Source organism: Erpetoichthys calabaricus, chromosome 4, assembly GCF_900747795.2.
Source record: "Erpetoichthys calabaricus chromosome 4, fErpCal1.3, whole genome shotgun sequence".
NCBI lineage: Eukaryota > Metazoa > Chordata > Cladistia > Polypteriformes > Polypteridae > Erpetoichthys > Erpetoichthys calabaricus.
The window spans coordinates 23,146,360-23,218,448 of record NC_041397.2 but is presented as its reverse complement, the minus strand read 5'-3'; the positions used below and the strand labels follow the sequence as shown (position 1 = coordinate 23,218,448).

General features: G+C 41.0%; 2 protein-coding genes across 3 annotated transcripts in view; one reads left to right on the top strand and one right to left on the bottom strand.

Moving 5' to 3' along the window:
- The first annotated feature begins 12,805 nt into the window (after window positions 1–12,805).
- fgl1b (fibrinogen like 1B) lies at window positions 12,806–51,448 on the top strand. Its single transcript, XM_028799252.2, has 7 exons — window positions 12,806–12,881; window positions 15,078–15,297; window positions 21,182–21,341; window positions 24,106–24,203; window positions 27,666–27,754; window positions 35,656–35,846; window positions 51,047–51,448. The coding sequence occupies exons 1-7, from the start codon at window positions 12,813–12,815 to the stop codon at window positions 51,228–51,230; spliced, it is 1,011 nt and encodes a 336-aa protein (XP_028655085.2). The 5' UTR covers window positions 12,806–12,812; the 3' UTR covers window positions 51,231–51,448.
- Window positions 51,449–67,585: 16,137 nt separating this feature from the next.
- LOC114649885 (thrombospondin type-1 domain-containing protein 1) overlaps window positions 67,586–72,089 on the bottom strand; it is a 51,957-nt gene continuing 47,453 nt past the window's right edge. For both annotated transcript variants that reach the window (XM_051926333.1, XM_028799251.2), the window contains 2 exons: window positions 71,873–72,031; window positions 67,586–69,200 (listed from right to left, as the gene is read on the bottom strand). In XM_051926333.1, coding sequence (XP_051782293.1) covers window positions 67,798–69,200; window positions 71,873–72,031 — 1,562 coding nt within the window. In that variant the 3' untranslated portion in view covers window positions 67,586–67,797. The remainder of the gene's footprint in view (window positions 69,201–71,872; window positions 72,032–72,089) is intronic.

The window sequence follows — 72,089 nt, the reverse complement described above, 5'->3', positions numbered from 1 at the left end:
GCTGTTTCTTCAGTCATTTTGTGCAAGAAAAAGATGCATTCTAGAGGAACCCTCAAATATCATAATTTTGCAATTAATTATGAATTCTTCTCATCAGTTGCTATTGTAATGACCTATTTTATGATCAGAAAGATCAGCATCAGAGTGGTAAGTAATTACTGAAATATTATAGTACTAGGGTGTTGTACCGTGTTAGCCATTATGAATGTAGAGAAAAGCCAAGCAAAATTACACCTTTTATTGGCTAACTAAAAAGATTGCAATATGCAAGCTTTCGAGGCAACTCAGGCCCCTTCTTCAGGCAAGATGTAATATTATAGAATAGTTCGGGTAACTTGGTTCCTAGGGAGCAAAGCCTACTGACCTTACATCCGAATTTTTGAATAAACTAGTGTGAAGAAGTCTTCTTGAAGAACACGTGATGTGAGGGCTATACAAACGGAATGGAGATTGCTAAAAAATCTGATTAAAGTCAAATTCTCAGGGAAGATTTATAACAGTTTGTTGGTAGTCTTTCTGTGCAATATTGTCAGTTTTCCACAATATTCTACATATTGTTGAGATCATGCTTGTTGTGCCTATTTCAGCAGCTCACTGTGAACATGGCTTTTCACCACAGAGCAGAGTAAAGTATACATACATATATATATATATAGTAATCCCTTGCTATATCACGCTTCGCCTTTCGCGGCTTCACTCCATCGCGGATTTTATATGTAAGCATATTTAAATATATATTGCGGATTTTTTGCTGGTTCGCGGATTTCTGCGGACAATGGGTCTTTTAATTTCTGGTACATGTGCCTTCTCAGTTGGTTTGCCCAGTTGATTTCATACAAGGGACGCTATTGGCAGATGGCTGAGAAGCTACCCAACTTACTTTTCTCTCTCTCTTGCGCTGACTTTCTCTGATCCTGACGTAGGGGGATTGAGCAGGGGGGCTGTTCGCACACCTAGACGATACGGACGCTTGTCTAAAAATGCTGAAAGATTATCTTCACGTTGCTATCTTTTGTGCAGCTGCTTCCTGAAACGACATGCTGCACGGTGCTTCGCATACTTAAAAGCTCGAAGGGCACGTATTGATTTTTGCTTGAAAAACAAACTCTGTCTCTCTCTCTCTCTCTCTGCTCCTGACGGAGGGGGTGTGAGCTGCCGCCTTCAACAGCTTTGTGCCGCGGTGCTTCGCATACTTAAAAGCCAAACAGCCCTATTGATTTGTTTGCTTTTCACTATCTCTCTGACAGCCTGTGCTCCTGACGCGCACTCCTTTGAAGAGGAAGATATGTTTGCATTCTTTTAATTGTGAGACGGAACTGTCATCTCTGTCTTGTCATGGAGCACAGTTTAAACTTTTGAAAAAGAGACAAATGTTTGTTTGCAGTGTTTGAATAACGTTCCTGTCTCTCTACAACCTCCTGTGTTTCTGCGCAAATCTGTGACCCAAGCATGACAATATAAAAATAACCATATAAACATATGGTTTCTACTTCGCAGATTTTCTTATTTCGCGGGTGGCTCTGGAACGCAACCCCCGCGATGGAGGAGGGATTACTGTACACCATATATACTCACATATAAGTCAGGTCTTGAAACCCAAAAAATCGATTATAAAATCAGACCCGACTTATACGCCTGTTCAAAGATGCAACACTTAATTTTCTTTTTTTTTTTTTTTCTTCGTGCAGTTCTTCTTTTTTTTCTTCTCCAGTTTCTCAGACGCACCAAATTTTGTTGCAGCAGCGCAGTTACCAACTTCTTTCGCTATTTCAACGACGTTTAATTTAAAACCAGCTTCATATTTTCTTCTGATCGTACGCTCTATTGTAGATAGATAAGCGATGCTCTTATGATAAAGGTGTATGAGGGTGTTAGATACCAAAAACACAAAACAGTGGAAAAGTTGCTTTCGAATAGTTTGAGTATTACTGTGTGGTCACATAGGCACAACAGAGAGAGAGAGAGAGGTTAGGCGCACATGCTGGTACAGCACATTGCCGCACCCACATAGAAAAAAAAAGGCCGCGTGCTCCGTGATTACTTTCTCAGGTAGACGTTAGCATATCATAATCTCTTGGACCAACAGTGTGAGTTTTCCACATTCGACTTATACTTATGTTATCCATCCATCCACCCATCATGTTATATCCTAACACAGGGTCATGGGGGTCTGCAGGAGACAATCCCAGCCAACATAGGGCGCAAGGCAGGAACAAATCCAGGGCAGGGCGCCAGCCCACCACAGGGCACACACCAAGTACACACTAGGGACAATTTAGGATCGCCAATGCACCTAACCTCCATGTCTTTGGACTCTGGGAGGAAACCCATGCTGACATGGGGAGAATATGCAAACTCCATGCCAGGAGGACCCGGGAAGCGAACCCGGGTCTCCTAACTGCGAGGCAGCAGTGCTACCACTGCGCCACTGTGCCGCCCTATATATGCTATATATATTTCAAATTATAAAAAAGGTTAATTAAATAAAAGTCAGCTGATGGATGGATGAATAATTATTAAGAAGTAGAATTTCATCATGTTGTTTTGGATCAATAATGCATTTAGTTACTGCAGGTTTTATTTCCAAATGGCCTTATTTTTAAATAATAATAATAATAACAATAAATTTTATTTATATAGTACCTTTCCCATGCAGAAGGGACTTCACAGAGTTTAAGAAGGAACGGCAGGGTATACAGTATATAGCATTGTACTAAACCAGATAAATAAATAAAGAAAAGTAAGATAGTAAATTCAGAGAAAGAAAAGCCTAACAAACAACATAATTGATGGTCTCGCACACACACGCAGGTTACATGAGCATCTTGACATTGAGGTAAACTGAAAGAAGGGTGATAAAGTCAAGTAGAGCTAAAAGCCTTCCTGAACAGATGAGTTTTGAGTTGTTTTTTAAAAGAATTCATGGAGTCTGCTGATCTGATTAATTTCGGTAATTCATTCCAGAGTCTGGGCGCTATACAGCTGAAGGCCCTGCTGTCACCCATAGAGTGTAGATCAGTGTGGGGTACAACAAGATTGCCAGAATCAGAGGACCTTAGTGGGCGGACAGGCACATAGTGAGGTCACTGATGTAATTTGGCGCAAGGTCATTTAAGGCTTTGTAGGTTATTAGTAGAATTTTATATTCGATTCTGTAAGACACAGGGAGCCAGTGAAGGCGAAGCAGGATGGGTGTGATGTGCTCGCTGCTGCTGGTCCATGTAAGGACTCTTGCAGCTGAGTTTTGAATAAGCTGGAGCTGTGATATAAGATTAGAAGAGGCACCTGCCAGTAGGGAATTACAATAATCGATGCGGGATGTGATAAAAGCATGGACAAGTTTCTCAGCATTAGAGAAGGAGAGGAAGGAGCGAACACGGGATATGTTACGGAGGTGAAAGTAAGAAAGTTTCTTAATGTGATTTATATGGGTGGAATAAGAAAGGGACGAATCAAAAATGACACCAAGATTCGTTGCAGTAGAGGCAGGTCTGATGAGATCACCGCCAAGATTGACTGGGAAGGAGCTCATTTTATTAAGTTGCACTTTAGTCCCAATTTACAGGAGTTCAGTTTTGTTGCAATTTAATTTTAAAGAGTTCTGCTCCATCCAGGTTTTAATTTCACTGAGGAAAGTTGTGAGCTGAGAAAGCTCTGATGAAGTTTCACTTTTAACATTGAAATAGAGTTGAGTATTGTCTGCATAAAAATGATAACCCAGTCCAAAGCTATGAATAATATGGCCAAAGGGAAGCATATAAATACAGAAGAGCAGAGGGCAGAGGACAGAGCTCTGTTGAACCCCTTGTGTGACTGGCGCTGTGCTGGACCTGCTGTTGCCATGACTAACAAACTCTTGCCTATCAGTCAGATAGGACTTGAACCACTGGAGGGCAGTGCCAGAGATACCCAGCATGTTCTCCATTCTGGACAGTAGAATGTCATGTCTGACCTGAGTGTCAAATGCTGCACTGAGGTCTAACAGAATTAATATGCTGGTTTTCCAGAGTCTGCTGCCATAAGCAAATCATTGGTTACCCGTAGCAGAGCAGTTTCACAGCTGTGCCACGCCCTGACACCAGACTGAAAGGGTTCCATCAAATTATTAGAAGTTAAGTAGTTGGTGAGTTGGGAAGCTTCAACACACTCAAGAACTTTTGACAGAAAAGGTAAGTGGGAAATAGGCCGAAAATTGTTAAGATTGTCAGCATCAAGACCAGACTTTTTTAACATTGGGGTTACAGAAACGATTTTAAAAGTGATCGGCACAGAGCCAGTGTCAAGGGATGAGTTTATTATTGTTGTAATAGTCGGGATTATGGCATGAAGGCAGGATTTAAGTAGTGTGGTGGGGATGGGGTCCAGTACACAAGTAGTCGGCCTCATCTTACAAAGCAGGTCATTAACAAACGCAGATGTGACTGGTGAGAACTTAGAGCAGGACCTGGATGGAGTGGGAAAACAGGGAGCGATATAGACAGATGATGTATTTATGTTAGTTGAATTATTTGGATCTTTAATTTTGTTACGGAAAAAGTGGAGGAATTTCTCACAGACTTCAGTAGAAGAGGTAGTTGGGCCAGATGCAGGTTGGGGTAATTTATTAACTACAGAGAACAAAACCCTTGAGTTATCATGGCCATGTTCTATTATTCTGCCATAATGGGTGTTCTTGGCAGCAGTAAGTGCATCTCTGTAAGCTATTTGGTGGTCAGAGAAAGCCTAGATGTGCACGGTGAGGCCAGACTTACGTGACATTCTCTCAAGGTGTCGACCAGCTGCTTTCATAGATCGCAATTCTGAATTATACCAAGGAGCTGAATGCTTAAAGGAAACCTCCTTATGTTTTAAAGGAGTGGTTTTATCTAATGCTGAATGAAGGGCTGAGTTATAGTGGTCAACAAGACTATCTAGTGTTGATGGAATAGGTGAAGACAGAAAAAGATCAGAAATGGATCCAGAAAGGATAGAGGGACAGATATTTTTAAGGTTTCTGTTAGAAATTTGTCATTTACAGGTAAGAGGAGGGAGAGGTAATGAGATAGTGAAAAGCACTGCTTTATGGTCAGAGAGTCCCAAATCAGTGCCGTAAGTGTTGGTAACAGATAGTCCAGATGTACAAATCAGATCCAATATATGACCACCAGAGTGGGTGGGAACATCAACATGTTGTGTCAAGTCAAAACAGTCCAGTAAGGTTAGGAATTTATTTCTCAGTTTAGATGTGGGGATGTCAATATGGATGTTGAAATCACCAAGAAGAATGACTCTCTGGGAAAAGGAACTTAAGTGGGTAAATAGTTCAGTCAGATCATATAAGAAGGATGCATTGTATTTTGGAGGACGATAAAGAACAATGAGTAAGACAGGACCTGATTTTGTTATTAGTTTAAGAGCCTGACACTCGAAAGACAATGGACATGTCAATTGGGGTTCTTTTGATGTTTAACTCCACTTTGACAATTACTGCAAGTCCTCCGCCTTGTCTTGAGCTACGAGGCTCTGTGAGGAAAGTGTAACCAGATGGTGTCACCTCTGTGAGAGACGTAAATTCATTCGGTTTTTGCCAAGTCTCCGTTAAACACAGCATATCAAGTTTGGTGTCAATGATGAATTCTGACAGCACCAATGCTTTTCCATTAAGAGATCTCGAATTAAACAATGCATTATTAGTTAATGAGGCTTCTTTTTGCACAGAGCCGTGACCAGAGTTTATTTTCACATACTGTAAATTTGGCACACTGACACTTCTATTTCCAGGGCCATGAGTAGGACAGCGTATTCCTGAGCAAATGCTGCCTGTGATCTTTTCATTCGTAGCCCGGCAGTGGCGGTGACCTGACCCGCAATGTACATATTTCGGGCACCGCAAAATACCGGTGTCTTTTAGGATATTCCAGTCAGACCATTTGCTCTGGACAAATTGTTTAATATGAAGGAGTTTGTCGCGAGAGTATTTTAGCATGATACTGAGCAATATTTATCTGATAGCAGTGGAGAAGCAGCACAGCACAGCGGAGCTGGTGAGACGGGCGGGTGCGGTGGAGCAGATGAGTGGCGATAGCAATGCAGCAGAAAGCATAGCAGGATGAGGTAGCAGGATTTGGAGGTTCCAACTTACAGCCACAAACAAGTAACGCTGGGTATTACAGGCGTGATCACCCCAGAGCCATAAGCCAGGTGGTGTGAACATCAGATCAGTTCTTAGTCATAAAGCACAATAAAATGAATCAAGAGCAGACCAGCATAGCAACTATAATCAAGGAGACAGATCATCCCAGGCTCCTAGATCACCAGGTACAAAGACAATACCAACAGTCCTCTTCCTTGGTTAATCATTTCCTGCTAATTACTTTCACCTGATTATAGGCGGGAGGCTACCAAAGATTCCCGCAGGGCACTATGGGAGATGGAGTTCGGCTTTACAGCCCTGCTGGGTAACATGGGTGCCTCCAGGGGACGCTGCAGGGAGACACAGGGACTTCTGTTTTCAATATAGCCAAGAAGTACTCCCAAGTCATGGGGACGGAAGGACAGAAGTACTTCCGGGCTGAAGAAAATACAAGTCTCCATCTGACCCGGAAGTGCTGGTGAATCACGTGGACGGAAGGACAGAAGCACTTCCAGGTCAAGGACTATATAAAGAACTAGTGGAGACCCAGCAAGAGAGCCGAAGTTGGGAGGGAGTGTGACGGAGCTGCTGGGAGGAGAGAATTGTTATAATTATTGTATTGTTATTATAGTTATTGCCTGTTTGTTGTGGTGGAGGTGCTTTGGGGCACTTTATAAAAGAAGTAAAAATATTCTTAGTACTTTTAACCTATGTCCAGAGTGTTTGTCTGTTGGGGTAAAAGTGAGCAACAGCGCCACCAAGCATCCACGATCACACACTACTTGCACTGAGTCAGCAAAATCATCGAGGCAGTAAGAGTTGTGATAGTTAGTTTTGCCAGCAACAGGGAAACTAGGATTTAAGATAATATATTGTTAAATCCGCTGAATCCAATTGTGGATCACATAATGATGGTGCCTATCCAAGCAGCAAAAAGAGTCAATGCAGAAAATAGCATTGAACACAGTGCCAGTCAGTCGCAGGACCAGCACGCACACACATACACATCCATACAGGGCTAATTTGGAATTACTAAACACCCTAACTAACAAATCTTTTCAGATGTGGGAGGAAAGACAGAGTAGCTTGAAAACCTACACAAACACAGGTAGAAAATGCTGACTACACATGGGCAACAATTGGGCATGAAATCAAACCTGGTTCCCTCTACCCACTGTCCTAAGTAGAGTAAAAATTCTGCAGTAATTTCAGTTTTTTATTTCCATGGTCAACATTTTCTTAGTGTATATTTAGGAAGAAGGTGAGTGGATTAAAGTTAAGCATAAGGAACTATACCCTGGGGGTATTTTTTTCATTTATACTCTGCCTTGACTTCATCCATCCATCCATCCATCCATTATCCAACCCGCTATATTCTAACTACAGGGTCACGGGGGTCTGCTGGAGCCAATCCCAGCCAACACAGGTTAATGAACATTTAAAAGTAAACTGTGTCATGCACTGAGACACCACTCCTTTATGCAGAATGGTTAGCAGCTCCGGTTATACATTAACCTCGCATGTCATCCAGAGAAAACATTAAACCCAGGTGTGTTTTATAGTCAGGCATATTGATCCTTCATGTTTTCTGGTATGCTTTTTGTTTCTCGTGGTCACAGTCAGAGAGAGCTGAGTTTGTGATTTTCAGATCTGGTTCCTTCTTTTTCAGGGTCTCAAAAGTATTTGAACATTTGACTGACAAGCTGTTCCATGGCCAGGTGGGAGCAGGTCCCTTATTATTTCATTAACTATTAAGCAGGTAGAAGGTCTGGAGTTGATCCCAAGTGTGGAATTTGCATTTGGAAACTGTCGCTATGAACTCTCAATATGAAGAAACACCAGGGGCCTCATGTATAACACCGTGCGTAGAACTCACACTATAACATGGCGAAAGCACAAAAACGGGAATGTGCGTATACACAGAAAAATCCAGATGCAGGAATCTGTGCGTACGCAAACTTCCATGTTCTTCCGCTACATAAATCCTGATCAGCGTGAAAAGTAACGCACGTGCAAGTGCCTGCTGTCCCGTCCCATCTCCTCCCAGAATTACGCCTCTTTGAATATGCAAATCAATATAAATAGCCCTTAAGCTCAGCCTTCTGTGAAAAGACAATGGAAAAAGCACGGGGGGAAAATATAAGAATTTCAGCGAATACCAAGTGGAGGCAAAGAAAAAAGTACTATTTGTTGGATTAAACAGTAGTATAAACAAGAAAAGGAAGCTGATTGAGTGACATAGCGTGTTGGAGAAACTCGAAAGCTCAAGTTCACAAAGTCGCACAGTGCCCGAAATAACAAAGAAGTTGTCAGATATCAAAGTCGCTGTGAAAAGCCGAGTCGTAGTCCACCATCTGAGTGTCATATAAAAGCTTATTAGTGTATAGAGAAAAAAAATAGGCACACAGTGGGGAAAAGCACAAAATGTCAACTTTAATCTCAAAATTTCCACTTTAATCACGTAGTTTATTTTGTCATTAAAGTAGAACATCATAAACTTCATCTTAAAATCATTTAATTTACTAGTTTCTCAAATGCTTTGTTTTGAATTTGATCTTTTATGTGCTCTATGTGTGTGAATCACTATGTGCTTCTTAAACGGGCTTTCTCTTCCTCCGACAGGACACAGAATCCATTACATTTGTGATATTACAGCTCTCTGAATAATTAAAATACTGAGATGTATACTTGATATCATTTTCATGATAACAGGAGTTAAAGCATGTTATTAAACATGGGAACACGGTGTCGCAGTGATTGTTCCTGCTTCATGCAAGATGCTTGCTGCGCCGTGTGCGACCTTCGATGAAATAATTTATTGCACCAGTACTGTTTTTTTTTTAACGTACTAACCCCCAATTCCTGTCCTTGCTTTTCTTTCTCCAAGTAACCAATTGCCACACAATCAGCTCTGTAAAAGACGTTAAGCCATCTGTAAGCTTAGAACGCAGATTCTTCAAAACTTATTTATGCATCTGGATTTTTTTGTGTGTACGAATATTTCCGCTTTTGTCCGTACACCATGTTATAGTGTGAATTCTACGCACGGCATTATACATGAGGCCTCTGGCCCTTTAAGCCTGTCAACCCAAAAGAACAGCTCAAACTTTAATATTATGGAGGAAATAATATACGGAGCACCAGTAAGAAAAATAAGTGAGCATAGTGCCAAGATATAGCAAAGAAGCAAAAAGGGGAAACAGCAATGGCAGGAAGAAAATAGATAATAAATATGGCATTAGAACAGGGGTTTCCAACCTCCAGGGGGAAAATTTCACCTACTCAAGGTAAAATTGCTTAAATAAGCTGAAGTCATGGAGATCTTGATTAGTTTCCAAAGATAACATGAGACTTTCTCTTTCAACAACTGCACCAAGAATATCCAAAATCGTAGGTGAAAAGCAAGAACAAGCATCTCATTGATTAATGTGTTGTGATTGACTCACTCTATTTAGTTCTGATTTACTAGTATCTTCTCAAGATAAAGACAAAGATTTGGGGCTACACTTAGACCTGGTATATTGTAAAGGCAAAAATATAATGAAGCTTTTCAGCAAAAAACATCTCTTAAGTTCGGAAGTCTCAGATTAGACAATTAAAGATGGTGGCACTTGCGGTTAAATGCAGGCCAGACAGGAAGAGGCAGGTCCAAGTGGACAGACACCTGAAATGACGTCAGATGTGTCAAGGTTGTCAGTCATCCGGTATGCAAGGGAAGGAAGAGAAGAAGTGTTTAAATACAGTGCCACCCTGTTAATCAGCAAACATTTACCACCACCAGAGCCTTTAAGCTGTCCCCAAGGCACACATGTGTGACAACTCATATTATTGGACAAAACAGGACAGATGTAAATTTACTTTTGAAAGCTGCCACAGGGTAAATGGGGCAAAAAAGGTTGGGAACCCCTACATTAGAAGGAAAGTGAATGGTCAGGTAGAAAAAGGATTTTTTTGATGGTACACCAATGTCTCTATGAGTAATAATGATCATTTTACGTGTTATTTATATGGCACTTTTCCCATGTTCACTTTTGAATATAATTTATAATGAACATATAAACACAAATAATGCCACAGAATTTTCAGATTCTAGTGAATAAAAACAACAGTTTAGCAGTGTGGAAGAATAATTTTAGGGTAACATAGCATTCATCTTAAAGAAACAGCATAAAGAGTTAATAAATGTGGGAAACCAAATAAAGGTCAAGTGAACAACAAAATGTACACTGAAATATAAGGTTTGGTTTAGGACAAATGCTGAGATGGTCAAGTAAATAAAGAATGTACCAGAAGAAAGGTTGATGCAATATATAAAATGTACTGAAGGATGACTAAGAAATCAACAGATGTCCTATGAACAACGAGAATGGACAGTTGTTATATGCACAGAAATTTCAAGGGTGGTGGCGCAAGTGAAAGGTATAAGAAGAACCAGAATAGACTTTAACATACTTTTATTTTGTATAAATCATTTGGGTGTAGACCAACGAACCAGAGTAAAATGTATGTATTGATTGACACTGTATGTAAATTCAGTAGTTTATAAAATTCTATTCTTTGTTTTTCTGATCATTCTGACCGGGCTGTAACAGACTGCTTTTGAAGAATGCTCCCTCCAAGGCATTTTGCCGAGGAGTAACAAAAAGATACAACGAACAGCTTTTCTCCTACCTGGTTAATGAATTGTCCTGTTATAGGACGTTTCTTTCTTTAATAAGATGTTAAATTTCGACCACAGCAGAAATACAGAACAAGAAATCGGAAAAAAGTCTAAGGTACTATATCTAATGTGCCTATCATTAGGTTTGCTTAAAGCCATTGAAAAATGCTGTGGAATTAGCTCACTTTAGATAACATATTCTTATTCTTCCAGGTAAGCTATGACCAAGACATTTGTAAGGTTAATGTATTATAGATAATTTAACAGAATACACAAAAAAAACATGTATTTTTTATACGTGACTTACTCCATGTAGTCCATAGTGATGGCTGAGAAAAAATTTGAATCTTGTGTTTTCGTGGGAAACAGACATAACAAAGTTTCTGATAGAATATGGACCAATGGTGACCAACACGGGACAACGGCGAACAATATCAAAAAGTCCACAAAAAAATCTCACAGTATTGGTGTTATATAATCCACACGTCTAAGTCATCCAGTCATAAGCTCAAAACTTGCAAAACTTTACTCCTATCTAAAATGTCAAATAAATCACTCTGTAGAATGAGAGTATTCCACAAACAGGAAGCCACATAAGATCGTGCTTTTGAATTAATGACCCACCTCTGCCCTCAATCATTGATCAACAGTCAGTCATATATTTTCTAACCCACTTAGTCCTCAGGAGGGAAACAAGGGGTGCCAGAGCCCATCCCAGCCAGTATGGGGTTCAACAAGAACAAACCTAAGACAGGGCACCAGACCAATGCAGGGTGAACACACAACAACCAATTTAGTATTGCCAACCCACCTAATCTGCATGTATTTGGGCTGTGGGAGGAAATCCACACTGACACAGGGAGAACATGCAAACTCCACACAGGGAGGACCTAGGACATGAACCCTGGCCTCTTTACTGCAAGGCAGCAACACTACCATTGCACCATTGTGCCTCGGTCAAGAGTTCTGTCTTCAATTCAAAAGCACAATCCTTTGTAAAGAGGCCTATTGTTTGTGGACTACTTTCATTTTCCAGATTTATTTATTGGACAATATTTATCAAATAATACATGTGTTTTGAAAAATTATGAGATGCCAACACCAAGGGATGCTCCAGCTCCCCAAACCCCAAACAGACACAGGGCACAAATTAAAACCACCAAAGAGTCTCTTTATTGTGTGGAAAACTCTTCTGAAAGTGTTTCCCACCACCACAGCCACAAGTACAAGAATAGTATAGCACACAGGTATTCATCTTTCTTTTTTTCTCTTTCTCTCTCTCTGTCTCTTGGTCTTTGCCTTCCTACTCTGCTCCTCCCAGCAAGCTTTGTCCACCTTCCACCCGACTCTGGCTTACTCCTGTAAGGCCAGCAAGTCCTCTTATAATAGCCAACCCGGAAGTGCTTCTGATCTTCTGCCCACATGGTCTGTAAGCACTTCAGGGTAAGGCGGAAACCTCATGCCACATGGCTCCTCAGTCTTTACAGCGCCCCCTGGTGGCACCCATAATACCCAACAGGGCTGAGGGGAATCCAGGGCGTCTCTGCAACACAGGGGAGCTGACATCTAGCATTCTAGGGAGGCAGTTCCCTAAAGAAGTGCCTTCCTCCATTCTTCCTTCTCTTGGGTGTCCTGGCCAGTTTGGGCAGCCAGTTGTCCATTACAGACCATGTGACTGGATGACTTGATTATGTGACATGAGTAACGTGAGATTTTATGCACTTTTTGATGTTGTTTGCTACTGTCCAGCATTGGTCATTATTCGGTCTGTTCCTATCAGAAACATTCTCCATGAAAACATGAGATTAGACATTTTCCTCTGTTGTCTCTACAAACTACCTACTAAATAGTTAATTCATTGATTTTTGGATGCTGCATTCTTTTAATTATATTTCCTTTATTTCCAGTGATATGGAATATGACATGTTTAACTGAATATAAAAGCACAGTTTACAGATTAAGAATACTTATTTGCAATATTTACCTCAAACGGCCATCCAGTTTACTGTGAAATGGATTTATCTTTTAGGTTGGCATATCATGGCTGACAAGGCATTGATTCTTCTCATCCTGTTTGTGCCTCAGGTTCAGACCCTACACAGGCTACCAGTAAGTGGCTTCTTTGAAATTTCTTTTTGTCTTTTATTAGTTTCACCTGCATTTTTCCTTCAGATCAACTCTATTTTTGTACAGAAATCTGATAATACAGTAAATAACTCCTACACATACATTGTTCATTCACATTTAATCTAATTCAGGATCATGGTTGCTAGAGCCATTCCCAGCAGAACTTGGGTGTAACACTGGTCAGGTGTGCAAAGTCCATCACAGGGTCTCATATACAAATCCACATGAGCCCAGTTTAAAATCTGCAAATAACATAACATAACAAGAGTACCCAGAGGAAGACCCATACAGATCCAATGAGAAAATGATGACGAAATATTGCAAAATCAAATATTATGCTATCATCGACATATGAAACTGCTTGGCCCGATGCTTGTTGGCTGGCAAGAATGAATCTCCAAAGCCATATAGTCATCTTTTGTGACTTTCCCCTTGGGATTAATGAAGTATCTATCTATCTATCTATCTATCTATCTATCTATCTATCTATCTATCTATCTATCTATCTATCTATCTATCTATCTATCTATCTATCTATCTATCTATCTATCTATCTATCTATCTATCTATCTATCATATAGTGCCTTTCCTATCTATCTATCTATCTATCTATCTATCTATCTATCTATCTATCTATCTATCTATCTATCTATCTATCTATCTATCTATCTATCTATCTATCTATCTATCTATCTAAGGCTAGCAATTCAATAATTGCATGAAGTTTAATTGTGCCGTTTTCAGCATCCATGTTGACTTGTTACTTGAACATGAAGCATACACTATAAATCACAAATGCTAGGCACTTGTAATTCAGATATTTTTGTACAAAGAGGATAATTTTGGCTACTTATAGTATCAGTGCCACAGAATAACCCTTTAAAGTTGAGGTTCAAAATGATTTTCACACCTCTAATATTTCCAGGGTGGTTGTACGTCTAAATATCAACTCACCTTGGTCAGCCACAATAAAAGGACAAGTCCTTAGGCAAATAAAGACAAACATGTTACAATGCATTCATAATGCAGATCTGCATAATACAGACCAGGTACAATCATAGACAGATAGGGAGAACTTTATTTGTCCCCAGGGGAAAATTTGGCTTTCTGCAGAAGCTCTTTAAATAAATAAATACATAAATAGATAGATAATAAATATATATTTACATACACACACACACAATATGGCCTGAACACACACCAGAATGACTAAAAGGGAAGAAAATTAAAAACAAAGAAAACTTCTGTCTTGACAGACTCAGTCCAAGTGAAACATTATACGGCCATATTTCTGTTGGTTTTAAAGGAGCTCTAGTAGCATTTCATAACACACTTTTGCTGAATTGTTGAGATGGGTCCAGCTGCAGACCTTCACAGCTCCACAATTCAGATTCTCCGCTGGACAGCTAAACAGATTGCAGGTTTTTGTCACTTGATTTACTAGACTTGAGTCAGATAACCCTCACCCATCCCTAATCTTAACCATAGTGTAACTAAGCGTTATCACTGATGAATAATATAAAGCGGCAACCTCCTCAATGGAGTGGAGCTCTGGGGGTCCGCAGCTAGAGTCTATTGGAATAATGCATTGGCTGAAGGTTGTCAGTGTTAGTATGTCAGGGAGAGGATGTGCAGCATTGTTCATAAGGGCTCTCAGTTTTGTTTTCATTCTCTCTCCAGCTACTACCTCCAGGAGGTCCAGGGTGTGTCCCATAAGTGAGCCTGCCCTTTTCATTAATTTGATCATCTTGTGGGTCTCTCTTGAAGTGATTTTACCAGCCTAGCTCACTACAGCATAGAAAATTGCACTAGCCATCACAGAGTTGTAGAAGAAGTGAAAGATATCACTTCCCACAATAAAGGAATATGGTTTCCTAAGAAAAAAGAGCCTGCTCTGTCCTTTCTTTTCTAGTTCTTATGTTATGGACACCAGGAAGCAAAATATAGAGGAAAAGAATTAACCAGTGACTGAAAATGTCCACGTGATACTGTATGTGTGCTAATCTGTACCTGTAAAAGCAAGAGAAAAACATCAAAAATGCTTTCAGGATGAAATTCTGAGATGTACCAATTGCTTCCTTAATCAGTGTAGATTCACGCTTTAGACAGCAATAGATGTGTCTTTGTAGATCTTTCAACTGGATTTATGTCTCATACAAAAATGTCTTCCAAAAACAGGAGAATGAATCTTGTTGGTTAGAAGTCTCTGAACTCCGGAATGTCATTAAAAACCTGGAGAACCAGTATGCCTTGGGTCAGTGGCAGTTGAAAGATCTGAAAGACAATAGCTACAACTGGGAGAACAGTCTCGTTTACTCTAAAAACCTCAAGAAGGAAAATTCTCAGTACAAGTCTTCATTTCCATCGACCAGTGGGAACCTAATAGTTTATGATCATGGTAAGTACTGAAATTTGTCACTTATTGACGCATTAGATCAGACAGTTCATAATGGGGAAATTTTATTGTCAACTTTTCTATTAAAGAATTAATGGACGTGAGAGGAACTTTGCATAGAATTACATTAAGGCAACATCCACACTATTACTGTACCAGGGGGCTCTGCCCCCTGCTCGCTTCGCTCGCCAACCCCTGGTGTCGGGTAACCCGAAATACATTGATGTATGTATGAGATATATTGGAGTGTAGATGACGAACAAAGGAAGTAAAGAGCCCATAGCATGGCACATTAGAAAGATTTATTGGAATATTTCTTTATACACAACATTTGTAGTAAAGATGGTGTGTTGTCCTTGAATGAGTTTTCCTTGGTATGGAGTATCTACAACTTTAACTTTAATGTCAGATGAACGCCAAACTCTTGAGAAGGCTACTTAAAGTTGGCCATGTCCAAGTACAGGCTCAGAGAGGTATATGCCAACTCTGTCCATGGTTTGTCCTTGGGATTTGTTGATTGTCATTACAAATGCAGGTTTAATGGGAAATTGGAGTCGTTAAAGTGTAAAAGGTAATTCCAGGTCAGAACTTGTAAGGTCAACTCTAGGAATCAAAACAGTATTGTTAGAATTTGATCCTGTATGTACTTGTGTAGACTTAGCTAATGGGTGACTGTTTATGACTTCAGCGACGTTTTTCATTATCAGCTCTGTGTATTGCTTGTTTTCAGGAAGGGTCATTCGTTGATAGATTGCGACATCTGGATCTAACCCGTAGATTTGTGCATATTTGCGCTCGTGATTTGGTTCAGGGTGCACTGTTCCAATCCGATGTAATATTTGTCCACATACGCGAAAGCAGTATGGGCCATTGCCAGCTGGTGGCCTGATTATTTACCCCGGTAGATGCAAAAGCAAATGAACTATTGTAGGATCTAATGCAGTCCATAAAGTTTTTACTTTCGGATACATTGTTAGTTAGACGCTTCCGTAGATATTCAGGAAAGTCATCTAAAGGAGGCAGTCTAACCTGACCCTTTTGACAACGACGTGTAAACTCATTAGTTGTATTGCCAGTTGTTTCTTCAGGGAAGTTAAGTAAATGACAATGACAGCAAATGATATTCATTAATCCTAATGAATGTTCATTAATAGTGGACTCATTACAGAATGTGATGTCAGCTAATTGGCGGAATTGTTTAGCGGCTGTTTGTCGTTCCTTTCTTTGCTGTTTATCTATTGCCTCTGCTGTTTGAGAGGCACGTTGTAGGCGCCTGCGTTCATTAATTGTATTCAGGCAGGCTCGTTTCTGTATGTCCGTCATGGAGCCGTGCCTGCTTTGCTTGCGGCATTTCAGACGCGCATTGTAGGCGCCTGCATTCACTGATTTTATCCAGGTGGGCTTGTTTGTGTATCTCCTCAGTTGTGGTCTTTCATTTTGAACCCGTGCCTGCTTTGCTTCCACAGTTTCAGATGCGCATTGTAGGCGTATTTGTAATCATGTATTTGTCCATGCGGGCTCGTGTTTGTAGCTCCGTTAGTCGAGCTGTTTGGTTTTGGAGCCGAGACAGTTTTGCTTCCGCGGTTTCAGACGCACGTTGTAGGCGCCCACGTTTAATGATTTTATCCATGCGGGCTCGTTTTTGTAGCTCCGTTAGCTGAGCTGGATCGTTTTGGAGCCGTGACCGTGACTCCATTAGTTATCCGTTGTCTACCGTTAGTAATATGGATAATTGCACTTACTGTTAATACAGAGCGTTTTCTGTGGTTGTACTGTTAATAATGCATCACTGTAATGTGATTCACATATGTTATATGGTTTGAACGTGTGAGGATGCTGAACGTTTAATACGGAGAGTTCGTTTATTCTTATTACCCGGACCATGCTGTGTAGTGTGGACGTTTAGTTCAGAAGCGCGTTGTAGGCGCCTGCGCCTTCCGTACTATCTTTGTGGACCTTTGCGGACTCCGTAGTGTCTTCCGTTTGACTCTGGGGTGCAGTGCAGAATCCTCTTTTCTGTGTGGCATTAGTTGAGCTCTTTCGTTTTTGAGCTGTGACTCCTTCGTTAGTTGAACTCTTCGTTTTTGAGCCGTGACTCCTTTGTTCGCGGTGGATCAGACTTCGCTTGCGGTTTATGAGACGCGTGCTGTAGGCGCCTGCGCACTATGTCTCCTGCGTCCATTGCCATGTACCTGGGTCCGTGCCTTCCGGTTTACCATTCTCGTTTAGTAATATGGATGTTTTCATTTACCGTATATACTCGCGGATAAGTTGGGACTTGATTTTATCGTATAATTTCTGGTATTTTATAATGTCAGTCGTATAAGTCAAATACGTAAAACTCATGCTATTGGTCCAAGAGATTATGCTATGCTAACGCCCACCTGAGAGAGTAACCATCGAGCACACAATGTGGGTGTGGCAATGCGCTGTATCAGTGTGCGCTCCTAACCTCTCTCTCTCTCTCTACGTGACCACACGGTAATACCCGAACTATACCGAAGCAACGTTTGCACTGATTTGTGTTTTTTGTATCACACACTCTCATACACCTTTATTGTAAGAGCATCCCTTATCTACGATGGAGCATTCGATCAGAAAAAAACATGAAGCTGGTTTTAAATTAAATGTCGTTGAAGCGGTGAAAGAAATTGGCAAGAAGATCTAAAAAAAAAATAAAAATTAAGTGTTGTATTTTTGAATATAAGTCGGGGTCTGATTTTATGATTAATTTTGTGGGTTTTAAGACCTGATTTATATGAGAGTATATACGGTAAAAAAAGTGTTTTTAAACAAAAACAATCTCCATCTACATTAGTATCTTCACATTATTTACGAAAATATTTCTGTTCACACTAAAATGACCATAAACACATATGATATAGCTATTTGTCTGTAGTGGGCATTCGCATCATCAACTAAAAAAATCCTTGAGGAGATGGTAACACTACTGGTCACACAAAATGGTAGCAAACAGTAAATTATTTGCCTTCTGCATATACTGCATATGTAGCATACAAATTGTATAAAATGCAATTTAGATGGAAACAGGTAAGCAACACAACAAGCAACATGGAAAGTAACTCCAGTATATCCGCTATGTGGGAATGTGGCTTTCTTCCATGAAAGGTGATCAATCAGAGAATGAGACATTGTAATGAGCAGGATCAAGTAATGGAAAGGCCACATAATAAGTACAAACAAATCAGATTGTGATTAGACAACGTGTGTCTTATGTTGTAAGACGCTAGGTGGCACCTTGTTGCCCCTTTAAACCCAACAGACAGATGCACTGGACACACGTTAAAAGCCCCAAGAAGATCTTTAATTATTTTCTCCTCCTTTTCAGTCCTCCAGGCACCACAGCTACAATAAACACAAATAAATCAATTATAATATCACAATTCTCTCCTCCACGCCTCCCAGCAAGCGTTGTCTACCTCCTCTCGACTCTGGCTCCCTTGGTGGGTTCCCAGCAGTTCTTTAAATAGTCATTGACCTGGAAGTGCTTCTGTTCTTCCTCCCATGTGAACTTGCCAGCACTTCTGGGTCAGCCAGAGAATTCAAAATCTTTTAATCAGCCCGGAAGTACTTCAGGCTTCCGTCCTCGTGACTACCAAGTACAGTGGAACCTCGGTTCACGACCATAATTCGTTCCAAAACTCTGGTCGTAAACCGATTTGGTCGTGAACCGAAGCAATTTCCCCCATAGGATTGTATGTAAATACAATTAATCCGTTCTAGACCGTACGAACTGTATGTAAATATATTTTTTTAAAGATGTCTACACACAAATTATAGTTAATTACACCATAGAATGCACAGTGTAATAGTAAACTAATGTGAAAACATTGAATAACACTGACACGAACACCCAGGCTCCCTGCACGCGCAGGCTCTCTCTCTCTCTCAGCAACAGGCGAGCACAACCCCACCGCCCCTTCTCTCTCTCTCTCTCTCTCTCTCTCTCTCTCTCTCTCTCTCGGCAGCACGGCAGCCCCCCTCTCTCTCACATTGCAGCAGTTCGTGCTATAGCCTTACAATCCGATTTGCTGTATAAACACTTTTTTTTTTAAATGAGTTTTAAGCGCAGGGGGAAAAAAAAGGAACATTTGAACAAATCCGAACTTTATTTAACCCCTTAACCGCCCTCTGCCGGATATATCCGGCATCGTAGCATTATTGCTGACGCCTATCCGGCACATTTGCCTATGGTTATGTGAATGCCTGGCGCATAGTATAACTGACAGTTTGGCGTGGGTATTATTACTACATTGTATTTCGACAACTCTGCGGTTGTATTGGCCGTTCACGTGATGTGATTCGAAAGTGAAAGCTGTGAATATGGCGAAACGTAAACTGACTTCAAGTGAGGTTTTGCAGGCGATTTTGGACAATAATTCTGATCATGATTGTAGCAGTTCTGAAGAAGATTTTAGCGACAATGATGATCAGCATCGTGCGCTGCATGATACTGTGAATGACGACGCATCGGAAGATGGCGATGAGTGGGTGTATCCCCGGCATCTCAACTGGACTGCTGCCCGTTATCTGAGCCAGATAAGAAAGATCCAAACCGTGACCGCTTGTTCAAGCTACGTCCTTTGATTGACCATTTATTTGAAACATTTCAGCAGGTATTTCAGCAGGTAAATACTGCTTGAATAAATGTAAAGTAAAAAAACAAAAATTGTTCAGATTTCTTCTGGTATGGGGAATATTTAGGGAGTTGGCAGTTAAAGGGTTAAAAGCCAACCAACACAGTAACATTGCAGGATTTCATGCTAATAGCATTACAACCCGATCGATCGCTGTAAACACTCTTTTTAAATGATGTTTAAGCACATGGAAAAAAATAAACATTTGAAAAAAAGAGAAAAGTAACATTGCAACACTTTCTTCTCACCACTCTTCACTTGCTTAGAAGCCATGGTTAACTGCAAAAGCACACGAAATACTGTAGAGCACAAAAAATTCACAGGTAAAGCACGCACGTCTGACTGAGAACAATGAACAGGGAGAGGCTGAACACGTGCTTAAATACAGTAATCGGCGCGTATGACCCAGAAGGGAAATAAAATAGAGCACAAAGAGTTCACAGCGACAGCACGCATGCACGTCTGACCGAGAACAATGCAACACGTGCGGAAATCATCGGCACGCACAAACCGAAAGGGAAACTGGCTTGTTCGTATACCGAGTGTGTGGTCGTGAACCGAGGCAAAAGTTTGGCAATCGTTTTGGTCGTAAACCGAGTTGTACGTGTACTGAAACGTTCGTGAACCAAGGTTCCACTGTACTTCTGGGCTAAAGTGAAATTTACATGATTTTAGAAATATTCGGCTCCAGAGAGACTTTTCAAAGGACGCCATTTTCGTGAGTAAAAAATGGCAGTGTAATGTGGGTGAAAGGTAAAATTGGAAACTAATGTCTGCATTTCTTAAACAAAACATGGTATTGTGGACACAGCCTAAGACGATTAAGTCCTTAATGTACGTGTTCGAACATTCCTGTTGTTTTTGACAAGCCTTTTGTTCCTAACGATCTTGCCTGTGAGTACTTATCGTATTTAACTTTAAATTTAATATACATCACCTACTGAATGATTGGTTATTTTTAAATTATGTGTCTTTGGGCTTCACTTGACAAATTCACGCAACATTTACACAAATTACATTTTAAAGTTCTCTACTGCTATCTTAACCCAAAAGGGCAAGGAAATGTTCTTCAGCCATTGACTAGAAGCCCCCACACTAACTAATGATGTTAGCTTGCTTCAAGGTGACACTTCATCTTTTAGTCACACTGAAACTTTGATATGGGCAGGAGTATTTATTTTAAAAAATGTTATTTGTTAAGTACACTATATGCATTTCTCCTTATGCAGATTGTTCAATGATCTATAACAGGAGGAAGGTTTCCAGTGGATTCTATCGAATCAAGCCACAGAGCATAGCCGAACCTTTCCTTGTCTATTGTGACATGTCAGATGGCACCGGTTGGACAGTTATTCAGAGACGGACTAACGGAAAAGTGAAATTTGATAGGTACATTTTTTATTGCAAATGCCTTCATTTTATTTATATTTGCCACTGTATTTTTTTTTTTTAGACAGAAGACTAAGAATGAGGCATCATGCCCTTTTCATGAATGATTTTTAATGCCAGGTTGATTTAGTTAAGCTTATCTTGAGGGTCAGATAAAAGGATATGGATCACCGAGTCATTCCATAGTTGACAATATGATGTCAGATTATTTACCATGTCCTAAAGCAGGGATTCCCCAACTGGGGTTCCCACACCTTCAAGGATGACATTTCAAGGGCTGCAACAAAGAGGATGGCTCATCATGATTCGCCAAAACTAAGTGATGTGTGTTGTACGACTTTACTGTGGTTTAATCGGTGTCTTGCAGTGTTCTGTCATGCGTAGGTCATTTATTAGCTAGTGTTCCTGTTCTATGATATGAAGAGAATCCATCATTGCATGTACAATTACCCAAAAGAATTAAAAGAGCAAACCGCAGAAATGCGTGTTCTCACGTGCTGCTTGCTGTGGGCGGAGCATTCATAAAAAGGAATAACTTTTTTGAAGAGAATGGAGTTTGGACCTTGCAATGATCCGTAGAGAAGAACAAAGTCTAGTGTTGATTTCTGTGCAAACCCTGATCATGAAACGTCACTGATTTCGAGATTTGATTGACATTTTGCAGGGGTGACTGAATTGGATGCAGCACCTGCTGCTTACACTCAGACCATATATCCTCCTGGTGGTCTTGGCAGTAGCACAGCAATTTTAATTGTGTGGTGCATCTGTAGGGCAGGTGTCATTGGTGGACAAAGCTTGTCGACTGTGTTTCATTGCTTAGCAACGATCCTGCATCAATTGTTTCACGGGGTCTCCAGTCCCACAAACTCCTCAATTGTTGATCATATGTCATTTCCTTGTTCCATTTGATGCTTTGCGGGATACCCCAACCCCATCAATCAATTGCCTAATCTTCACGGGGGACATGTTTAGGAGATTATTGACATTTATAAAGGTAAATTGCACAATTTATATTTAAATTTTATGCACTGAGTTGAAAGCTTATTTTTTCAGTTCAATTTTTTCCCCCTCAATACTCTATGTGGTTCAATTTGTGGTTCAAAAAATAAAAACTCGAGTTCTTCATCTTCAAATGTGATATTACTTTTGTAGGGGGTGCAAACATAAATCAAACATTTTCTAGGGGTGCAGGGAATAGAAAAGGTTGGGAACCACTACCCTAAAGGCATGTGTTGTCAATGATGAGACAATAGAGTCGCAAAAAGTTTTGGGTCAGCCACCCGTATAATTTTTCCAGACTACGAAAGAGTTAAATTGGGAGTACATTATGTACAAATGTGAGTCTAAAACAGAACTGACTTAAGGAGGCAAAGATGGCAGTTTTAAGGGAGAGCAGGGGAAGTGAGGTCATCAGGCCCAGAACTGGAAGTGAGGTCATCAGGCCCAGAACTGGAAGTGAGGTCATCAGGGCCAGAATCAGAATTGGGGTCACCAGGGCCAGAACCGCAAGTGGCGTCATTGGACCCAGGCAGAATTTCTCGCAATCGGTCTGCAGTGGAAGGAGAGAATGGGTCAGTATACTCTGCCACCCCCTGGTTTGTTGTTGAATTACCTTCATTCAAGCCCTTTAGATGCTTCTCATGCGCACGTGTGTGACAGTGTAAAATTACTAGACATAACATAACAGAGCAGGGTTCGCAAAAACCCAGCAGGGGAGTTTTTTGAATTGATATTGTCCTGAAATTATTTCTCAATGGTTACCTCCTGAGACATGTGGCTTCTAAGGTGAGGAAAGTGGTCAACAACCTCCTGTATTTCTGTAGTAGTAGAATTAATAGTAGTGGTTACAAGTCTAGGGTTAGGTTACAAGTCTTCATCTTAGGCTCTTGTAGACCTCAATGAAGAGTGTTCAAATCAGAGATTTGAGATCTTTGACGGCATGAACAAAAATGACACAGTAAACTGCATCAGGGAGGTTGATGACTATTGCTTTTTGTCTGGGTCTTAAGGTGGTGTGCAGTCTCAAAACCACAAGTTCACTGCAATCCTAATACATTGCTAAAAGCAGAAGGAAGCTTTATTTATTGCTGTAAGTTGCCCTTTCATCAGAGTATTAGGACAGTTAGGATGAGAACAGGCCATTCAGCCTACCATCAGTCTCTATTCACTTCCTCATTATTGAAAGAAATCAGGAGTTTGGAAGATGCCCAATGTGCAACCCTCTACTTCACTGCTCACTAACTTATTCCACTTATCTATAATTATTTGAGAGAAGAACAACCTTCGGTACTGTTCTATTATCGTGACTCGCAGTTCAAAATTGGACAATCTACCCCTACCCAAATCCTAAACTTAAATTCACAAACCGGGCAGCAACAATAACCTGGGTCTCTAATCTTAATAAAATAATACTCCAGAACCTAACCCTAATATTAAAATTAGTCTCCAAAATTGTAATCATGCAGGCACATGGCACCTTAATTTGCTTCACGATAATAGAAAAGTACCGAAGGTTGTTTTTGCAAAATTTACCCTTAGCCAATTCCTATGTACAGTAAGTGCCCATATTCTTGTTGAATAACTTTTTAAAAGTATATTAACTAGATTCTGTTAATGTACATCCTGCCTTGCGCCCTGTGTTGGCTGAGATTGGCTCCAGCAGACCCCCGTGGACCCTGTGTTTGGATTCAGCGGGTTGGAAAATGGATGGATGGATGGATGTTAATGTACAATTATTTTTTTTTATTATTTTCTTATTCTTCAGGAACTGGAGTGATTATAAAAATGGGTTTGGTCATTTTAAAAAGAAGAATGATGAATTTTGGCTTGGAAATGAATACATTCATTCACTCCTCCTGAATGGTAAGCTTTGGTCATTCGGCATTTAGATCTGTTCATGTGTAATGTATTGCAAATCACATCCTTTAGTCATAATTATTCTCATTATAGTGAGTTATTCTTTTATTCTGTTGCCACCTTGCATAATGGGCTGCCCAGCTGGCAAATCGATGGCAGGGACAAGTAAACTACAAAGGTAGCACAAGGCAGAGGGAAGTAAACGCATAAAAGATTCACATGATGGGAGGTCCACCCATGACAAGAAGTACCAAGAAAGGTAGGAGGTACTACTGTAGTGAGCAGTGGACCTTGGCATGTATTGTGGGCAAAAAAAGAAATGGGCAGTGGCAGTAGTCCAAGAGTGAGACGATTCCTGCAGGACATTAGAGGGCAGATGGTGGAGGCCTTATACTTTATATAGGGAGAGGTTCCATAGAGAACTGTCTAAAGGCCATAAGAACTGCTGGCCATCAGGTAACAGAGCTTGCCCTCCACCTGGAAATTCCATGTCTAATATGTCCAATTAAGAATGATGTCAGAGAGGACAGACATGAGCCCTAGTATCCTCTGCACAGCCATTAAAGGCCACAGTACACAGTGCCCAATCTCTGTTGCTAGTTTGAGGGAATGGGTGACCAGGAAGCTGCTGTGGAGACTAGCGATAAGCAAACTGTACAGAGTTTGTTTTGCTGTGAGTTTAGAGAAATCACGGAAATGTGTGGGAACTTACCTGAACTCCACAAAATGTATTGAAGTCAAAGGGGAAGGAGGAACTGAATTAGTTTTGAGTGAATTATAATGGAGCATTGGACTTTGAGTGCCAAGTAAGCATCTGACCGCTATGCTGGACCAAGTATTGTGGCCTAACATGTGACCTGAGCTGTGAGGCAGCAGTGCTAACCACTGTGCCACCGCGTCTCAAGCACAAAAGACACAGACAGAACTATCAAACATTTTCTGATGAGCATCAAACCTTGACCATCACCTGCTTCCACTTACTGTTCAATGTGGTCTCCCTCGTTACCCATCTGAAGTTTTACATAAGAAAGGAAGGACTTCTAAACTAAAGAATAAAACCCGTTTAAGACCTCCACTTGTTTAACTTTGCCCATTTCTGGTTTTGGGCTTTACTTTTGCCCATTTCGTTGTTGAATATCTGGTGGCTTGATTCCTACCTGTTTCAATAATTACAGTTCAGTTTTCTATATCAAATGGCATTTGAAGTATATTTTACCTGAATACGATACTTTTATGGGCAGACATATTTGAGAAAGAGTCCACAGTGTATGTTTTTTAAGAATAATTTTAAAGGAAAGAGTGGTCCCATTCACAGATTCTGTGCTTGTATATGGAACAGAGAACGAGTCAGCATTAACCACCATTAAGACTGATCACATAGGAAAGATGAGGAGTGCTTTTAGATTGATATTAGATTTAAGAACTGTTAGGGTACCAATAGATTTGTCTATTTAAATATAAAATATTGGCACACAGCAGTTAGCATCCTAACTTTGGATCAATCAGTCAAACTAATTCACCGTTTTAGGTAATTAAAGGGAAAGCAACCTTTTGGACCAGTGACTTATTTTTGTGCTTCAGCTTTTGACAACAATATTTGTTTTCTGTTCTGTTTGATGATTTTTCTTCTTCATTTTATCTTCTAAAAATGTTCCTCTTCTTTGTGTTATTATGTTATTAATATTGTAAGTTTCTCCTTTTGGATACTTTTTCCTCATTGTGTTCATTCAAAGTCCAGGCATGGTTCACGGGCTCCCCCTTGTGGTTTTGTAACTCACATTGCAAGCACAAGAGAAAGTTTTTTAAGAATAAGTCAGGTCATCTACAGTGAAGGGTGGCACAGTAGCACAGTGGTAGTGCTGCTGCCTCGCAGTAAGGAGACCCGGGTTCGCTTCCCGGGTCCTCCCTGTGTGGAGTTTGCATGTTCTCCCCGTGTCTGCATGGGTTTCCTCCCACAGTCCAAAGACATGCAGGTTACGTGCATTGGCGATTCTAAATTGTCCTTGGTGTGTGGGTGTGTGTGCGTGCCCTGCGGAATTTGCTTCCTGCCTTGCGCCCTGTGTTGGCTGGGATTTAGTTAGGATATAGAGGGTTTGATAATGGACGGATGGATCAACAGTGAATTGGAAACAATATTGGACATCTGGTTTAACTCCTGTGCTGCTATAAAATAGCTTTATGTCACAAGATGGAAAGAACACCAGGCAATTGTGGAGGTGTGCTTCTTAACTAATGTGAAAACAAAGAAAAACAAAAGCAAATATTTGAACAAAATTTACTTTTTATGAACCTAAACTATGGAAAAGCATAAATACTGTATAACACCCAAAATACTTGAAGAACAAGCAGAATCTGACACAAACATAAGAAAGGAGATTTGACACAATGTTGTCTCATACATACTGCTGACATGTTTTATCTCTTGACCAGTAACGACGCAGTGAATACACTTGACTTGACCATTCCTAGTGTTCATCCTCTTTCTCTGTACGTTTATCATTCGTTTGCTCAGAGGTTGATGCTCTTGCTTCTTCCTGAGCAGCTCTTCTTCTCTCCACCCTAGCGGCCCCGCTTCTTCTCTTCTTTCATTGGCATCTTTTCACGTTTATAACTGATTAAGTCCGTGTTTGTGTTGCAATTACTTAGTACGTTTTCCTTAATTTTTCACTTAAGCTGGCACTTAAGTCTTCAATCTGCCTCAAGAATGATTTTAAGATATGAAGAGGTAGGGGAAGTGGCGGCGAAAGTGGTAGGGATGAGAACGGCGCCCGTACACATGCACCGCATGGCTACCCTGCTGCCCTCTGCCAAGAGTTGATTCTACAATAAAATAAAATAAAAATACAAAGAGGGATAACCTTGGAGGTCAACCATCACCCCGAAAGCAGATAGTAGAGGTCACGTAATATATGTGTACCAAATTTCAGGTCAATAGGTCAAACAGTTTGAAAAGCGACAGGTTATTTGAAATCCTGGACAGACAAACGAACAGCCACGGTAGCGTATTATATATAAAGATGATAGCAGCCATGTCACAGACAGCAGTCATTTTGTGCAGTACATTATATATATATTCTATGTATTCCTTACCTTCAACTACTTAAACTACAAGAGAGATGCAAAATAAAATGTGTTGTAAACTGTTCAATTTCAATGTCATGTCTTTGTTATTGTTATTCCACTTTTTTTTTAATGTTTCTTTAAAGATGTTTTTAGCATTAAAGCTCAGTAGATTACACAAAGCAGGAGTCTTTCCAAAACATCTGCATATCAGGTTGCTGTTTTTATTTTGTGAATGATCTAGGCTGGTATATGTTTATGGTTTCCGTCTTTAGTGTTGACGGTATTTGCAGGCCGTACTCAAGATGACTACTTATTTAACCCTAGGCACGTCTGCTCAAACTTGAGGAGGGCATTGTGTTCACCCGGCAGTACAGTATACTGAATGTATCTTCTCTTTTATTTTAGATGCCAACCTGATGCAGATAGACCTTACAGACTGGAAAGATAAAACTGCGTATGCCATCTACGAAAATGTGAAAGTGGCTGATGAAAAGGTAAGGGTGTGTCGACCTCTGAGCCGACTGACTCTCCTTATATCACAGTAGTGTCGAAATCAGAATAAAGTGAACTCATTTCAAAGGAGCTCAAGCACCTGATGTTTAGGCCATTTTCAGAAGGGAAATGAACAATGATTTAGTCTTTGATTTCGGTTGCCATTTGACGGTTAGCCTTTTTTGGCCCACTCACGCACAATTTTATGTGGGAAAGCTGCTGATTCATTTTGTGTGTGAGTTTTTGCAGTAGCAGTCGAAAAAACTTCAACCGTGACTGTTGTTAAGTACAGAACTCCATTTAAACTGCTGTTATCCATGCACTATGGGTGTTTTTATGAGACAGCCATTGTAAAATGTTGCAATGGTAGAGAACAGAAGAAAGTCCAATCAGTTTGGAATATGTGTCATGTCATTTTCTTACCCACATAATCCTGACCCATTGGAGCCTCTTCCATCTAATCTAGCATAGGGCGCAAGGCAGAAACAAACCCTGGACAGGGTGCCAGTCCATGACAGAGCGAACATATGCCAAACACACAGCAGGATCAATATAATGTTGCCAATTCATCCAGGATGCATGTCTTTGGATGGTGGGAGGAAACTGGAGCACCTGGAGAACATGCAAACTGCACGCAGGGAGGACCCTGGATGTTAACCCTGGTCTCCTTATTGCAAGGCAGCAGTGCTACCACTGCACCACCGTGCCGCCCCATCATTTGATATGTTAACATTAAATTTATTGTTTTGAACTTTAATCAGTGTGAATTTTTTCCTACCAAAAGCTTGTTTTTGGATCACGATGACCAACTAACTGTCAATTTGATAACTTTCTTATACAGCTCAGGGTCATAAGGAGCACTCCGTATCCCAGCATCAGGCGCCAAGCCCTGGAGGAGAGCACCAGTCCATTACTGGGCACACTCATTCACTGTGGTGAAACAAGAATGCGATAAACTGCTGATACTTTTTTTTAATTTATATTTTTATTTTACAAGAGGCAGAGATAAAAGTCCAAACAATGAAAAATGTAATTATAAGATAGGGAATTACCAGATCAAATCAGACAATCTCTATTATAGTGGGCATAACTAGAAATTGTTTTCAAGGAGCAATGAATTAATAACAGAGGTTCTAAACAAAACTACTTCTGTTAGATGGAGAGAGTATTTGCTTTATTTTTTATATAAAGTACAAATGGAGGATTTCTGTATCCGCTCATTCTTAAATAAGATGAACATCTGATAGTCTGACACAGGCACAGCTACAAAGGAAAACATTTAAAAATAACAAAAAAACTGATTTGCATTATTAGCAAGGGATCAAACAGAACAAAAGCAATAAAAATTATTTTTTTAGAAAACGAAATTGTGAAAAATGTGTCCAAAAGGGTCATGAAAATAAACATAACTGGCAAACCAAAACTGGAAAGTCAATTCAATTTTTATCAAAGCCTGACTATTAACCAAAATCAAAGTCAAAAAAGAATTGCTAAGGTTTTAAAGTCAGAATTCACTACAGTCGCACACACTAAAAGTTTTAGGTTATCCACAATCACAAATGGAAAGAGAATCAATGTTGTGTGTTGTGACACCACAGTAATGGGGGTCCTAAAATGGCATCGTCCATCTCAAAAAACAAATTGGTGTTGCTCTAACAATAAAAATAAAAATAATCAAAGAGAATAATTCTGTAACATCACTGATAGATAGATAGATAGATAGATAGATAGATAGATAGATAGATAGATAGATAGATAGATAGATAGATAGATAGATAGATAGATAGATAGATGCTTTTTACAGAAGCACTTTAAATAAATAGATAAATATATACTGTGTATATATACACACTATAGTCTGAGCACACAACAGAATGACTAAGAAGGAATATTCAAAAGAAAAGAAAAGTCTGCCTTGGCAGTCCCAGTCCCAGTGAGGTGAGATCTATCTATCTATCTATCTAGATAGAGAAAAAAAATAAAACCTGCAGGGGTTCCGAGGCCACGAGACCACCCAGCCCCCTCTTGGAATTCTACCTAACATAAATGACCTCAATCAGTCCTCATTGTATTCAGGGTTCACATGCAAGGACTTGATGATGATGGTCATGTGGACTTCTGGCCTTCAATCCATCAATGTAGGGGCATCACGGTGCTTTGATCAGGTGGTGGTGGTGCAGATCACCACAGAAAACTGGAAAAAGAACAGAAAAGAAAGTAGGGGTTAGTGTGGATTTTGAAGCCACTATGAATAATAATGATGATTAATTGAATATACAGAGCATCAGGATTAAACTAAAATGAAATTACGAGAAAGCCATGTTAAAGTAATTTGTTTTTAGCCGTTTTTTAAAGTGCTCCACTGTATTAGCCTGGCAAATTACTATCGGTAAGCTATTCCAGATTTTAGGTGCATAACAGCAGAAGGCCGCCTCACCACTTCTTTTAAGTTTAGCTCTTGGAATTCTAAGCAGACACTCATTTGAAGATCTAAGGTTACGATTTGGAATGTAAGGTGAAAGACATTCTGAAATATAAAATGGAGTGAGATTATTTAAGGCTTTGTAAACCATAAGCAGTATATTAAAGTCAATTCTAAATGGCAGAGGTAACCAGTGTAGTGACATCAGAACTGGGGTGATGTGCTCAGATTTTCTTTTCCTTGTTAAGATTCTAGCAGCTGCATTCTGCACTCGTTGCAATCGATTGATGTCTTATTTGGGTGGTCCTGAGAGGAGTGTGTTACAGTAATCTAATAAAGCCTTGCTCAGTAATGCACACAACATTGGAAGATGCATGCACACAAATTCAAAGACCCAGCCATTAAAAATAAAAATCTATCCTTCTTAGCTATTATAAGAAAAAAAACTAAAAGTATGGCCTTATGATAATGCAAAAAAGCCAAAAAAAATGCAACCATCATGATAGCACCCAAACTATAGACGGCAATAATAGCCTACGGTGAACAATACTGTCAAGTGAAATTTTTTTTCTCTCTCGAGCTCTCATTCAGTTCAACCTTCTTAACCAGCCTGACCTTAACAAACAGTAGGCCTATTACTAATAGATAGATAGATAGATAGATAGATAGATAGATAGATAGATAGATAGATAGATAGATAGATAGATAGATAGATAGATAGATAGATAGATAGATAGATAGATAGATAGATAGATAGATAGATAGATAGATAGATACTTTATTAATCCCAAGGGGAAATTCACATGCACACTAAGGGAGTAAAAACACATGATGTACAAAAAGAAAAAACATTATCTGAATCACAAACACCCCAAGTCTATTGTCAGGTTGTATGAAAATAATTTTGCTTGTTTGTCTTTATTAATATTTTGTTTCTATTTTATGAAATAAATAACATTACTTATCCATCCATTTTCCAACCCGCTGAATCCAAACACAGGGTCACGGGGGTCTGCTGGAGCCAATCCCAGCCAACACAGGGCACAAGGCAGGAACCAATCCTGGGCAGGGTGCCAACCCACCACAGGACACACACAAACACATCCACACACCAAGCACACACTAGGGCCAATTTAGAATCGGCAATCCACCTAAACTCCATGTGTTTGGACTGTGGGAGGAAACCGGAGCACCCAGAGGAAACCCACGCAGACACAGGGAGAACATGCAAACTCCACGCAGAGGGAGGACCCGGGAAGCGATCCCCAGGTCTCCCAACTGCAAGGCAGCAGCACTACCCACTGCACCACCGTGCCACCCAACATCACTTATCACTGCATTGAATTACTTCTGTATTTTGAATGCTTATAGTTGCAGGAGCTGTAGAATGCCCCGTAAAAGAAGGCCCTTTGTTATCGAGGCGACTGTTGTTACATTACACCATTCTCAACCTTTTTAATGCATTGTTAGGAGAAGTGATCACTTCGGGCTTATCATAGCCCTCAATCTCATCGTGGCCATGCAAAGCCATTTCAAATGCTCAATTGCACACAGTGTATTATTCTGGAGAAGATGCCTCAATGTTTGGTCAACTCTTCATTGTGCCTTCTAATGCCAAACCTGTAGCCTTCATCTAGCTGTTCAGCAATACTAAGCCTGCCAAACAAATTTTGCTATTGGCTACTTTCATGATGCTTGCATTTTTCAGAAAGATGTTTTAGATCTCACTCCCCCTTTATTGTCCACAATGCTTTGGTACCAACACTTTGAAACAGCAAACAGGGAAAGCAATAAAAGAAAGCATTATTTACACCACACCCAGTTAGCCAACAATGTTTCTCATAACAAATGTCATTGTGGACGCTCATCCTCGATCACTTGCCTGCTATTGAATTCTTAAGTCAAGTCGGTCTGGTCCAAGCTTCTTTATCTTCTTTTTTTACTTGTGAACTATTTATAAAGGGGTGTTTCCTTAAAGAAATAACCAAATTTTCTTTGATTACTGAAGTTCAACTTTAAGTTGCCATCTCTAAAGTCGCACTCACTACATCTGTAGTTACATAATGTTAAATGTGGGTGTGAACTGTGAACCATTAATGTCAAAATAACTTAGTGTGTCAACTATTGTCCAATCTCAGTAGATTAAAAAACCTAAAACAATACTAATTTACTGCCAATAAATATGGAAGTGTCCATGGCACACAGAGCTGCATCCCTGGAAAAATCTGAAAGTAACCAATTAAATGGCTACCTGAGGTCACCTGCTTGCCAAAAGATCACGGACTTACATAGACTCTCATTTGGACAGCATCCTTCACTCCAGAAATATATTCACTCAGATTTTTTTTTATTCATACAGAAATTAAACAAGTACAAGTTGAAACCAGTTTTTAATGGATGTTGACAGAATTTCCCCAAGATCACACCATTTTATAGCCTATGAAGCGGATGACCCCTTGATCACCATCAGTTCTAGGAGAGTAAGATTAAAAAATGAAGCATGCCAAAATACAAAGAAGACAGAAGCATCAGATTTCCATTGAGAAGCTAAGAAAGTCTTTGTAGCTAATAAGCCTGCACAAATTTGTTGTAAGGTTTATTATTTTATTTTATCATCATATTTTGCTTTTCCAAAAATGCCTTCTTGGATTTTCAAGATGCCTCTGTTTTCTGCCCAATGTCAGGACGCTACTCTTGGTTTCCTGGAAGTCATGATGTGATTAGTATGACTTTATATAAGCCAGCGTGTAAAGAATCAGTAAACCTCAGATGTCTCACTCAGAAAGCTGAGCTTTCTTAGACTTATTGTTTCTGTTTACTTGTCTTGAATGTTCTTAAAGCTTTTTCTTTTCAAGTAACATGCCCATATGTGAAATTTAATGTAAGAAAATGTAAAGTATTACACGTAGGAAGTAAAAATGTTAGGTATGAATACACAATGGGGAGGTATGAAAATTGAAACTACACTTTATGAGAAGGATTTAGTAGTGGACTCTACACTATCAACGTCCAGACAGTGTTCAGAAGCTATTAAGAAGGATAACAGAATGTCAGGTTATATAGCGCCCTGATGTGTCCTGTACAAGTCCAAGGAGGTTATGTTGAAGCTTTCCAGCACACTGGTGAGGCCTCATCTGGAGTACTGTGTGTAGTTGTGGTCTCCAGGCTACAGAAAAGAACATAGCAGTGCTAGAGAAAGTCCAGAGAAGAGCACCTGGGCTAATTCAGGGGAATGAATTATGAGAAAAGACTGAAAGAGTTGAGCCTGTTCAGTTTAAGCAAAAGGAGGAGACATGATTGAAGTGTTCGACATTATGAGGGGAATTAGTCCAGTGGATCGAGACAGTGACTTTAAAATGAGTTCATCAAGAACACAGGGACACAGTTGGAAACTTGTTAAGCGTAACTTTTGCACAAACATTAGGAAGTTTTTCTTTACACAGAGAACCACAAACACATGGAATAAGTGACCAAATAGTGTGGTAGACAGTAGGACTTTAGAGACTTTCAAAACTCAAATTTATGTTATTTTAGAAGAATTAAGTGGATAGGACTGGCAAGCGTTACCCGGGTTGAATGGCCTGTTCTCATCAAAATTGCCATAATGTTCTAATGCATGCTTTGATTAATTCTTTGCTTTGAGAAAGAAATTAATTTTTTGTTGTTTAATTTTAAGAGCATTACTCTACCATTTTAGAGTTTCATCATCTTGTTGGCGAGTTGTTCCAACACAAACACCTTTGTTAAGAAGTGTTTCCCAGTGGGCACTAGACATCACTTCTCTGAAAATTAATAGAAGGGGAAATCAAATATGTAAGCACATACTGTATATGACTGAATTGATTGAACTAATATTATATCGAGATTATTACATTAAAGAAGTGGCATTATCAACCTGCAGCTAAATGATGTTTGAACTAATTAATTACATATGAAAACACAACTGCCGTAAACGATATAAACATAGGAGAGGTTTAGAAATGGAAAAGCAGTTTATGTGCGGGTAAATCGGATGAACTGGGCATGCAACAAAGACCACACCAGCCTCAATAGCAGGGCAGGATTACACTTTGCGCCATGCTGATCATTTAGCGGTATAATGTAAAACAGACTGAATGTACTGGAAGAGTCAGTTTTACTTCCTTGTATCTTTAGACCAGAATTAAAAATTTTAAGACAATCATAACCTTTTGTATTCATGTTATATAATAAATCAAGTTCTTTCCAACATTTTACTTATTAATGTAATTTAAACAAATTACTGTTTGTTTTTTTTTTACTAATGTTAATATCCAGATGGAGAAATTAAATTCAGTTGCTTTTCACCATTCCTAGGGCCATGAAACTGATTTCATGCTAGTATTCATGATTTTCCATTAATAGATATTTTCCATTACTAATTACTGAATACCTCAGTTCACGAACATCTCGGTACACGTCTCGGTACACGTACAAATCGGTTTACGACCAAAAAGTTCACCAAACTTTTGCCTCGGTTCACGACCACACACTCAGTATATGAACAAGCCAGTTTCCCTTTCGGTTTGTACATGTTCAGTTTCTCCCTGTGCATTTCCTGTACAGCGAGCAAGAGAGAGAGAGAGAGTGAGAGAGCGCGACTCACACACACACACACACACACACACACACACACACACGCACACACAGAGGCAGCATGAGAGAGAGAGCTGGACTCATAAGGTAGGAAGGCAGTTAAAGAATGCACTGGGCTTGATTTTGTTTTCACTTCTGTTTACAGCGATCGGTCGTAGCGTGCATTGTTGCAATGTTACTTTTTCTTGTGGTTTATTAAATTACGGAATTTTTTCAAATGTTCATTTTTTCTCATTAAAAAAAAAGTGTTTTTAGCCAGCGGTTGGTAGCGGCTATAGCGCGAACTATTGCAGTGTTAGTTTTCTCTGTTGTTCAAGGTTTTCTCAGTGTTATTTAATGTTTTTACATTTAGTTTACTATTACGCTGTGCATTCTATGGTATAATTAACTATATTTGTGCTTAAAAACTTAAAAAAATATATATATTTACATACAGTTCATATGGTCTGGAACGGATTAATTGTATTTACATACAATCGTATGGGGGAAATTGCTTCGGTTCACGACCAAATCGGTTTACGGCCAGATGAATTATGGTTGTGAACCGAGGTTCCACTGTACTACTCTACTGGGTATCCTTTCGAAAATGTTTTTTTTAAGAACATTGAACAACATTTAGTCACAGACCCTCCACCACTGACACTCATCAGTCAATTGCATTTTCACATCAGTTGACTTTCAGTCTCCTTTGTATGAAAGCCATTGAGCCACCACAAGCCTCTTTGTGCTCCGTTTTTAATTTCATTGTAAAATGTTGTTAAAAACCACATATTTAATGTTGTTTACTAACACGTGTAATTGCATTCTATTATCACTATTAGTTTTTAATATGACTTGTTATATGTTTTATCTATATGTTTATTACAGGATAACTATAGACTGCAGTTTGGGATCTACAGTGGAACCGCGGGTGATGCCCTTTCAGGTGGAGGCAATGTTGAAGAGCAGTGGTCAGTTTCCCACAATGGCATGCAGTTCAGCACAGCAGATCAAGATCATGATCGATATCTACATGGCAACTGCGCCAAGGAAAACAAAGGAGGATGGTGGTTTAACAGGTATTTTGTTTGTGTGAATATATATACTGTTATCTTTCTGAGTTTACCTCCACAGGCCCAGACCCTTTATCGTACTATAGCTTGCCCACTTAACTACCTTTCATATTAAGGGGAAACACTATCTTCTCTCATCTCTCACTCATTATTCAGGCCTCTCTTCCTCCCACCAGTGGGCTTTTACACAAAATCTCCTCTGCATTAAGGTAAGTTTCAATCTGCTCCCAGGATTTCTTAAACTTTTTTGATTTTGTGACCCAATATTGCCCTTCTTAGTGTCTTTGAGATCCATGATGCTCGACAGATTCCTCAGTGGGGGAGTATGGGGGGAGTGTCCCACTTCAATAGATGTCAATTGCTTGAACAACCTGAGCCAACCCACAGTGACACACTTTACAAACCATACATGACCCATTCCCATTAAATGCAACTAGACATCCAAAAAACAATAAAAAACAAACAATGACACTTTTTGCCTTGGTATGACTGGATGCGTACATTATTTTTATTTATTGTATATTTAGCAGTAATAAAAAGTAACATTGCACCTATTTGGGACAAATTTAGGCCCATCCGTTTATGAAACCCTGGTTCTGCTACTGTTTTAAGTATAATATAAGACAACTAGCCGACACCCGCTGTAGCATACGGCGGAGTAAAGAATAGGAACGGAAAACGATGAGAAAGGAATTCAGAAATCAATAAGAAATAAATACTTCTTGAAAGACGCAGTGTGCATATAGAATTTCCGGCCAAGCAGGATTACATGTGAAAGTGATAAAAAAAATCAGGCTTTCCGAATTTACGTACTATGGCCATGGCATCCTGATAGTTTTGTTGCATGTATCTTGGACGTCCTGGAAATGTGGATGGTAATATGATCATTTTGCCTACACGTATGTTGTTATTTTCAGCGTTTGCTTGCATTGCGTCTGATAGTTCCACGTGCAGATCTTGTTCATGTAATCTGAGATCGTTGAGACGTATGCCCTCCGTTTTAACATACGCATCTACGACGTACTGTTGGAATAGTTTGCCGCTGGAGTGCAAAATACTAAATGCATTCCTCATTGCTAATCTGTACGCATAAAATTGGCATTGAGTAAGCCTTATTCGCTTGGTGGTTCTTTTATCGGGAACATGTTGTAAATCTTTGTGCCAGCCAATGTCTCCGTAAGGAAATAAAAGTGGGTAAACCATAGGATTGCAATTCATATTGAGCGTGGAAATCTGTTTACAGGAGTTGTCTATGGGATAGATGCAAATGTCCCTTTCGGCAGGCGTTTCGCAATCTTCTCTGACGAAAATTGCTACAATGTTGGAGCATTGTATCGTTGTAAATCCTGCCCAAGGTTTTCCTTGAAAACCATTCGTACAGATGCTGTTGGATTGGACTGAGTGATTTCATGCATGTGTTTGTATGATTTAGTGAAGGGGTTGATGGCTCTGAGCATGGAATCTAGCTGGAGAAGTACATTTTCACTACATGCAGAGTTTTCTTTATTTTGTAAGCGTACTTCAGTAGCTTGCACTGTGTCAAAAACATGCAACTGTCAATATCCTGGAGAGGTAGAAGTGTTAGCGTATAGTGGAGAGATTTGGTGATAAATTTGCCCATGTATTTTAAAAGAGTATGGTCCGTGGCCTGGACGTTGAGTTATCTGTGCACCCATGGAAGCAAACGCTAGAGAAGAGTTGTATTCTCGAATGTGTTCACAATAATTTTTAGCCTCTGATGTTTGCTGTGTAAGAAGCTGTTGTAAAGACACAGGTGGCTCCCTCAAGGGTGGTAAAGCTATTTTATCGTTGTGGCAGCACCTTGAGTACTTGTTGGATGTATTATGCTCAGCAGGCCAGTATAGTGCATGGCATGGAAGAGGGCGAATAGGAATCGAGAATTGCCGTGTCGGCTGCGTGTGGGCAGGACCGGTTTTGAAGTGGAAGCAGGACGAACTAGAAGAGAAATATATACTGTGTAAGAGATAGGTGCTCTAATTTGTGTTCCAGCTTTCTGACATGCATTATTCACAAGAAAAGGTTCCTTCAGGATCTTGTGCTCTTGCAAACATTCCCTCAACATGGCTTAAGGCTACGTCATATTACACGACTTTTGTAACGATTTACAGATGTAGCCATCCTTTCCATAATCTTAACCAGTTGGAGGCAATCAGTGGCACGCTCCTGTGAAGATGATCGTCTAAGGAGACATACCCACCAACGGAGACCGACTAGTCTGAGAGTGGCTAATCAGACATGTTTGATTTTCTGTCTGGTCAGATGGACAGGCTCTTTGTGTGTGAGAATTGAGAACCAATGAACGTTCAGCCAAAAGTACAATGCATAAAATGTAGTGATGAGGGAAAAGAAATCTCACAAATAAAAGAGAAGCTCATCTGTCTGATATCTGGTGTTTTGTGCACTGCAGCTTAACTCACTGCAACGATTAACCCGTTATACAGCTCCGACTCTGTCAGGCAACCTGGGGGCTGTGGACCACAAAAACAGAAAAGAAACTTGTCTGTTTGATGTCTTGGATTTTACATACAATAAAAAGAAACAAAGGGCCAAGATTGCTGCTGAAATCACCACAGCTGTTAACCCTTCGTACATTGCCAGCTCCGTCAAAAAGCACGCTATTGGCTGTCAGAAAAAGAGGCAAACACGGCTATTCTGTTTATTCTAATAAAATATTATTTAATTATCATTGTAGTCTACACTACACTGGTCCGCAAATATATATATATATACTGTATATATATATATATATATATATATATATATATATATATATATATATTATATATATATATATATATATTTATATATATACAGGGGGTCCTCGGGTTACGACACAGTTCTGTTCCTACGACAGTGATGTAACCCGAATTTTGGTGTAAGTCGAAACACACCCTAGCCTAAGTCACTTATCTATCCTAACACAGTTATAAAATAATAATCTAGAACAGAAAAACCCAACTAAGCCACAGAAAACGGATATAATGATATTCTATACTGTAAACTGTACTGTAGTAACAGAAAAAAATGACAAAAAATGAGTGTAAAAAAAATTCCTTTTTTCCTGTGGTTGTCTTGCACACTGGAAGGGGCATTGCAAGGTGGGAGAGAGTGACCTATTGGGAGGAGGAAGCTGGAGATGATTCTACCTGTACTACAGGTGTTTCATCTCGAGAAGCAGCCGATGAAGAGGGCACAGGATCTGTTGCAGGCCTCTCTGCCTTCTTAAAGAATTGTTCCAGACTAGTCTGGAAGGTTGGTGACTTCTTATCTTCCAAAATCTGCCTATAGCATTGCAAGGCATCCATAACAGCTCTGTAGACCTTACTGAATCTGTCATCACTGGGGTCCTCAGCCTGATATTTTGCCATCCCATCCTCTATCATATAAAAACCTTTTGCCAAACCCTTGGTGGTAAATCTGTTGGGTTCTGGGGTTTCTATCTCTTTCTCTTCAATCAGTTGCTTCTCCAGCTGAATGAGGTCCTCAGCAGACAGCTCCTCTCCATGTGATGCCAGTAACTCTGTGACGTCCTCAGCTTCCACATCCAAATTAAGCTGTTTACCCATGGCAACAACCTTCTCTGTTACAGCCTCCACTAACTCCTCAAAGCCATGGAAGTCATACACAAACTGGGGGCACAGTTTTTTCCACACACCATTTAAGTTTGTTCGCCTCACTTCATCCCAGGCAAAAGCAATGTTTTGTACAGCATTGTAAATGTTATAAGACTTCCAAAAGTCTTTGAGTGTCAGGTTCTTGTCCTTCTCAGTTCCATTAAGGTAGTAGGCCTTGAAAGAGGCAATGACACCTTAGTCTGTGGGCTGTAAAAGGGCAGTGGTATTAGGTGGAAGGTAAACCACCTTGACATTAGGGTTAAAGTCACTCAAGTGGGCAGGGTGACCTGGGGCATTGTCCCGCACTAGCAACACCTTAAAAGGTGGTCCCTTGCTAACACAGTAGTCCTTCACTGCTGGCACAAAATGGCTGGAAAACCACTCCTCAATAATCTAAAGTGTCACCTATGACTTCTTGTTAGACCTCCAGACAACAGGCAGTTGACCCTTCCAAATGCCCTTCAGCGCCCTTGGATTCTCTGCCTGGTACACCAACAAAGGCTTGAGTTTGAAGTCACCTGCAGCATTCCCTCCAAAACGCAAAGTCAGTCTCTCCTTGCCAGCTTTATGGCCTGGTGCCATCTTCTCCTCCTTGGAGATATAGGTCCTGTTAGGCATACGCTTCCAAAAAAGGCCTGTCTCGTCAACAGTAAACACTTGTTCAGCAAAGTAGCCCCCCTCTTTAATTAATTCAGCCAACCTATTAGGAAATGCGCTTGCTGCTTTGTCATCCCCACTAGCAGCTTCACCCTGTACCATAAGGTTATGCAAGTTGGCACAAGCTTTGAAACGCATGAACCAACCCCTGCTAGCCACAAACTCTACACTTTCACTCCCTTCCCCCTTTTCACTTTTTATTGCCTGAAACAATCGTTTAGCCTTCTCCTGAATCAACATTAGACTTACTGGTATACGCTGCTGATGCTGGTCTTCCAGCCACAAAATTAGCAATCTTTCCATCTCATTCATTGTGCCACTTCACTGTTTAGTAATCACAGTCGATTTCATAGGGGCTGATCCCTTTACATGCTCTAGGATACGGTCTTTATCCTTGATAATTGTTGCTACGGTAGAGCGGCTAAGGCTTAGCGCGTGGCCGATGTTCGTTGCTGATTCTCCTTTTTCTGATCTCTTTAAAATATCTAATTTCACTTCCATCGTGATGGCTTTCCTCTTCTTCAAAGCACTACCATCTGAAGACTCTGACTTTCGTTTAGAAGCCATGATAAGAGCCAAAAAGTCACCTCAACCAAACTACCTGTAGTTTGCCAACTCCCTCACTCATACGCCGCGTACTTTCGCAGCACGCAACCAAACTACTGTAGTTCAGCAACTCCCTCACTCATACGCCACGTACTTTCGCCACCCGCAACCGTAAGTCTGTAAGTACAATGCTAACAGCGTAATCCGAAACACTCGCGTCTCAATTTTTTAAAAGTTTTTATGGAAGTGAGCGTAAACTCGAAACGTCATATGTCGCGACGTTGTAACCCGAGGACCCCCTGTATATATATTGTAAAAGAAGCAGTCTCAACACACGAAAAAAGGTTTGAGGCAGCCACCCGTATATTGTCCCTGGCTGCAAAAGGGTATTGAAAACAGGAATGATCTGACTGAACTGATGGAAAATAGCGGCTTTATAAGCCATGAACCGGAAGTGATGTCATCTGGTTGGAACTGGAAGTGACATCAGTCTGGGCACGGGAACATTTGAATTCCTGTGTAACGCCATCCACTGTAAAGGTGCATGGTCAGTCACCAGGGTGAACTTATGTCCCAAGAGGTAGTACTACAGCTGAGTAATCAGCAATTTAATCGCCAAAGCCTCCCACTCCACTGCCGCATACCTGGTTTCCCGGTCCAACAGTTTCCGACTCAGGTACATAACAGAGTGTTCAACTCCATCAACGCTCTGGCTCAGCACAGCACCAAGACCTGTGCCCGAAGCGTTCGTCTGGAGAATGAAAAGCAAAGAAAAACAGGTGCTTTCAAAACAGGAGCTGACGTAAGGGCCTGCTTAAGGTCACTAAATGCAGCGTCTATAGCATCATTCCATACCACATCTTTGTAAGATTTGTCAAGGGTGTGGCTCTCTTGGAAAACTAGGGTATAAACTGGTGATATTAGCCCGCTAGGTTATCGGATGGGGCCAATTCATTATGGCATCTACCTAGGAGCATTGTGGTTTGAGGTTAACCTAAGTCAAGACCTTAAGTCAACAAGTGCAATTTGTATATTTATTACTATTCGGTTTGTTATTATTTTCTCTCTTCTTGTCTTTTTGTCTTTTTAACTCTTATTCCTCACACTGAGTCGATTGCACCTTCAATTTCGTTGTTCCTTTGTAAAAGTGACAATGACAATAAAGATCTATCTATCTATCTATCTAAATATTTGGCCTCGACCAATCCAAAGTAGCATTTCTTCGGATTAATACAAAGATCGGCATTTGCTAGTTTCCGTAATACAGCCTTAACCTGCTGTAGGTGTTCCTTCCAGGTGCTGGAATATATGACAATGTCATCCAAATAGGCAGCACTATACGAATTATGGGGTCGGAGCACTTTGTCCTCCAGACGTTGGAAGGCAGCAGGAGCCCCATGTAATCCGAATGGAAGTACACGATACTGCCAATGTCCGCTAGGGGTGCTAAATGCTGTCTTTTCCTTCGCAGAGTCCGTTTAGGAAAACTGCCAGTACCCTTTTGTCATATCAAGGGTAGTCAAAAATTTGGCATGTCCTAGCTACTCGAGGAGGTCATCCACTTACGGCATAGGATAGGTATCGAATTGGGAGACTTGGTTAAGCTGGCGGAAGTCATTGCAAAACCCCCAACTTCTGTATGGCTTTTTGACCAACACGATGGGACTGGACCAGGGACTATAACTCTCCTCTATTACACCTAGATCCAGCATTCGTTTGATCTCCAACTCCACTTCTGCCTTTTTTGCTTCGGAAATCTAATATGGGTGTTCTCTGACTATAACCCCTGGTCTCGTCACAATGTCATGCGCAACCAGGGAGGTTCGTCTGGGCTTTTCCTTCACTTCCTCTGGGACAGACAGAATAACTGCTTCAAGCTCCTGTCGCTGCAGGCGAGTCAAATTATCACCGAAGTTAAGGTTCATTTTATGAGTGAAGAGTGAGCAGGGCTGTCCAGAGGAGGGATCAGGATCCCTCTCCTTCCATGGTTTCAGCAAATTAACATGATAAATACGCTCTCTGCGTCGATGATTAGGTTGGATAACTAAATAATCAACCAAACCCTTTCTCTTCTTAACTTCATATGGGCCTTGCCAATGAGCCAATAATTTGGAATGTGAGCTAGGAACTAATACCATGACTCGATCCCCTGGGCAGAACTCCCGAAGGGACGTACCACGGTTATAACAACGAGCCTGGGCTGCTTGCACCATTTCCATGTGATTTTTTAAGATGGGTCTAATTTTTGCAAATCTATCACGTAATTGCACGATATACTCAAGTATATTTACAGAGGGAAGTGCCTTCTCTTCCCAACCTTCTTTTAATATATCCAATATACCTCGGGTTGTAGTCCATATAACAATTCCCGATATGCAAAAAGGATGAGGGGGAGGAGCTGATCCCAGTTCCTTCCGCCCTCATTGACTGCCTTGTGTAGCATCTGTTTGAGAGTTTGATTAAACCTCTCGACTAGACCATTAGTTTGAGGATGATGTTTTATTTTCAGTAACTTAGCAGTCTCTCTGAACGTCTCCGAGGTAAACAGCGTCCCTGGATCTATCAGGATTTCTTTAGGGATGCCGCCTCGTGCAAACACCCCTACCAACTCGCATGCAATAGCTTTGGAAGTAGCTGAGTACAAGGGAACAGCTTCAGGATATTGGGTGGCGTAATCTACTAGGACCATTATGTATTTATGACCCCTGGCTGAGGGCTCTAGGGGACCCACCAGGTCAACCCCGATACATTCAAAAGGGACATCAATCAGGGTTAAAGAGACTAAAGGAGAGCAGTCCCTCCTAGGAATCTGCAGCAATTGACATTCCTGACAGGACATGCAAATGCAGCGGACCTCCTCATTAATCCCAGGCCAGAAAAATCGGTGCTTGATCCGCTCTAAAGATTATTTGGGGCCCAGATGGGCCTCCACGAGGTGGGTATGAGCTAGTTCACAGATTTGTCGCCAGTAAGTCAATTGGACTAAGAGCAGGGCCCTCACCTCTCCCTCATGTTCTGCCACCCGATACAAAAGGTCATTATTTAACACAAAGTGGGGACCTTGATGGTATGGGGTGTATTGTGCGCTGGCCATTTATTAAGACCACTGCATTTTTTGCAAATTTAAGGGAGTCATCGTTCCATTGCTCCCTTTTAAATAAAGCCGGGGTCTGCCTAAACTGAAATTGCAGATGGCTGAGAGGGTCAGATTCGACCTCAAGGGGAGTGGTTTCAGTCTGAACCAGAGCAGCGCTGGGTGATGACGTATCGCGCTGCGTCGGCCCGGCTGTTTCCACGTCATTGTCCGAATTCTGTCCCTCTCCCGGCTGTGTACACGGTGTGGACAGTGGACTGTGTACACAGTGCTCTTAGGGGAGTAGCAAGTGTTATGCCGCAGTTGTTGTCTGACCAATCTAGGCCTAGCATCATGGGGAATGGAGGATTTTCTAGAACTGCCACCACCATTTTTTTCAAGACGCCGTCTTGGCAGATGTAACAGGCGGTGGAGTCGTAAGATCGGACAGCCCCGTGAATACAGGTTAGATGGGTCTTTATTTTAAGCCATTGTCGCAGCAACATTAGATAGCGAGCAACAATGGAAATGTTACTGCCAGAATCAAATAAAGATGTATTATAACCATTGATTATCGCTTCTCCTGTATGCGAAAAAGCCAGGGGATTAGCAAAAACGCACGGCCGCCCCCAGTGTCTCTCCACAGACCCCTTTGTTACTTTGCTGAGCCTTCTGCTATGTATCCGAGTTCACCAAAGCATGCTCTGCAATGTAGGAATGGTATTCAATATCAGGGACACAAGTCCGTCTAGGTTCACAGGGAGTCCGTTCTGGATCTCCCGAGTAGGTTTCTGCTGGTAAGTCTTCGATGATTCTCAGTTGAGAGATCATACCATTATATGATTGTCCCCAGGTCAGCTGGACAAGTTTAGTAGGCAGTGCATTTATTAATAAGGCGCAGGCCACTTTTTCGACCATTTGTCGGTCATTCTTGTTATTTGGCCTTAGCCAACACCCGACTTTGTACCAGAGAGCATCGGCTTGCTCCTGGAGGGGGTTGTCTGGGTTAAATTCCCAAGTTATTATGTTCCTCACCTGCCAACCCGAGGTACCCCCACCTTTCACAAAGGGTCTTGCCTTTGTGGGGCTTTTGGGATCAGTCCCCATCCTCGGAAACCCATAATAAGTCCCCGCAGCATTACTTTCTGAACCTGGTCCTCGTCTGTAGGTCCCTTGCCTACGGTCCCAGGTCCTCTTTAGAGGTTTCTGGGTCGGAACAAACACCAGATTCCCTGGACTTTCTATTCTTAGAAAGCATAAAATTGCTTTCCATTGTTATGCAGACGATACTCAGGTTTATGTACCCCTCAAACGCAAGGATGCTTACTCCATACAAACTTTGGTTATGTGCCTAGAAGAGGTGAAAGCTTGGATGGCAGTAAACTTCTTAAATTTTAATGAAAATAAGACAGAGGTTATAGTTTTTGGTCCTGGGGGCACCAGTGGGTCTATTTCTACTTCTGCTCCTGTGGATTTGGGTCCCCTTGCACAATATGGTACACCTGTCATTACAAATCTGGGTTTTAGGATAGATGAGGATTTTAGACTGGACGGTCAGATCAGCGCGGTGGTGAAATCTTGTTTTTTTCAGCTGAGACGTTTGGCGAAGATAAAAAACATTCTTTCCAAAGAACAATTTACAACAGTAATCCACTCTTTCATTACAACCCGGCTGGACTATTGTAATTCGTTGTATGTTGGTGTTAGCCAGTCCACCCTGTCTCGGCTCCAGCTGGTGCAAAATGCTGCTGCACGCCTTTTAACTGGCACGCGAAAAAATGAGCACATTACACCTGTGTTATCCTCACTGCACTGGCTGCCTGTTCAGTTTAGAGTTCATTTTAAGATTCTTTTATTTGTTTTTAAGTCCTTAAATGGGCTTGCTCCGCCCTACCTCGCTGAGCTGCTGCATATGCACTCTCCTTCCCGCTCACTCAGATCAGCTGGTCAGCTGCTTCTGGATGTGCCTAGGACTCAGCGAAAGCTCAGGGGGGATAGGGCTTTTTCCGTTGTGGCTCCAAGGCTCTGGAATTCACTGCCGATCCACATTAGACAGGCCTCCTCACTGCCCATTTTTAAGTCTGCTCTTAAGACTTACCTCTTTGGTTTGGCGTTTGATCCTGTGTGAGCAGTTGATTTTACTCTGTATTAACTCTGTTTACTTGTGTTTACTATGTTTTAATTAGTTTCATTTATTGTATTTTATTTTACTTATTTATTATTTTGTTTTTGTTTAAAATTTATTTTAGCCTATGTTCAGCACTTTGGTCAGCGGCTGTTGTATGTAAAGTGCTTTATAAATAAAGTTGACTTGACTTGACTTGACTTGGACACACACCGTCAGAACCCACTCGGCAACTTGGGAACGGTATTCTCCTACCTGAGTGCTCTTCAGTTGGTTGGCACGAGCGTGTGTTGAGACCATGCTCTGGTCTGGCTTCCAGTTCCAAAAGGAGGCCATGATCCTGCTGGCTACGCCACTGTAAAAGAGGTAGTCTCAACACATGAAAAAGGTTTGGGGCAGCCACCCTTATATTGTCACTGGCTGCAAAAGGGTATTGAAAACAGGAATGATCTGTTTGGTTTGAGTTCCAAGACTGAACTGATGTGGTTTTGGAAAATGGGGGCTTTATAAGCCATGAACCGAAAGTGATGTCATCTGGTCGGAACTAGAAGTGACGTCAGTCTATGCACCGGAACCAGAAGTGATGTTAAATCAGGCAGGTTTTCCCATATTTGGTCTGTAGAGATAACAGAGATAAGGTTTAGTGCACCCTCCCACCCCCTGGCCTGGTGGGTAATTACCTCCATTTGGTCCACTCAGCTCCTTCCTAGTCACATGTGTGTAACAATATATATATATACTGCTCAAAAAAATTAAAGGAACACTTTTTAATCAGAGAATAGCATCAAGTCAATGAAACTTCTGGGCTATTGATCCGGTCAGTTAAGTAGCAGAGGGGGTTGTTAATCAGTTTCTGCTGCTTTGGTGTTAATGAAATTAAGAGGGGCAACAATGAGACAACCCCCAAAACAGGAACGGTTCCGGGACGCCCAGGAAGACAGGAGGAGGGCTCATGCCTCCTCCAGACCACGAGAGGGCAACCGCCCTGGTTCCTTTAGGGGCCACGGGTGCAGGGCTTGGAAGCCCAACCCTGTAGGGGCCCGTGGTCTCTGCCAGGGGGCGCCCGTATGGCTGAAGGACCCGGAACCCCAACACTTCCGCCACACCAGGAAGTACTGGGGGGAAGAAGACTGGGAACACCCGGAGGGCTTCCGGGAACACAGCCGGCACTTCCGCCACACAGGGGAGTGTCTAGGGAGTGTTGGGGATCACCTGGAGCCCATCCGGGCACTTATAAAAGGGGCCGCCTCCCTGCAAAGAAGGACTGGACTCGGGTGAGGAGTGGAGAAGGTTTGTGTGCAGGAGAGTGGAGGCAGCCTGAAGAACAGGCAGAGACTGAGAGAGGCCTGGACTTTGGGGGAGTTTGGTGCTTGAGGCACTGGGTTGTGCACTTTATTGGACTGTAATTATGCGCAATAAACGTGTGGTGGACTTTAATATGGTGTCCGTCTGTCTGTGTCCGGGCAGCTTATCACAGAGGCCACTGACATTTTTCCCTCCTCATCTGTTTTTTCACTTGTTTTGCATTTGGCTGCAGTCAGTGTCACTACTGGTAGCATGAGGCGATACCTGGACTGTACAGAGGTGGCACAGGTAGTCCAACTTCTCCAGGATGGCACATCAATACGTGCCATTGCCAGAAGGTTTGCTGCATCTCCCAGCACAGTCTCAAGGGCATGGAGGAGATACCAGGAGACAGGCAATTACTCTAGGAGAGCTGGACAGGGCCATAGAAGATCCTTAACCCATCAGCAGGACTGACCGGTATCTGATCCTTTGGGCAGGCCACTGGTGTGAATGTCTTTGACCAAACAATCAGAAACAGACTTCATGAGGGTGGCCTGAGGGCCCGACGTCCTCTAGTGGGCCCTGTGCTCACTGCTCGGCACCGATTGGCATTTGCCATAGAATACCAGAATTGGCAGGTCCACCACTGGCGCCCTGTGCTTTTCACAGATGAGAGCAGGTTCACCCTGAGCACATGTGACAGACGTGAAAGGGTCTGGAGAAGACGTGGAGAATGTTATGCTGCCTGTAACATCATTCAGCATGACAGGTTTGGTGGTGGCCCAGTGATGGTCTGGGGAGGCATATCCGTGGAGGGACACACAGAACTCTACAGGCTAGACAACAGCACCTTGACTGCCATTAGGTATTGGGATGAAATCCTTGGACCCATTGTCAGACCCTATGTTGGTGCAGTGGGTCCTGGGTTCCTACTGGTGCACAACAATGCCTGGCCTCATGTAGCGAGAGTATCCAGGCAGTTCCTGGAGGATGAAGAATTGATACCATTGACTGGCCCCCATTCTCACTTGCCTGACCCCAATCCAATAGAACACCTCTGCGACATTATGTTCGGTCCATCTGACACTGCCAGGTTGCATCTCAGACTGTCCAGGAGCTCAGTGATGCCCTGGTCCAGATCTGGGAGGACATCCCCCAGAACACCATCCGTCGTCTCATTAGGACGTTGTCAGGCATGCATACAAGCACGTGGGGGCCATACAAACTACTGAGTACGATTTGGAGTTGCTGCAATGAAATTTCAGCAAAATGGACTCGCCTGCCTGCCGCATCATTTTTTCACTTTGATTTTCGGGGTGTCTCTGAATTCAGCCAGTCTGTAGGTTGATCATTTTCATTCCCATCAAACGATGTGGCATCCTTTCGTTCCTAACACCTTACTCAGTCCACATCAGTAGAGATATCAAGCAGGATTTTTTTTCGAATTGAGATCTGATGTGTTTTCAAAGTGTTCCTTTAATTATTTTGGGCAGATGTAACCTGTGCTGTAAAAAGCTGGGCTCCTAGAAACCATGGATTCTGGCACTTCAACCAATCAATCATATCAGTTGTGCATTAGTGGCTAAATGAGGTTCTCTTTCGTCAGTGGTTTCATCTTGCCGACACACTCACCTCCGTTATCTATCAGTGACTAAGCAAGTTTCTCTCTCTTCGGAGGTTTTGTTTTGCCGATGTGCTCACCTCGTTTGTGTATCAGTGGCTAAGCGAGTTTCTCTTTTCTCGATGGTTTGACTTTGGCAACAGAGTCGCTTACTCTGAGCTTCATGCTGCAGTCTCGCACTTCTGGGCCTGACAGACAGACACACACACTTAACAAAGCACTCGTAGTTATATAAGATACAGTATACGTACATATGTATATACTCCCTTTAAAAATTGCTCTGCCATGTCCAGTTTTTGAAAGATGAAGGTTTATAAGAAAATGAAAAAAACATATTTTTAAAATTTTGTAGCCCAAACTTTACCAACCCTGCAATCCAAATAAAGACGGTTGGCTTTTTTTCACAAAGGGTGTAACTGTCTTTTGCTCTGTTACAGTGGTGAATTCCCCACAAATGTAAGAAAAATTGTTGGGGTTGTTTGTGGAAGCAGGTGACGTATTTCACTAACACAAAAGCAGGACTGTAAAAATAAAGCAACCTTCACTGTCAGACAGCTGAGGTGCTAGTGAACATTCCGGGAGTGAAAGGTTCGCTAACAGCACTCTGCGCCACTTCTTTTTATGTTCTACGTACCCCTCTCAAGAATTTGTAAGACCAATAACTTTTGATGACTTTTACCATTTGTTTACCTGTTATCTAGTTAAGGTAATGGATGGATCAACTCGACCTTGCATATTCCCGTAAAAACCATTTAAACAAAATCTTTTTCTCCTCTGGATAATAAAAATACATCTCTCTAACCTTCTAAATACAAATTCCTGTACAAAAGTAATGAAAAGAGAGAAAAAAGTACCAATTAAGAAAACAAATATGAGTATCAAATACTTGATTTTGGGTTGTTTCCACCTCAACTGACATTAAGAATGATGAAGTCTTCAATTCTTCAGCTTAAAATACAGTTTAAATAATATTATAAGCATGAAATAATATCAGATTTTTTTTCCAAAATGACATTTTTTCACTCAATATGATATCTCACGAAAATGGTTTGTGGGAGAGAAGTTCTCATATCAGAAATAGATTGAGCACACTTAAATCTATAATCTAATCTATATATATAAAATCCCTGTGTGCGTCCAGGTGTCCGTATGTGGGTGTCTTCTGATGAAGTGCGCATGCGCGGGGCACGGTGCGATGCGCGATATTACTGTCAGAGAAAGTTAGAGGCGTTTTACAGAAATACAAACCAGTATTACTGCGAGAGGAAATTAAACGTACACAATACAGTGACGCATATTACAGCCACATACAAGCCAGTATTACTGTCAGAGGAGATTAAAGGCATATTACTGACGCGCACGCCTGTATTACCGCCAGAGAAAATTAAACGTATATTACGGACATACAAGCCAGCGGACGTACAAGACGGTATCCTTCAATAAGGGCGCACGCAAAAAGGCGAGCCTCAAAAGGGCGACCTCAATTGGGCGCAGCAAATAAAGGCGCGTGTAAATAAAGATCTGCACCTTTGTTGCTCTTCACATATTCCAGAGCCATTTGAACTAAATTATCTACGAACACCTTTATTCGCCGCGCTCAATTGAGGTCGCCCTTTTGAAGCTCGCCTTTTTGTGCGCGCCCTTATTGAATAGAGCCGTACAAGACAGTATTACTGTCACAGAAAATTAAAGACACACAATACACGGCGGCAGCCCACGAAGAACAATCAGCTCAGCAAGTAAACATCAACAAAAGAAAGGCTGAAAGAAAGAAAAATACGACCAACAAAAAGAATGAGGTCAAAGTCCCTTGCCATTTAATGTAGACTGTTCCTACTAATGTTTATGCACTACTGTTCTAGCGCCCGTTATTGTAACGGGCTAAATGACTAGTTTATAATATAAGACAACCTACATAATGGAATGTTATCTTTTGATGGTCAAATAGCTAAATGTCTCCATTTTTTCCTGAGTTTTATTCAGAATGCAATGAGCACAGCAGTTTCTTAACTTTGAACTTTATTATGATGGCACCTTTGGCAATATGATTGTCTGTTTTGTAATCCATGATTCTGATAAACAAACAAACACAGAGGAGGAAAATGACTAGCATAGTGAACAAGCAGGGCTGTGAGAGTTCATTGCTTTAACTTTTGAGCCACAAGTTGGAAGACTGGTACAGTGTCACGTAAAGCCCTTGTCTATGACACTAATAGCTGGTATACACTTCATCACATATTTTTATTTTCCATTTTTTTGTAGGTGCCATGCAGCAAATCTCAATGGGAAATACTACAGGAGTGGATCATACACAGGAAAGAATGACAACGGCCTTATCTGGTTCACGTGGCATGGCTGGTGGTATTCCCTTAAATCCTCGAGCATCAAAGTCCGACAACAGGCATTTTTGGATGATCTTGGAAGTGGTAATGGGAGGCTGTTGTAAATAACATTCGCTGAGAATCTGTAAATAGAAAGAAGCTGTGAGAAGTTCAGAGAGTGCTGTCTTTTTGGAATGCAGAGTAGCTAAAATGGCACAGTCAACAGCTTTACTGTTTATAAACCAGAAAAAGTAAGGAAGCCAAAGCAATATAATCAAATAGTGCGTGCCATAAATTTAGTAGTAGTAGCAGCAGCAGCCATCATACTGTCACATGTACACAGCACAGTGAAATTCTTAAATACATGTTCAATCAGTCTCCATGATAAAACAGAATGTATAAACATAAATAATAATATTGTAATAAGTACAGTATTTATATATAGTATATACTTTGTGTGTGTTTGTTCTGTATATATACGTGTGTGTGTGTGTATATATACTGTATAGAATGGTTGAAATAGTTTACTGTCAAATAAATGCAAAGAGTACACGACACGTGTTTCGCCCTCATTCTGGGCTCATCAGGCGTACACACTCCACTGCACTCCCTCTCGGGAATTGAGGTCCGAGGTTCGATTCCCAGAGGGAGTGCAGTGGAGTGTGTACGCCTGATGAGCCCAGAATGAGGGCGAAACACGTGTCGTGTATTCTTTGCATTTATTTGACAGTAAACTATTTCAACCATTCTATGATCTGCTCCTCACAAACTGAGGGCACCTGGCGGATGTTAGCAGATTGCTGGCCAACCACAAGCGTTACCTGGTAGGTAACCACCCATACAATCAGATTGTGACACAGACTACGAATGCCGTGAATATACTGTATATGTATATATATATATATATATATATATATATATATATATATATATATATATATATATATATATATATATATATATATATATACAGTCATATGAAAAAGTTTGGGAACCTCTCTCAGCCTGTATAATAATTTACTTACAACAAAAAAGATAACAGTCACAAAGTTGAAGTTACGCAGGGGTTGGATATTCCAACAAGACAATGACCCAAAACACAGTTCGAAATCTACAAAGGCATTCATGCAGAGGGAGAAGTACAATGTTCTGGAATGGCTGTCACAGTCCATTGACTTGAATATCATAGAAAATCTATGGGATGATTTGAAGCAGGTTGTCCATGCTCAACAGCCATCAAATTGAACTGAACTGGAGAGATTTTGTATGAAGAATGGTCAACAATACCTCCATCAAGAATCCAGACACTCATCAAAGGCTATAGGAGGACAGCATCTAGAGCAGCATTTCTCAACCTTTAAGTATTTGTGACCCGAGTATTCATAACAGTTTTAATCGCGCCCCCCCCTAATGTTTTTTTGAAAGGAGCCCACTAATATCAATTTGTTCTTTTTTAATTAATGATATATCATAGGTGCATATTTTATTATACCTACTTAACTTTTATCAACATTTATCTAACTCTATATTTATTTTTTTAGTATCAGAATTTAGTTTAAGTTAATTTGTTTTGGTTTCAATAGATGTATTTTTCATATTTTAGATTCTTGTTTTCTTTTTTTCACATCTTCACGCCCCCCTTTTTGTTACTTTGCGCCCCCCTAGGGGGTCCTGCCCCACAGATTGAGAACCACTGGTCTAGAGGTTGTTAGATTAGCAAAAGGAGGCTCAACTAAGTATTGATGTCATATCTCTGTTGAGGTGCCCAAATTTATGCACCTGTCTAATTTTGTTTTGATGCATATTGCATATTTTCTGTTAATCCAATAAACTTAATGTCACTGCTGAAATCCTACTGTTTCCATAAGGCATGTCATATATTAAAAGGAAGTTGCTACTTTGAAAGCTCAGCCAATGAGAAACAAAAATCCAAAGAATTAAGAGGGGTTCCCAAACTTTTTCATATGACTGTATAATATCTATATCTATATATACCTATATATATATATATATATATATATATACTAGGGGGCTTTTCCCCCTGCTCACTTCGCTCGCCCCCGGGCTGGCGCTACATGCTAGCCACTTTGCGGTTGTGCTGTTTGCATACGGGGATGCGGATGAATGTTATTTTCATGGGGGTTGTTACATATGCATAATAGAACTAACTATTTTACATTACAACGAGTAATTAATCATATTAACAAATAGTAAAGCATAATAATTTGAAAGTAAATTATGTTTTATGTTGCGTTAGAGTTATTCGTGCGTAATACGATTATGTTCTGTTTAGATTTGAAATTAACACACAAATACTTTTAAACTTAGACTTTTACTGTAAAACTTCAGTAAAAACAATTTTTGAATTAAACTTTCGTCAATATCGCAAGAATTTTGATTCTGTCTTTGGACTTTGATCGTGACAACACATAGTATAACTGCCTGTGATTGAATTTCGTTTCTTTCTCTCTATTAAATAAAATGTCTTTTTCAAATGTTTGGCTCTGAGATTTGTTAATTGTCTTTCCAAAAGCTATTCTAATGGGAAACTGTTAACGTTTTAATACGAATGGCATTGTTGTCTAATGTTATCCCCTGAAGCTGTAGGCCTGCTACATTACCTTTCTTGGATATATCCTTCTTTCTACAATAATTCATGCAGAGGAAGACCGGACGGTGTTAACGGTTGTAGATATTTTTCATGATATTGTAAGTTGATGTTTTCATGTTCTGCATGATCACCACCAACTGTTTCAGCATAGTCAATTGATACGCATTTAATCAATTTGCAGTGTAACCGATCAACATTTTCGCATTAATTCATTTGTTTCATCGTTTCTCAGTGCTAGGATTGCCTGTGTAGTCATTGTTTCTGTTGATAACCCTTCGTTATGATATTCTTCAATAAGACTTGGATATAATACGTCATCTTTAATTGGGAACTTAAAGTGAGGAAAATGTTAAAATTTATAAAAGCTGAGAGCGCAGGAACTGTGTCTGTGAAAAGCATTCACACGAATGAGAGGTGAGATTACCGTGTGCGTGGTTGAATATGGTTGAGAGGAGGGCGTGACTTGAAAATAATCTCATGGCCAAAGTCTCATTTCGCGGGACTTGAAATTATCTCTTCAAAAAGTCTTGTCTCATCGCAGGGTTTTTCTTTATATAATAAATATATCTATATATATAAAATCCCTATGTGTGTCCAGGTGTCCGTGTGTGGGTGTCTTCTAATGAAGTGCGCATGCGCGGGTCACGGTGTGATGCGCGATATTACTGTCAGAGAAAGTTAGAGGCGTTTTACGGAAATACAAACCAGTATTACTGCGAGAGGAAATTAAAGGTACACAACACAGTGACGCATATTACAGCAACATACAAGCCAGTATTATCAGAGGAGATTAAAGGCATATTACCGACGCGCACGCCTGTATTACTGCCAGAGAAAATTAAAGGTATATTACGGACGTACAAGCCAGCGGACGTACAAGACGGTATCCTTCAATAAGGACGCGCACAAAAAGGCGAGCCTCAAAAGGACGACCTCAATTGGGCGCAGCGAATAAAGGCGCGCGTAAATAAAGATCTGCACCTTTGTCGCTCTTCACATATTCCAGAGCCATTAGAACTAAATTATCTATGAACGCCTTTATTCGCCGCGCTCAATTGAGGTCGCCCTTTTGAAGTTCACCTTTTTGTGCGTGCCCTTATTGAATAGAGCTGTACAAGACAGTATTACTGTCACAGAAAATTAAAGACACACAATACACGGCGGCAGCCCACGAAGAACGGTCAGCTCAGCAAGTAAACATCAACAAAAGAAAGGCTGAAAGAAAGAGAAGTACGACCAACAAAAAGAATGAGGTCAAAATCCCTTGCCATTTAATATAGACTGTTCTACTAATGTTTATGCACTACTGTTCTAGCGCCCGTTATTGTAACGGGCTAAATGACTAGTATATATATAAAGCGATAAGCGTCTGTTTAACATCTATGCCCCAGTTTGGGCATAATGTCATAGGACTACCACAAGAGGGTGGAAATGTCCTATTATCAAAGCATAACATAGTAAACCGTATGAAGTGCCATATGTCTGTGTGTTTTGTCTCCAAACCAGGGCTGGAAGGCAACAAGAAGCACAAAGAATGAGGGAATGTAAAGGGCTAGAATGTCCAATGAAAAAGAAAAAGGGAAATAAGGCATATCTGATGAACAGAAGTTCACAAATGCACAATGAAATCGAAACAGACAGACTAGCTAAGCCCAATTTAATAAATGTGAGGAAATAAAATAAAATAAAAAAAACTATGGTACATAGTATTTTTACAAGGACATTGTTCAACCTGTCAAGTGTCATGTGATGTTTCCATAGATGATTGGGAGTAGCACAAAATACCAGGAGAAGGTTTCCTTGACAAACTCATAGTCAGAGACAGCAAAGGGGTCAAAACTGGGAGATCAAAAATAACAAACAACCAGGAACCCAAAGGGTAGGATGAAAACCAAAGACAGAGGCAAAATGAAAATGAGAAACCAGAAAACAATCATAATGCTAGGGCCTACACGGTAAGTAAGCTCAATAGAATCAAGCCATAGTGTATCCACTGAGGAATAACGCATAGTAAAGCAGTCATGTGTTTAGAAGGAAATTTCCATGATACTGCAGAAGTAACAATCATGGTTGCGTGATGCATCTTGACAGTATGGTATAAACAATGAAAATCACGACATTAACACATTTTTTCAGACTCAGTCTAAATGAGAAATACACCTCAAAAATTGAATATATATGTAAAAAAAAAACCAAATTATTCAAAAATACTCATGTAAAAGTGTTTCATATGACACATTCTAAGCCATTTAACATCCTTGGAACTTTTAATGCTACCATTACTGCAATGGCAAATAAATGAATCCCACTAGAATGGACTCCATTCCTCCAGTACACTACTTGACTTATAAAGGCTTGCATGCAGCCCTTTCATTCAGAAGCGACACTGACAAGCCATCGCTCCTAACATCTTTAATGTAACTCCTACAGAACTCATTTTCTACCTCGTTGCAGAGTAAATCTTCAGCCACACATTCATACACTTTGCTTCATTACAACATCTTTTGTAACAAACAAGGGTTTCTTTTTAAACATCACTTGTATGATTTTTGACTGTTACTGATTCTTTTTTAATTTTAAATAATTGCCGCTTTCTTTTCAAAGATTAGCAAACTTAAAAATAAATCAATGGATGTACAAACATTTGCAAGCAAATCAAGGTAATTTTCTTTAATACATGAAAAAATCAAGACAATACATCTTCACTAATTTAGTAAGAGATTTGCATATAAAACAATTGTATCTCTATACAGTACTAGCTACACTGTTGATGACAGGTAATAGAATAAATTAAAAATATTGACTATTTCTTGCCATATGTGTACCTTCAGTGCCTTTCCTCGGTATTCGATCGTCTCTTCACCAGCACTCCCCCTCTCGAGCGCATTCCCCTAAAGTTTGCTTCTCATTATTTTCGTGGTGCCTTTTTTGCCTCCTTTCCGCCTTTTTACTTCCTTCCTTGAAGGTGACTCTCAGCGTGCCTCCTATGCCGCTTCTCCTCCACGTGTGTCTAACACTCTCACTTCCTCTTTTGATCGTGTCACCAAAGCCAAATTGACCAATCAGATTGTTTAGAGGACCTGGACACACACACAGTATGCAAAATCAGAATATGTTTAGTTGTTTGATAAGTAAGTGTAGATAATTGGCAGGAAAAAAAAACACTAATTTCTTTATTCTTTTTCTTCTTCCTCTTCATCTTTACCCACTTCTATGTAGGGCTGATGTGCTCGATCAGCCTTCTCCAAACAGCTGAGTCCTGCACCTCCTCCCCACTCAGACCCTTTTCCTTCAGATCTTCATTTACTTTATCCACCCACCTCCTCTTTGGCCTCCCTCACCTCCATTGCTCTCACTCTTTTCCCCACATATTCACTGTCTGTCCTCATCACATGTCTAGACCACTTCGACGTACTTTCCTGTACCTTCTTAGCCATCTCTCCTACTTTTGTTGTACCCCTTGACTGTCTCATTTCTTATTCTGTCCTTTTTTGGGACTCCACACATCCACCTCAACATTCTCATTTCTGCCACATCCAACTTCTTCTCCTGTGCTGCTCCCTTTACTGTCCACGTCTCAGCTCTGTACATCATTGCTGGTCTTACCACTGTCTTAAAAACATTACCTTTAACCTTCACCTTAATTTGTTGATCACACAATGCTCCTGATACCTTCTTCCAACTGTTTAATCCACAAACACTCTGTGAGTTATTGCTGCATCTAATGTTTCATCTTGATCTACCACTGATCCCAGATATTTAAACTTATCCACTCTTTCAGTGGCCCTCCCTGCAGGCTGACTTATGAATTCTGATCATCATGAAACCTCAGACATTCTGTCTTCTTCCTGTTTATCTTCAGTCCTCAAATCTTCCAAAGCCCTTCTCCATTCTTCCACTTCCTCTTATCTGGTGCTACATATCACAATGTCATCATCAACACTGATTTCTTTTTTCGCAGAATGAAAGGCATTTTCAGCGTGATGCACAGGAAATGTTATTAATTTTGCCGTTTGAAGACCACAGTCGTTTTCAAATAAATAACTTCGAACAAATGTTAACACTGCAGCATTATGACTGACGTTTAAAAAAATACCAAGATATTAGTGAGCTTAGTCTGTAAGTGTGTCGTAACAAAAGAGAGTTGATTAGCTATAGATGCAAAGTTTTTGAATGAGCAGTACAGTTTGGTGTTTGCCTTGACCATTTTGTTTTTGTGTTGGTGAAGGGGGTAAGATGTGCATTAAATACATTAAAATTAAAAGTTGAAAGAATGTGTTTTTATATCCACTGTATGATTTATACTATTCATTTACAGTGACAGCATCTAAACATCTTTTTTAATAATGTTAAAGTGTCATTTCAATAAAAATTGTGCAATTCAGTAAGCCACATAGGGGACAGACAGACAGACAGACAGACAGACAGACAGACAGACAGACAGACAGACAGACAGACAGACAGACAGACAGATAGATAGATAGATAGATAGATAGATAGATAGATAGATAGATAGATAGATAGATAGATAGATAGATAGATAGATAGATAGATAGATAGATCCTTTATTAATCCCCAAGGGGAAATTCACATACTCCAGCAGCAGCATACTGATAAAGAAAATATTAATTAAAGAGTGATAAAAACACAGTGCAAGTTAAAAAGTGCAAGGTGGAGAGTGCGAGGCAGGTATAACAGACAATAACTGTGTATAATATTAATGTTTACCCCCCCCGGGTGGAATTGAAGAGTCGTATAGTTTGGGGGAGGGACAATCTCCTCAGTCTGTCAGTGGAGCAGGACAGTGACAGCAGTCTGTCGCTGAAGTTGCTCCTCTGTCTGGAGATGATACTGTTCAGTGGATGCAGTGGATTCTCCATGATTGACAGGAGCCTGCTTAGCGCCCGTCACTCTGCCATGGATGTCAAACTGTCCAGCTCCATGCCTACAACAGAGCCTGCCTTCCTCACCAGTTTGTCCAGGCGTGAGTCGTCCCTATTCTTTATACTGCCTCCCCAGCACACCACCGCATAGAAGAGGGCGCTCGCCACCACTGTCTGATAGAACATCTGCAGCATCGTATTGCAGATGTTGAAGGACACCAGTCTTCTAAGATAGTATAGCCGGCTCTGTCCTTTCTTACACAGCACATCAGTATTGGCAGTCCAGTCTAATTTATCGTCCAGCTGCACTCCCAGGTATTTATAATGTCTGTACCCTCTGTACACAGTCACCTCTGATGATCATGGGGTCCATGAGGGGCCTGGTCCTCCTAAAATCCACCACCAGCTCCTTGGTTTTGCTGGTGTTCAGGTGTAGGTGGTTTGAGTCGCACCATTTAACAAAGTCCTTGATTAGGTTCCTATACTCCTCTTCCTGCCCACTCCTGATGCAGCCCACGATAGCAGTGTCATCAGCGAACTTTTGCACGTGGCAGGACTCCAAGTTGTATTGGAAGTCCGATGTATATAGGCTGAACAGGACCGGAGAAAGTACAGTCTCCTACGGGTAGGTATTATGTTATTTTATGTATTATAGTTATGTATACCCACCCTACAGGACTGATCAAGAATGAAAATAAATCTTTTGCATTAATAAAAATATCTTCACTATCAGTTTATCTGTTCTGACTATGCAATCATCCATCCATTCATCTTTTCTAATTTTATTGATTTGATTGTAATCACACAACATTCCGTACAAATTGCTCTCTCAATTTTAACAAAAATAGGGTTTAAAATAAATCAACCCCCACCCCTGAGAAAGAGAGCATGGCCAGCAGAGTAAAACTTAAAGCAAGTGGAAATAAGTAAATAGATGAATTAATAAGTGAATAAAGATAAATGGAGAAGAAAAAGAAATGGGGAGAGAATCTGCTTTAAAAGCTTATTCTACGATGTTATTAATTAGATCCTGCCAGGTTTTGAAAAAGTTCTGCACAGATCCTCTAAGTGAGAATTTGATTTTTTCCAATTTCAAATAATATAAAACATCGGTTACCCACTGACTTAAAAGAAGAGAGTTAGGATTGTCACAGCTGAGCAAGATAAGTCTACATGCCAATAGTGAAGTAAAGGTGATCACAGTTTGCTTGTTCTTCTCCACTGTAAGCTCCTCTGTGAGCCCACCAAACACAGCTGTTAGTGAATTAGGAGGGATTGTGACGTCAAGGCTGTCTGATAGGCATTTAAAGATTTTGGTCCAGAATGATGTTAGTTTGGTGCAGGCCCAGAACATGTGACCCAGGGAGGCAGGAGCTCGATTGCAGCGTTCACAGGTTTGATCTTGCCCTGGAAACATTTTGGACAATTTTAAGTGAGACAGATGTGCTAGATAGATGATTTTAAGTTGAATAATTCTATGCTTTGCACATATGGAGCTCGAGTGAATTCTCTGCATTGCTACCTTCCACTCCTTTTCTGAGATACTGAGAGAGAGATCCTTTTCCTACTTACCTCTTGGATCTTTGAAAGGGAGGGATTGTAAAATAGTTTTATACTGTATATTGCAGAAATGCTGGCTAAGTCTTCAAAACTCAGCAATATTTTTTCCAACATAGAGAGAGGTGAGAGGTGAGGAAAGTCGGGCAGGTTCTGTTTAACAAAGTTCCTAATTTGAAGATAGTGAAAGAAATGTGTTGCTGGAAAGTTAAATTTGGAGTGTAACTGTTCGTAGGATGCAAAAACGTTGTCTATGTGCAGATCTCTGAAGTAATTTAATCCCAAATGTTTTCCAAACAGTAAAAACTACAGAGGGTGGGAAAAGGTGGTTCTCATGTAGAGGTGCCACAGATAAAAGCTTCTCCATCTTAAAATACTTCCAGCATTGGTTCCATGTTCTGAGTGAGTGAAGCACAATTGGGTTGTTAGTATATTGGCGATGACTTGTATTTACTGGGGTACAAAGCAAGGAATATAAAGAAGTGCTGCAGGATTTTATTTCTATTGCGCACCAAGCCTGTGTATGTTCATTTATTTGTGTCCATGTCCAGGTTTTTATAGTTTGTATGTTTGCTGCACAAAAATAAAATTGAAAGTTAGGTAGAGCCATGCCACCAATTTTATCATCTTCTTAACCACTTATCCAGAGGTGGGTCGCGGGGCAGCTGGAGCCTATCCCAGCATTCAACACCAGTCCATCACAGGGTGGACACCCAAACACACGCACACTGCGGCCAGTTTAGCGTCACCAATCCACTCATCCTGCATGTCTTTGGACTGTGGGTGGAAACGTACTTGGACATGGGGAAAACGTGCAAACACCACACGTGGTGCACCCCGCTAGACAAGTCTTGGTCTTGCTATTGTGAGGCAGCCGCCATGCAAATCATATAATTGAGATGTCTCAAAAATGAATTAAAAAAAGAAATTCTGCTTTTGTTTTAACCTGTTTAAGTCTTAAATGAAATACCTCCAACTTTTATATGTTCTGGCAATGAGAACCAATTTTGGAAATTTTCAACAAGTGGTACAACTTCAGCTGTCAGTTTTCTCTGAATACACAATAACTAGTAGCCAAGTTTGAAACTTTTGTTTTCAGGAGCTCCATTAAAGAAAATGATGTACAAGATACTGCGGTGGGTTGGCACCCTGCCCGGGATTGGTTCCTGCCTTGTGCCCTGTGTTGGCTGGGATTGGCTCCAGCAGACCCCCGTGACCCTGTGTTCGAATTCAGCGGGTTGGAAAATGGATGGTTGGATGTACAAGATAATATTATTAAATGGTTTAGGTAGAGCGTACAGTGTACAGCTAACCTGAGAACAGTTTGCAATATGTATATAAACTACAACACCAAGAATAAATTGGTATGTTCCTACCCTCACCTATGGTCATGAGCTATGGGTAGTGACCGAAAGAACGAGATCGCGAATACAAGCGGCTGAAATGAGTTTCCTCCGCAGGGTTTCTGGGTTCTCCCTTAAAGATAGGGTGAGAAGCTCAGTCATCCGGGAGGGGCTCAGAGTAGAGCCGCTGCTCCTCCGCATCGAGAGGAGTCAGATGAGGTGGCTCGGGCATCTGATCAGGATGCCTCCTGGACGCCTTCGTGGTGAGTTGTTCCGGGCACGTCCAACCAGGAGGAGGCCCCGGGGAAGACCCAGGACACGCTGGAGGGACTATGTCTCTCGACTGGCCTGAGAATGCCTTGGGATTCTCCCGGAAGAGCTAGAAGAAGTGGCCGGGGAGAGGGAAGTCTGGGCATCTCTGCTCAAGCTGCTGCCCCCGCGACCCGACCTCGGATAAGCGGAAGAGGATGGATGGATGGACCAAGAATAAACTGTGAAAGAGAACAAATAAGCAATTATAACAAGTGTCTTATCCAAAGTTTAAGATATCCAGCAAAAAAATGAAAGCAAGATATTGGTACCAACTGGTCATACAGTGTGTGCTTCATCATTACGCTACTTTCTGCTATTATGTTCATTGTCATGTCGTGAAATAAAATCAGTATTAGTATGGGACAATTCATGGATTTCTTATTTACCTTACTAGTGCAAATTTGTGGTGCCCACAGTTTATAGAGGAACTGGCGCTTGTTGAGATCCTGCAAACTGTCACAATGTGACCATGCTTTGCACACAGGTCCTCGGAGTCAAAAAGAGAGTGGACCTGAGAGGAGACACATTTAAGGAGATACCACATCCACCTTAATGAAAGGATAAGTGTGTGTGTGTGTGTGTGTGTTCACCCGGATGCTATGTCATTCCAATCTGAGACATTAACACTCTTTTTACAAATCCCATATCAAATGGCATTTACAGTAATACAAACTGCAACATCAGAGTCCACCAAACTCCTCAGTTTTTACCAGTGACGTGCGCTGAGGTTCATGGTTGGTGAGGCACTGAGTCCTTCAGAGTCAGATTTACAAATATATGAACTCAAAAGAGTAATAGCTTATTCACTATTCAGTTGGCAGCCAGCAGGCACACTGACTACTGGTTATGTTTCATATCTCCTCAGCATTCTTTACACACACATAGACAGGTAAGGCTCATATCTGGCTAAGAAATAACGTTACATTTATAGAGAGAGCGGAGAGAGCGCATTTGCTCGGCACCCTCTAAATTTCTAAATTTGCCGTTGCAATTCCACAATTCGCACTCATTCAATACAAATGAAAGTATAGAGTGGTGTACAAAAAACAAAAACGGATTTCAATTTTGACCTTAACTGAAATATTTAGTTGTTTTTTTTAAGCTTTTTATTCTGATGATTTAAGCAATTTTAATACAGACTGTTCAACAAAAGGATAACAAGAAAAACAAAAGAATATTTTATTTAAGGACAAAATTAAGTTTTTATATATTGGATTTTTTTATAAAATTGAAAACCGTTTATGTTCTTACCTTTATTTGTAAATGAAGTCCATGCGCCTATCCTTCCCCTTGAAAATCTCCGTCACTTTATTGTAAAAGTCCCTCCTTATTTTCCTTTAGTTTTAAAAATCTTAATCTTCTATTTTGGCAGTCATTCGGAATAAAAAATAAAAATAAACGGAGCCACAGTGCGCTTGACTTTCTGATATCGCTGACTTATTGGCGCGTCTGCGTAGAAGGACAGCAGCAACGAGCACCTGTTGGGCTCACATGTGCCACCTTCAGGCCGGCACGGTACTGTCTGCCTCACCTTGTGCCTTTGCACTGCCGTTTTATGTTCGATCAGCAAGACTAAATATGTCACAGACAGTCATTAAAGATATTAGCCAGACTGTGGAAAGTCAGGGCGTATAATAAACGTGTCTGCAAACATGATATTAGCGACAAACAGAGAGGCAGCAACAGGCACACGACAACTGTGTGCATCAACCCTGTGAGTGTGTGAGGGAGAGCGCAGTCTGAGGTGAGGTGAGGCTCGTCGCTTCTGTACCTCGAGTTTCTCCTCTGTATTTGAACAGGAAATGCGCCAATTCAGTGATTTTGACTACAAAAATGGTTGCAATTATTGGAATGATACAGAAAACAAATTTATAGCACAAACCAGTGGACATATTTATTTTAAGTTATCATTATTAGTTGTTTAACTTATCATGATGACAGGTGAGGCACGTCCACTGACTGCACGTCCCTGTTTAGTACTCAAGTACCCCCCTCTGCCACTGGATTTTGGACTTGTTAGCCGTCGGTCTTCAGTAATAGCAGCATCACAACCTCCATGCTGACAATAAACACACAGACTCCACAGACTAGTGCACTGAGCCCCCTTCTCATTCACTCACGATTGTGTGGCCAGACATGGCTCCATCTACAGCATTAAGTTTGCTGATGACATCCCCAACATCATCAGCCTGATCACCAACAGTGATGAGACGGCTTACGGAGAAAAGGTCCATCTGCTGACTCATTGGTGCCCGAATAACGATCTCACCCTCAATGTCAGCGGAACCAAGGAGCTCGTCAGAGATTTCAGAAAGCCAAGGCAGACCACGCTGATATCCACATCGGAGGGGGTGCCGTTCAAAGAGTGAGCAGCTTTAAATTTCTTGGATTCACTATCACTGATGAACTGAGGTGGGATCAACACATTTTGTCTCCTGTGAAAACGGCTCACCAGCACCTCTAGGAAACATCTCAGCACAGCTCACATTTCTCCATCTGTGCTCAGAAGCTCTACAGGTGCACAGTGGAGTCCATCCTCACCATCTTCATCACGTCCTGATAAGGCACCTACTCAGCTCAAGAACATAAAGCACTGCAGAGGGTGGTGAAGATGGCATAGAATATTAGCAACACTCAGCTGCCTTCTCTTCAGGACACACAACACTCACTGCCTTAGGAAGGCACACTGGAGTACTGAAGACCTCACCCATCATGCACTGCTGCATTCCTCGCTCACCAGCAGATTCAGTGGGAGCTTCTACACTCAGGCCATCAGGATGATGAGCAATGATAAGAACTCAGATAATTTAACATAGCAATCAGTGTGTTTAGATATATAATACTTACAAATCACAAAATGTACAGTATATGGAATATGATTGTATATACAGCATGTGTTTCAAGCGAAGTTATCTATTTATTTATTTGCTGTATTTTTGTAAACAGTCCTGAGGAATCATGCAAGAACAAATTTCAAGGCACCGATTGCATTTAATAGGAAACTGCACTTGATTTGACTCTTCGTTTGGATTAAGAGGGTCTGAGAACTGCATATAAATTAGGTATTGATAATGGAGTTACTTACTATGATCACCAGAGGGCAGCAGACACTCAAAACGTGTCTATCTATCTAGAGCAGTGTTTCCCAAACTCAGTCCTGGGGACCCCCAGTGGCTGCAGGTTTTTGTTCCAACCTGTTTCTGTTTTTATTTGGACTTCTGGGCTAATTAAGTGATGTGTTATTTCCCAAGTTCTGTGTTTAGGGAACAATATAGAAATTAGAAAACTAAAAAAATATTAAAGTGTATCAAGCAGTTATATAGGAATAATGCATTTTTTTTTCTTTTTTGCAGTATTTTCATCTTGATGTTCATTCTACTTTTCCAGGTGTTCTAATTGTTTAATTTGATCCATTATTTACTAATTAGTGGGTCTGATGCTAAAGTAGCTGCAGCCTTTGATTATTCAGTGTTGTTTGCCAGCGTGTCTGCTCTGCTCATTTTAAATTGTAGATAGATAGATAGATAGATAGATAGATAGATAGATAGATAGATAGATAGATAGATAGATAATAATAATTCATTAGATAGATAGATATGAAAAGTACTATATATATACAGTATATATATATATAAATATAAGATGAATGTAAATAAAGGCACATTTTCCATAAGATATCCTCTTTTTGTACCTCATAATGGTTTCATCCATGGAAGTCCATCTCATGAAGCTCCTGATACACAGTTCTAGTGCAGATGTTTCTTCTAAAGGCAGTTTGGGGCTCTGTTGTGAGTGATGCTACAGTGGAGAGATAATTTCTATGTGTTAGGTGGTTCAACATTCCCAGGCCCTGCTCTTTGATACTGCATGGTCTACCACTTCATGGCTGAGCTGATGCTGTTCCTTAACAGTGCCACGTTTGAAGTCATTGAGCTCTTCAGTATGGCCTGATAATACGGTATTTGTCTAAGGAGATTGCTGGGCTAATTGCTGATTTTATGCACCTGTTAAGAGTGAAACACCTGAACTCAGTCTTTGAGAGTATGATACCCATAAAGGGAAAGAAAAAAGTCTTGTTCATTCTCTTACCTGGCAAGTGCCACCCGTCATACGTGGTATCAACTTCATTATATGGCTTTCATGCCTAAAATGGGTAGGAAATGAAAACTTCATCTTGGGTTTTATTGCTTGGCAACATAGGTGCAAGGAATTTCTCTTGGTGTTCCATCCATACACATAACAAAGTAAATACAAGTAGACAAAGTACAATACATGACGCCATCACAACAACAGAGCTAATAGGACTTGATGATTCAGTCGCTGTCGATTTTGGCAGTTGGAGTGGTGACAGTGAGAGTAGGTACGTCATTGAGGTCATCAAGTGGACAAGCCGCTTCTCTGATGTTTTCATTTTGATGATACTCAGCTATTTTGATGTTGTGATGATACACAGCTACACCTGTCAGATGACCACACAGTATCAGCTAGAATTTCAACAGGTCTCACCAAAATTACTAAATACCATCTCCAGCTCACCCTTGCAAAGATGGACCTTCTTGTTATCCCAGCTCATCTGTCTATTCAGCACCCCATCTCCGTTCAGCTTGGTTCATTATCACTAAGATCTGCCAGGTTGGTATGCAACCCTGATGACCAGACGTCCTTCAAGGACCATGTTGCTATGGTCTCAGTCTTGCAAATTCACTCTGTATAGCACCCACAAGATCAGAGCTTATCTGACAGAGTATGCAGCATGATTCCTGGTCCAGGCTCTGGTCTTGTCACAGCTGGACTACGTCATTAAGGTCATCAAGTGGACAACCCCCTTCTCTGATGTTTTTCGTTTTGATGATATGCAGCTATTTTGACATTGTGATGGTACACAGCTATACCTTTCATCCCCTCCACAGGACCTTGTGGTATCAACTAGAATCTCCAGATGTCTCACTGATACTGATGATGAAACATCACAAAGACACAAAACCAAATTTACCCCTGGGGACAAGTAAAGTTCTATCTATCTATCTATCTATCTATCTATCTATCTATCTATCTATCTATCTATCTATCTATCTATCTATCTATCTATCTATCTATCTATCTATCTATGAACACCATCCCCAGCTCATATCTGCAAAGATGGACCTTCTTATTCTCCCAGCTTATCCATCTGTTCAACACCCTACCTCCATTCATCTTGGTACATTATCACTAACACCTGCCAAGTTGGTACGTAACCTTGGGGTGGTGATTGATGACTAGATGTCTTTCACTGACCCTGTTGCTACAGTCTCTCAGTCTGGTAGATTCACTCGGTACAATATCCACAAGATCAGACCGTATCTGACAAGAGTATGCAGCACAACTCCTGGTCCAGGCTCACATACAGACTTGTGGTAATGGTGGCATCCTATGACAGTGCCACGTTTAGAGTCATCGAGCTCTTCAGTATGAACTGATAATGTTTGTCTAAGGAGATTGCTTGGCTGTGTGCTCATCATATGCACCTGTTAACAATGAAACACCTGAAGTCGGTCATTTGGAGGCCTGTCCACATACATTTGTGGCCATATGGTGTAGCAGTATGTGATGTTTTCCAAAATGCAAGGAGTCAGAGGTGTGCTTTGCTGTTTTCAGTCCAACTCCACCACTCAACTTTGCTGGTTTAAGGAACCATTGGGACCACCAAAGAGAGAGGTAGAAAGGAGGTGGTCATAACTGAAGCCTAGGCTACACGACAAACGAAGAATAGCAAAGTCAGAGACACATAAATTGTATAAAACATTAGGACTTTATGTACTGAGGGATCACATATTAAAACATGCCTTAAATTATATACAGATATTCTCAGCCGTCCACACAGTTTGCTATTGGTGGTTCGTGTTAGGTTTCAGTACATTGTAATTTAAATCTTGAAAATTCATTTTTATATCTCGGATTTCACCAAATATCATAGTTTTGCTTCACTTTCTGGTATCTCTAATTTTTATTGCATGGGTTTGGCAGTTCCAGGTGTTGGTATTTTGTCCTTCTCAGCTCTGGCTCCAAAGTACTCAGACAAGTCGATCATGCTAAGCTCCGACTCGGTGAGGCCAAAATGCGATCTACCGTATAGTGTACATTCCGGATCTAACGGCAGACTCTTGCATTTGCTCTTCCTGTACTGTGAGGGACTCATGGCGACATTTGTCTGGGCGCTATATGTAGCAGAACATTTAGCTTCTTTCATCTTCTTAGCCAAGATATTCCGATGAAGAGGTGAAGATCCCCTTCGGTTTTTATTGGCCTCCATTTTTTCTGAGTCTGTTGGCCAAACTCCAATCTGGCGCTCGTTGAAGAGGTCCATTTTGTTGAATCCTGTCTCCAGATGACTGCCCTTCCCGTAATAAGTAGGCAACCCAGGAGGTGATACGGTACAGTCCCAAGGCACGTTCCTCTCAGTCATCAAATCTTCTAATCGTGATTTGGGACGGACTACACCTCTTTCCCTTGTAGGATCTAGGGTCCTGTTTCTAGAGTTGTAGCTGGACAGTTGTCGCGTCGTACAGCTCGACAGGCTTCTTTCTCTGAAGGGCTTAGTCTGCTTCGTTTCATGGAAACTGAAAGTTCTCTTGCACTGAGGGTTTCTAAGATACCCACAGTCAATCATTTCCACCCAATCCTCTGTGTATTTATGGTTGCTTCGTGATGCACCGTGATGAGCTGGAAAACATTGGTCGGTTTGAGGGAAGATAAATCCAGCTTTGGGATTACTTCTGGCTGCCGGCAGGGTAGGCTGTGCCACAGTGGTGTCCACAAAAGGGGATTTAAGGCGGAATTTGTTCTGACTGGTATCTTCTTCACTTTCTTTATCTGTGGAGGTCACTACGGAGGTATCTAAAACGGTATCGCTGAGGTGGTTCTGGGACACATGATATATCTGTGTTGCCTCCTTCAGGCCTTTCTTCTTCATTTCTTTTAGCTGCTGATGTGCAAGACGGTACCCAAAAATGGGTGGAATAATCTTTTGGGCACTTGGTAGAGGGTCCTCAGTGGCTACAACACTATGTTCTGGATGTAGCTGCTGGTCCAATTGGTAAACCGAAGTGTCCATAACATTATTTTCAGCAGCATCAGCACCTACCACACTGCTTTCACAAAAACTTTCACGTTGTTGGTTCTGCCGGTAGATATTGACCTCATCGGAATTCTTCCTGAAGGTGGACAGATGCCTTGAGTTGTGCTTCATAGCTGAGCTGCACTTGTGTGCTTGGCAAACCTTTCTCCAAATGGTGACAAGAACCGTGAAGATAATTATAAACAGGCAGATGGAGATGCCAGCCACTGTCACGATACTGCTTGTGTTTGTCGTCTCAGGCATAATCGGGACCAAGGATGTGGTCTGTATGGCTTTGTTGGAAAAAGAGAAAGAAAAACATGAATAAGTATGGACACACTGATACTACTTGTTCATTCTCTTACCAGGCCAGTACCATCACTCATACTTGGCATCAACTTCATTATTTGGCTTTTGTGCCAGAAACAGGTAGGAAATGAAAACTTGGAACTTTACCGGCTAGCAACACAGTTGCAAGAAATTTCCATTTCCATGCACATAACAAGATAAATACAAGTAGGCCACATGATGTACAATTCATGACGCCATCACAACCATAGAGCTAATAGGACTTGAGGTTTCAGTCCCTGTCGATGTTGGCAGTAGGCTTGGAGTGGTGACAGCGAGTGTAAATGCATCATTGAGGTCATCAGGTGGGCAGCCCTCTCCTTTAAGGTTTTCGTTTTGATGATATTCAGCTATTTTGACGTTGTGATGATACACAGCTACACCTGTCAGACAACCATACAGTATCAGCTAGAATTTCTACAGGTCTCTTCAAAATTGATAAATACCATCTCCAGCTCACCCTTGCAAAGATGGACCTTCTTGTTATCCCAGCTCATCTGTCTATTCAGCACCCCATCTCCGTTCAGCTTGGTTCATTATCACTATCACCTGCCAGGTTGGTATGCAACCTTGATGACCAGACGTCCTTCAAGGACCATGTTGCTATGGTCTCAGCCTTGCAACTTCACTCTGTATAGCACCCACGAGGTCAGAGCTTATCTGACAGAGTATGCAGCATGACTCCTGGTCCAGGCTCTGGTCTTGTCACGGCTGGACTACGTCATTGAGGTCATCAAGTGGACAACCCCCTTCTCTGATGTTTTTCATTTTGATGATATGCAGCTATTTTGACATTGTGATGGTACACAGCTAAACCTTTCATCCCCTCCACAGGACCTTGTGGTATCTCCAGATGTCTCACTGATATTGATAAAGAAACATCACAAAGACACAAAACCAAATTTACCCCTGGGGACAAGTTCTATCTATCTATCTATCTATCTATCTATCTATCTATCTATCTATCTATCTATCTATCTATCTATCTATCTATCTATCTATCTATCTATCTATCTATCTATCTATCTATCTATCTATCTATCTATCTATAAAGGAACACCATCCTCAGCTCAAACCTGCAAAGATGGACCTTCTTGTTCTCCCAGCTTATCCATCTGTTCAGTACCCTACCTCCATTCATCTTGCTTCATTATCACTAACACCTGCCAGGTTGGTATGCAACCTTGATGACCAGACGTCCTTCAAGGACCCTGTTGCTATGGTCTCAGTCTTGCAAATTCACTCTGTATAGCACCCAAAAGATCAGAGCTTATCTGCCTGAGTATACAGCATGAATCCTGGTCCAGGCTCTGGTCTTGTCATGGCTGGGCTACTGCGATTCTCTGCTGGCAGGAGTTCTGGCATTTGTCACCAAGCCACTGCAGATGATTCAAAATGTAGCGGCAAGTCTGGTGTTCATCCAGCCGATGGGCACATGTCACTCCTCTCTTCAGAACATTACACCGGCTTCCTGTAGCAGCGCATATTAAGTTCAAATCCTTTTTGCTTGCCTGCAGAGTAGTCGGTGGGTCTGCACCTACGTGTGGAGGCACTTATGGGGGCCTATGCTCCTTCACAACCACTCGTTGGTTAATGAACGTGGTCTGGAGATGCCATCTCAGCCTGGTATCAAATCTCAATCCAGGATGTTTTCATGTGTAGCTCCTCGCTGGTGGAACGAGCTGCCCACCTCCATTCAAAACTCTGACTCCCTCCATGTGTATTTGAAGACCCTCTTGTATTGTGAATGTCTGTCTGATATTAGCTAGTAGGTTTTGGAACTCTGGGACTTGTAACTCGCTTGTATTTTGTGCTGAACTCTTCGCTTGTGATGATCAGTTTTGCCCCCTTGTCCTATTACACTTGTTCCCAACAGTCCCCCGATTGATGAACTTGTTATAGTTTACCTGTTTTGTAAGTCACTTTGAATACAAGGGTCTGCTAAGCAAATAAATGTAAATGAAGATGGCAGCAAATCATATTGTACAGATAAGACATGTAAAAATGCAAAATGAAGAATAGTGCTGATTTGCTGAAAGGTGACTCGGTGACTGCAGCGATGACTAATACTACTGCCTATGCAGAGGGCACAGTCCAGAACAGAAGTGACCAGGCCACTAGTCGTGAAAAAGCCATCCCACTTACACATCCCTTGAATGTTACTTAGATTCTTTGAATCAACATGAGAGGGAGATAAGGGAAGGCACACCATTTCCAGGTCCATTTCAGGGCCTGTTTCCTTCTACTGCCATTCTGCATCTCTTTTTCCTGCCTTTCAACTCCTGAAAGGTCAGCATGCTGGCTACGTGACGTCTGTAATGAACGTGATGGCGACAGTCTGGGAGCTGAGACTTTCATTGTTACTGACTAAGCGCAACTGTGGAGTTATTTTTGTTTGCTTTGTAAAGTGCTTAGTGATGGTGTCCACTTTGATGGGCTCTTTATAGTTTAAAGACTCATTGATTGGGGTTTTTACATTTTGTAATGAATTATTTATTTAATGTCCTAATCGTTTTTGCACAGTGGCCTTACAGATCCCCCTTCCAGCATTCTAATCCAACACACAAATAGGGAGAATGATGCTCACTTAACATCTTAAAACATTTAATATTTGTACCTTTGCAATCCTCGAGCGAACATAGGGAAGTTTCCTGCGATGCACCAGGACAGTCTGATTTTCCAGAAGACACAGACACACACATCCGATGCCGTTCTCTTTTGCCATCTCCACAAGTCACACTGCAAGAACTCCAAGATTGCCAAGGGGTCCAAATGTCTGCAGAGTTGAAGAAAAAAGAGAACATTTAACTCTCCATCCATCCGTTTTCTTAATC

Bases quoted from the DNA above. Each gene is read 5' to 3' on its own strand.
- fgl1b (XM_028799252.2), top strand. From the start codon at position 12,813: ATGGCTGACAAGGCATTGATTCTTCTCATCCTGTTTGTGCCTCAGGTT. The intron at 27,755-35,655 runs GTAAGGGTGTGT...TGTTTATTACAG, and splicing joins TGAAAGTGGCTGATGAAAAG to GATAACTATAGACTGCAGTT. The intron at 35,847-51,046 runs GTATTTTGTTTG...ATTTTTTTGTAG, and splicing joins GGAGGATGGTGGTTTAACAG to GTGCCATGCAGCAAATCTCA.